General features: G+C 34.5%; 4 protein-coding genes, 1 non-coding gene and 1 pseudogene across 5 annotated transcripts; 5 read left to right on the forward strand and 1 right to left on the reverse strand.

Moving 5' to 3' along the window:
- The first annotated feature begins 26,418 nt into the window (after nt 1–26,418).
- Nucleotides 26,419–28,176, forward strand: LOC11444802 (zinc finger CCCH domain-containing protein 39). The gene is made up of 2 exons (XM_003599955.2): nt 26,419–26,950; nt 27,980–28,176. Exons 1-2 carry the CDS (start codon nt 26,419–26,421, stop codon nt 28,174–28,176), a joined length of 729 nt encoding a protein of 242 aa, XP_003600003.2.
- Nucleotides 28,177–29,290: 1,114 nt separating this feature from the next.
- On the forward strand, nt 29,291–31,399 carry LOC112420147 (uncharacterized). Its single transcript, XM_024778806.1, has one exon. It carries the CDS (start codon nt 29,291–29,293, stop codon nt 31,397–31,399), a length of 2,109 nt encoding a protein of 702 aa, XP_024634574.1.
- Nucleotides 31,400–33,718: 2,319 nt separating this feature from the next.
- LOC112420148 (uncharacterized) lies at nt 33,719–37,438 on the forward strand. The gene is made up of 2 exons (XM_024778807.2): nt 33,719–36,172; nt 37,186–37,438. The coding sequence occupies exons 1-2, from the start codon at nt 33,783–33,785 to the stop codon at nt 37,202–37,204; spliced, it is 2,409 nt and encodes an 802-aa protein (XP_024634575.2). The 5' UTR covers nt 33,719–33,782; the 3' UTR covers nt 37,205–37,438.
- Nucleotides 37,439–38,858: 1,420 nt separating this feature from the next.
- On the forward strand, nt 38,859–48,551 carry LOC11440489 (sister-chromatid cohesion protein 3-like; annotated as a pseudogene).
- Nucleotides 48,552–54,845: 6,294 nt separating this feature from the next.
- LOC112420549 (small nucleolar RNA Z266) lies at nt 54,846–54,925 on the forward strand. The gene has a single exon (XR_003010729.1). It is a non-coding gene; the product is annotated as a small nucleolar RNA Z266 (small nucleolar RNA).
- Nucleotides 54,926–56,182: 1,257 nt separating this feature from the next.
- Nucleotides 56,183–57,571, reverse strand: LOC112420149 (uncharacterized). Its single transcript, XM_039831990.1, has 2 exons — nt 56,920–57,571; nt 56,183–56,730 (listed from the first exon to the last, which is right to left on the reverse strand). The coding sequence occupies exons 1-2, from the start codon at nt 57,569–57,571 to the stop codon at nt 56,183–56,185; spliced, it is 1,200 nt and encodes a 399-aa protein (XP_039687924.1).
- Between the last annotated feature and the right edge of the window lie 14,518 nt (nt 57,572–72,089).

A 72,089-nucleotide genomic window follows, 5' to 3' on the forward strand; every position in this document is an offset into this window, starting at 1 on the left:
TTGTTGGTTTTGAGTCCATAGAGCAATATCTTCCACATAGAGTTGCTATGCAGTTTGGAATTGATCAAGATGTTCCTGGTTATGTGGCTAGGTTCAATGAGACTAAATACATTGCTTGGAAAAACTACTGCAGGCCAATATCTGATAAAAACTTGTATTTTCCACCAAGATTATTTGAGGCAGATGTTACCACACGTTATGCAAGGTGGTGGAAACAACTGGTATTGCCTCATGGCGATTTCGCAAAGAAAATTGTAGGCCGAAAGAGAAGTTCAAGGAAACATAGACCCTGTGTAGAAAATTTTAACATAAGTGGTATTGAAGTTTGTGATGATGGCTCAAATTCTAAAACTAGGAAGGTTAACGAATTTTGTGTTGATGTTCCTTATGAAAATTCTGTTCATGATTGTTTGAGAGCTGATCAAAATATTGATGCTGATGCTTCTTCAAGTCTTCCTCCAAAACATAACACTCTTGTTCCTTCCATATCTGTCGAGGATTTTCAGCATGTGTTGGAAGAGAACTATTGTGGTGGCATAATCCATAAGGGTAAGCATTTAGAGAAAGATTTGAAAGATGCAGATGGGAGAAACAAAGTCTGTTTATCTGACACTCGGGTTGAAAGTTGTCGCTATGCTATCAGAAATCAAGTCTCTTTGTCTAGTTCTGAATTTGGTGATTTTATATCATCAAAAGTGGATGGTGAAATAGTTGGATGTGGTGATGAAGATGAAATCAAGAGTCTATTTTATGATAGAAATGATGTCAATGACATCAATGGCGAAAATGTTGAGCGTTTTACACTAGAGATGGTACTTGATCTTGAAAACAGGATCGAGAAGCTTGAAAGAGTGGTTTCTAAGCTCAAAGAAGCAAGATTTGGCCAAAAGTTTGAAAATGTTTGATCTAACAATGTTTTTTTGCTGGTGTAGAACCAACTTCATATTCCTAATTATGTGTAATAGTTTACAATTACTTGATTGCTATTAGTTCCCTTTTTCTTGTGCAGCCTATGCTAGTTGCTTTCAATTGTAGTAATTAGTAGTAGTTAATCAATATGAAGGTACTAAACTTAGGGTTATATTATAGATCATGCAAATATAAAAGTGAATGAAGCAAATTATGGATTTGTAGTGATGAAGAACATGTGCATCATAAAGTATTTCACTTTCCTGCTAGTGGACTAGCATAATTTAAGCACTGTTTAATGAAATCAAAGACCAGTTCTTCTTTGAAGGTGATGAAAATTTATGGTGAGTCAAGCTGCAGTATATTTTAATGAAATCTTTTGAACATGTGTAGATTCAAAAAGTTTTTCATTATTAAGGTGAGGATTGTCTCCTCTTTATAAACTCTTAAGAGTCTTATTATCTGATACCATGTTGAAATTTGAGGCCTAACTCATCCTTACAAAACCGGTTTGTAAGGTGAGGATTGTCTCCTCTTTATAAACTCTTCTCAAGAGTTTTATTATCCGATGTGGAACATGGGTTTTTTCCCAATACTATTTGGATGGTGTGAAAGGAACATAATGTAAGCATTTTCTTTTGTAATAAAGAGTTACCTTTGGACCAGGTGCTGAAACGCATTAAACTTCATTTTTGATGGTGGTTGAAATTACATAACCTTCATTATTTTTGCGTCTTTCATGTGTGATGGTCCAACCCATTGGTTTGTCTTGGTATTCTACTTTAGTGTTCTGCTTCATCTTTTTTGGCTACATATCTAGCACTACTTGCTTTGTACACTCTTTTAGTTCCCTTTAAGGCCAATGAAATGAGATACCAGGTTTTAGTGTTTTTATTCTTCTTATTCAATAGTTTATTTATTAATCTACAAAATTTCTAATTTTTTCATTCAGTATCCATTCAGGTTTTTAGTTCCCTTGCAAGATCATGAGCCGCCTAGTGAACTCACCCCTAGAGTTTGTAAAAGAGGTGGTAAAGATATCCCGACATGCATATATGGTGTTACCAAATTTTGTTACGTTGGTTCTGCGAGAGTGGAAGGCATCAGTTGTGATCTTCGAATCTAACTCGAAATCAATATTGTCAAACTTCATATCATGCATCCATTGGAGAGCATGAAATAGACCCAAAGATTCGCCTACCGCTACAGGATAGATAGAATTGAAATACAACAGCCTTGCCAAGACGAAAGTACCTGAATCATCCCGCAAGCAAATACCTATACCTGTTCGTTGGAATTGTTCGGAGAAAGCTGCGTCGATTTTGCACTTAAAACATCCTTGAGCAGGTAGCTGCCACTAATGCACAGTAGAGGCCGAAGGCAGAAACTGCTGTTGCTGGAGTTGATGCTGTACCGAGACTAGATTGCAGCTGTGCTGCACCCGCCTGTATAGGTGTTTCCGTTGACAGAAAATTTGCTGCATGCCAATCATTAATAAGAACTCGGGCCCTGTCAACAACGTGAGCACTCAGCTCATCAACATCTTCCCAAACTTTAAGGTTACGGTGTTTCCATAAGCTCCAACACAAGGCGGTAAATCTTTGTTTAAAGTTAATAGGACAGTGTTCAAGAAGATAGAAAATAGCAGCAGTAGCTGTATCATTGTGAATAGCAGCATGTTGAACATCAAACCATAAACCAGCCGCATTCCAAACTTGAATGCCAAACGGACACTTGAAAAAAATATGATTAAGGTCCTCATGCTCGGAAGTACATCTGACGCACCGTGTAGGACACGAGACACCCTTATCTTGCAGACGAATCCTTGTTAGCAAACAGCCACGACACATACGCCAAATCAGATGTTTAACTTTCGGTGGAACCTTCAACCGCCAAATGTCCCGCCAATTACCCGGTTGACGAAGATGACAGACATCAACTAATTCTTCCACACAAAGTCTATACGCACTACGTACCGAATAATGGCCATTCTTTTCCGCTTTCCATATCAGCCTATCGTTCTGCACTTGTTCAATTGACGGCGTGTTCAGGATACGGGAAGTAACATCATCGCTGAAAACTTGCCGAAGAAGCGGCACATTCCAACTTTTACAGTGATCAAGCAGTAATGTTTTCACAGAATAATTATGAAACAACTGAGCACCTTCAAAGTTACCATCAATGCACTCTCCATTAGAAAGCCAAGGAGCATCAATAATAGGAATAGAATCAACAGACCCTATTTTCCACCGCGCTCCCTTTCACACTATGAGATGGGCGCGAAGAATACTACGCCATACAAAACTCGGATTATGGCCAATAGTAGCGGTAAGATAGGATTTAGATGGAAAGTACCTTGCCTTAAAGATACGAGAAACCAGAGAGTTTGGCTCTGTCAAAAACTTCCATCCCTGCTTGCCCAACATAGCTAAATTGAAAGCCGATAAGTCTTTAAAGCCCATACCACCATGAACTTTATACATAGAAAGCTTTTCCCAACTCAGCCAGTTAATTCCACGATGAGAGGTGCGACCATGACCCCACCGAAACGAGTTAATCATTCGTTCAATAGTCGTAATTAAAGTGCTAGGTAGTTGGAAAATGCTCATGACATAGGAAAGAATAGCTTGAAGAACCGACTTGATCATGACCTCATGCCCCGCCTTAGATAGACACTTGCTGCTCCAAGAATTAATTTTTTGCCACACACGATCTTTGATGTAGGCAAAAGTGGAGGTCCTATCTCTTCCTATCATAGACGGTAATCCCAGGTATTTACCCGTTCCCATGACCGCTCGTACCTGGAGAATGGAAGTAGCATGATGTTTCACCTCATCCAACACATTTCTACTACTCCCTCCGTCTTACAATAATTGTCTCTTTACAATTTTTTCTTTTTCTCAAAATAATTGTCACTTTTAGAATACCAATGCAGCATTTATTATTTTTTTCATTAATATACCCTTATTTATTGAATTTCATCCAACTTAACTATTCCACTAACTACAATTAATAAGGGTGTTTTAGTAAATGATACTAATTCTACCATCAAAATCAACACAATTAATCATTTCCTTAATAATCGTGCACAAACCTTAAACAACTATAATTTAGAGACAGAGGGAGTATATAATATCTCTGACTTCGGTAAGCTAATCGCATGACCGGAGGCCGCCTCATAAATGTTAAGGATATTCTTCATAACTTGAGTCTGACTTTTCATCTGCTTTGAAGAAAAGGAAGCAATCATCAGCAAATAAAAGGTGGGAGATTGAGGGTGCTCCATGACAAATACTAGTACTAGATATGACCTGACGCTCTTGTGCATCTCTAATAAGAGAAGAGAGACATTCTGCACAAATGATAAAAAGATAAGGAGAGAGGACCTCCTTGTCGTAACCCACGACCCAGTATGACCGGTCCAACATGCTCTGCATTAACAAGAACATTGTAGTCAACAGATTCTGTGCTCACGACCATCCATTGAATCCACTTCTGACTGAAGCCCATTTTAATCATTATCTCCTTAAGATAGTCCCAATCCATTCTATCATAAGCTTTGCTGATGTCAAGCTTCAAAGCAACATACTTATCTTGACCTCGGGTTTTTGTCTTCATAAAATGAATTACTTCAATTGCTACCATTGCATTATTGAGGATTGATCTATCAGGGGGCAAAAGCTGACTGATTATCAAAAATACATTTATGAAGAACTACTTTGAGTCAATTTGCAAGAACTTTAACAATTAGTTTGTACAATACGTTACAAAGGGCTATATGCGTAGTAAAATATAATGACTAGAAATTAGCGGATAATAATGAAAAAAGAAACAACGATTATATTTTAAAATATTACTCCCTCCGTTTCAAAATACATGTCCAATTTTTGCAATGTGCACTATTCACTTGACTTACTTTGACCATACTTTTTAACTAATGTATAAATATTAGCATGTAAGATGTTGTTTGAATTTGTCTCGACAAATATTTTCAAAATATTAAATTTTTATAATTTTTTACTGTAGATAATTAAAGATATTAGCGGTATTTGGTGCAGTTTACTTATTTGACAGGTGTTGGTAAAGCTAAACGTTCCTTTTTACAACTAATCTGAATTCTATGTACTTGGATTGTGTGGAACGAACGTAATAACCGCCTGTTTAATAATGTTGTAACGGATGTCCCGAGGTTGTTGGATAAGATTAAATTGATATCATTAGGGTGGCTGAAAGCTAAAAAAGCCATGTTTGTTTATGATACTCAGATGTGGTGGTCAAGTCCTATAATATGTTTAGGAATTGGCTAACCACTGCTAGATTCTCTTATTTTGGACTTTGTAACACTTTGTATCTTGTAGTAGTTTCTTAGGCACACTTTGTGCTTGGAAATTGCTTTTGTTGTGGAAATATAATCCCATTTTGATTGGTTCAAAAAAAAAATATTAACGGTTAAAATTGTGCGTTGACATATTTGAAGTGGTTGACTTGGACATGTATTTTGTAACGGAGAGAGTATATAATAAAATGACAAATTTTTTTTTATGAAAAGTTTAATTTGGTCTTCACAATTTTCTTACGGTTGAATTTAGTCCCTTAAAAAAAATAATACCTAAATTATTTCATAATATTTTTCCATGATAAATTAGTCATTGTTTCCTTATAATATATGAACTAATTTGTTTCCAATTTAAAAATGCAAGAGACTAGTTTAATATAAGGAGGGCGAGTGAGAAGAAAGAGGATGTGAAAATAAGTTTTCTTATTTTTTATCACTAAATAGGTTCATGAGAAAATTGTTACACACAAATTGGATCTTCACATTGCTTATAATAAAAAATGACAATTGTTTTAGAAGAGGGAGTAGATAAAAAAATAGCTAGAAAAAAATGAGAAATAGAAAATTAAAATATATCAGATATTTGACCAAGATAAGAACTAATATTAAAACATATATTATATCTGCATTGATTAGTGAATATTTGAACTAGTTGAATATGTGCAACCCAGGAGAAAAAGAAAGGTACTGTGCCTCATACATTGAAATAGAAATATGAGGTGTCAGAAAGTAAGTGAGAGAGATCATTGGGTCCCAGCTGAACAAATGCTGAGATATTGGGTCAGATTGCAAAATCTTCATAGATATAACTCCTGAGGTGATGGTGTGCACCCTAAATTGTATGCGAGTCTCCCTATCTTTGAGCCACTCCTTGTGTTACAAAGAGAGATTTAATCAAGGGTTAATTATGTCTAAGGTCCCTATAAATAGACGTGTCTCCAACATTAGTCTCTACTTAAATTTAATTAAATTTTTGGTCCCCAACGTTTTTGTCCGTTAGTGTATTTGGTCCTTACTGTTAATTTTTGCTGATTGGGCTAACGGTGATGAACACGTGGACGCCACATGTACTATTTTTTTAAGTACACTTATTGTAAGACTGGGCCATTGTAATGGGCCTAGACCCAACCCGAGCATTATGACCCGAACAGACCCATAAAAAACCCAATACCATCTTCCTCTTCCTCTTTGTTGATATCAAAAACCCTAAATTCCCAACATAATTTTTTTCCCATACTTCACATCTGAGCTTGAAATTGGAGAACCATGAAAAAAAAGGAAGCATCAATCGCCGAAACAATCGTTCATACTTAATCAGTGTCGCATCTTCTTCTACAACTCTCTCGCACAATTTTCTTCCCCACCAAACCCTCTCCCGATTCCGATAAAACCTCACAGATATAACAAACGTCGCAGAGGGAGAGAGAGAGAGAGAGAGAGAGAGAGAGAGAGAGGAGTATGAAGGAAGTGAAGTGAGGTTTCTAGATCGAAACGCAGCAGCAACCATGGAATGAAGTTTCAGGATCAGAATATCTGCTGGTGACATGGCCACAGTCGACGCGAAAATCTCCGCCGGTGATGGAGACGGGAGAAAAAGACCAAGTACGAGAGAGCAGGGGAACATGTCGATGTGCAAGGTCGGATCGGAAAACGAAGAGAGTGGGAGCTAATAAGATCTGGAAGAACATAAAGAAACAAAGGAGAGTGAGTGACAGGTTTTGACAAAATTTCTGGGAAAATTTGTAGATTAGGTTTTTTTGAAGTAATTGATGTTATTGGGTCTCTTTGTTTTTGGTGTGGTGGTAGAAACTTTGGTGTTGTTGGTAGAGAGATCAAAGAAGGAGTTGGAGACGGTGGTGTGATGTCTGATGAAGAAAAGCATGAACAGTGAACAATATTGTTGAAGGGAAAGAGATGAAATTGAAACGGATTTAATAATTAAAACTTTGTAAATTATTTTTTTGGTGGTGATGAAGATTATTTTTGGTGGTGATGAAGATTTTTTTTTTTTTTGATAAGCAAGGAGGGAAGACAAGCATTAAGAGGCAACATCGACATCCCAACTAGGTTGGCACCCCAAGAAACCTCCGTCCTATGCCGCCAAACTCTAGAAAATTTATTAAAAAAAATGGGGAAAAATAATTACAAAGAAGGGGGGACTAGGCCAAAACCCTCAAAAGAAAACAGAAAGGAAAAATAAGCAGAAATAAAACACAACAAAAAAATAGATTATGGAAATCTGTAGTTAGGTAAACCACATCTATCCTAAAGAAATCAACCTTCAAATCATCCGGAAGAGATGGAAGCCAAACCGTAATCAACATGTCCACAATAAAAATGTGCATAGGTTTATGAGACAAATATAAATTCTTTAAAGCAATCCGAGTATCAGAATTAATGATACCTCTAACAATCCAATAGAGAAAATTCATTGATCAGTCGAACGAGGATCACCCCGAGCACGGGTTTTAGTAGGCTGCTTTGGCAAGACTTGTTGTAATTTAAGTTTCTGTTTCTGCTTCCTAGTTAGGACCGGCGTGAAATCTTCCTCAACTGATCTTTTGTCATATTCACGAACTCTTTCCCACAAGTCTAAACCGTGCTGAATATTCTTGCTGGGATGAACTTCTTGTTGTTGTAAACTGACAACCACTTGCTCCTCTTGAATTGTTGTGGGCATATAACATTTTCAGCAAGGAGCTACTCAATAACCACAGGTAAAACGAAAGAACTGCAGACACCTCATGCACCTCAAAATGATCAATAGGGGATGAATGTGATACACACTCATGGGTGAAGTAGATAAAATAGTCACAAGGAAGGGGGGGGGGGGGGGTTTGAATTGTGACCCTTTAAAAATTAAACCTGTAACTTAAAATTGATTCTCAAGTTGAAACTTGGAATGGTTAAGTTAACAGCAGACTTCAGAACGTTCTGATGTCTGAGTGCAAAAACAGTTTAATATGGTAAATGTGTTTGTGTGTGTTGTGTATGCAATAATTAAAGAGTATAGGGAAGAGAGAATAAACACACAGAGAATTTATAGTGGTTCGCCCAATGTGGGTTAGTCCACTCCTCACAATCTTGTGAGAGTTTCCACTATGATGCTTGAGAGAACCTCTCAAATCCTGCACCTTACAATCTTTGTTCACCTGAACAATTACAATTCTGTATTCTCTAAGCCTCAGCAGGCTTGCACCTTGTTGCTAAGTTAACCACTTAGACTTTTACAACCTTTGCTCAAACTAACACTTTAGTACCCCTAAAGTTAGATGAGACTTTGTTTACAATTTGTATGGAGGTTGAATGTTTGTGAATCAAACAAAGGAGAAGGAAGAAGTTATCATTCAGATAACAGAGAGTATTGATTTGCACTAAGTAAACGAAAGCTTTAGAGATTGATCAATTTCAGTTTTGCAAAAGCTTCAAACAATCTTTGTTGTTTTCTTGTATGCTTTGCAATGGTGTGAGTAATGCTGAGCCTTTGATCTCTATTTATAGAGTCTTTGGGCTCATATAGCCGTTGTAAGGTGACCAGTGGTGTTATGCCACGTGTCCTGGGCCCCACAAGCTTTTACTTGAAAATCTGGGTAAACATTCTGAACATCAGAATGTTGTTGAGTTCCCAGGATGAACATCAGAATGTTGATGTGTTCTTCATCAGAATGTTTGATATTCATGATGTTCTTCATCTGGGTTCATCAAGGATGAATGTCAGATGGGTTTCTGGGTCCATTCCATACGTGACATGAGATATGTTCAAGTTTTATCCTTCAAAAGTTACTTCTCCATATGCATCAAAAGTTGCTTGAAAAAGTAGGATAAAGTTGAAACAAATCTGTCTTGGATTTGGTGCAGGAGAGAGGATAGTGGATCTGCAATCTTCAGGCCCATGCTTCAAGGAGATTTGCTTGATTCATCTCAGAGTACACGTTATCTCTGATGCAAGATCTCCTTTTGCTAGCTTTTTGATCTTTCCACCAACTACACTGTTCATGGCTGGAAGCATGTGCAGAAGTGAACATTCTGATCTCAGAATGTTCCATTTGTTCTTACTTTAGGTTGATTTGAAAGACTTAACTTTTAATGTAATCAAACCTAATAGTAAGATACAACTGAAGTGCAGTGAATGCATCATCTAGGACAATATTCTCTTTGGAATATTCCTAGTACTTTAATGTTCATAGTCTTGGATGAACATTAAAGATCCTTTTGACATAGATCCTTGTCCATGCCTTTATTTGTTGATAGATCCATGCAGATGTACTTTTCTGGACCTTTTATTCATGTCAAGTGTACTTGCATGCTCTTCACGTTTTTGATGAATCTGGGTAGCTTCTGAACAACCTTCTGAACTAGGTTGCTTCTGAACTGAGTTGCTTCTGAACTCTCATCAGAACGTTTTGATCAACTTTCTGATCAACATTCTGAACTAACTTTCTGAACTTTAGAATTAGTTCATGGATTCAATGTCCTTTGATTTTATGCATCTTGGTATGATTCAAACCTTGTTCCTGTCTTAGTGAAAACACTTAAGAGCACAAGTTAAATACCAAGGAATTAATCAAAGTCCATTTAATCCTTAATCATTAAAGTTTATTATCTTTAAAATTAATTAGGGATTTTGCCTCAACAATGGGAACCCTTGGGACTCTCCACCAGCTCCCGCGGGTTCGAATGATTGTGTTCCACATCATCAGAAAGTGTAACAGTAACATCGTTCACTGTGGGGTTCTCCAACTCCCCCTGTGATGTCTGGTGCAACCGCTCCTCTCTCTCAGAATGCACGTCATCGTGCACAACAGGGGAAACAACCTTTAACACTGGCGTAACACGTGGTAGCTCATCAGGAGAAATTATATCAAACACATTGTGTAATGGAAATCTGAAAGAGTTTGACGACAAAGTGGACACGTCCGTCTGAGAAGTAGCCACTGTTGATGTAACAACTTGCCCCAATTGTGAATTAGCATTCAAGGTTGGGGAAGGAGCCGAAATGTCCACTGTAGTCAAAGCCAATGATGTTAATAATGTAGGAGTAATAGAAACTGGTACCCTCTGGGTGTTAGCAACTAATGAAGCAACCATAACCGGAACCCATGTCAAAGCGCTTGCATTGGCTGAAGTGGAAGCTCCCACATCATTGTTCTGTCGAGGTAGTTTAGGGGGAGCTGTCTCGGCAATAATGATTTGTTTCCCTCAATCATTCTTGTCCTTTGATGTAACAATGATGGAAAAATAATGGTCTCCGCTCATATTAGACCTCCACATTTAAAGCAAAGCCTTCTCTCTCAACAAGAATTTCATCATATGCTCTCTTTGAAAGATCAATGTCAACTAAAATTCTTGCATAGTGCCCAAAAGTGTGGTTTCGTGTCGGTCCATCAATGTCAATCGGGGTGCCAACCGTGCTTGCGATCTCCTTCAAAGTTCTCTCCCGCCAATACTCCTGCGGTAACTCAACCAAGCGAATCCAAAGTGATACATGTGCCTGTTTCTGAGAAAGGTATTTGAAATCTTTGGTCCACTACGAGAATCTCATCAAACTCGGCTTGAGGTTGAATGTACATGTTGCCCATATTTTTCGTAGATCATCTGCCAAGTCAAAGTGAAAGTTATAGTAACCTTTGCCAAGTGGCACCATTTTCCAGGTCGCCGATGTTTTCCAATGCTTTCCTATTTTGGTACTTAAATCACGTGCAAAATACGACTTATCCCCTTTGTTAAGGGTCAAACGAGCCCTTATCGCATTCTTGCATTCTTCTACTCCCCTATGGTACTCGTCGTGACAAATTCTGATGCTCAAAGGCTCAAAGCATCCCCTTTAATGCATGGAGTAGGGAGAGGTCTGTCATCAATCACATTCTGACCCGCTAAGGCTTTTGAAAATGACTTAGCTGTTCCTGAAATTGTCTGCATAGTTGCTGAAGGCACTGATTGCGCAACTGCTGAAGGTACGGTATCAAACACACACGGCCAGGGGCACGTGTATGCCATCACATGTGGGTGAAGATCCTCTCCATTTGGCAAAATAAATGGAGTTTTGCAAGTTGGGGAGAAATAGACACAAAAAATAGATGGTGGGTCCTACCATTAAGTGGGTCCCACCATCATTAATTATATTTTACCTTTTTTAAAGATTTTATGTGTCTTTATCTCTCCAAATTGAAGAAATGGAAAAACACATAAAATGGAGAGGATCTTAACCCATCACATGTATCCACCGATTGAATCAGCAATTGGACAAATTCAATTACAAAAGAATTGGGCTAATTCAAAAAGTCAAACGGTGGGTGATTAACAAAATTGAATTAGCAAGCAAGGAAATTGTACCTATGGGGACCAATCACGTAAAGCTTCAAATTGGACAATTGAACTAGCACAGCGTGTCTATAAAATCTGAAATTGGTAGCACAATAACGAGTGGCTAATTTCTATGTATGTCGTGTAGAATTAGCAAGGATTTGTTGAAACGGCGCTCAAGTTAGGGAAACCCTAGCAGAGCGTCCATTTTTCGCTCTTTAAAGTGATTTATTTAAAAGTTATAACAATTAAATGAATAATATCTAAACAATAATATAATAATAAAAAACTGATGTAACAAAAAAACCTAAAAAATTGATGTCATTTGCCACAGCCATGTCATTTAAAATGCCCATGTGGCATGTCCGCATCATCATTCCGTTAACCTAGTAAACACAGTTTTGACGGCAAGGACCAAATACATTAACGGACAAAAACATTGGAAACCAAAAATTTAATAAAATTTAAGTAGGGACTAATGTTGGAAACACACTTATTTATAGGGACCTTAAACATAATTAACTCTTTTAATCAATAATAATATATTTTGCCTTCTTCAAAAAATAGAAAGTAATATCTATATATTTTTGGTTTACGGATGAGGATGTTCTAATAATCAAAAGTTCCGTGGAAAAATTAAGTAAAATTTGATCAAACTTTAATCAATAATAATTATTAACTTTCAAATCAAACTTTGTAATATACATCACAATGTAAAGTCCTAATCATAAGATTTGATATCTATTAGGTACCATCATATTAGAAAATAAATTTGAATACTTAATGAGTTTGGAGATCTGAAATATTAAAAAAAACGAAATGTAATAACATAGAGTTAATGATAAATAATTAGTTGATTCCATTTAAAAAATTTATATGAGATGTTGATTGAGTTGGAAAAATTAAGGGGTTATTAGATATTATTCAAAAATTACGTTTCTCTATTGTTGATGCTTTTATTGGAAATATGATGGAAATTTTACAAAAAGATACTTAATTAGTTACTTATTATAAAAAGTTACAGAGGGACCTAAGCTTTTACACTGTTCCCCATTTTTACCTTTGCAAGGGAGGTCTTGTCAAGTTTCCTAAAACATGCTACTGTTTTAATGCCAACTTTTCCTTCCTTTTCAGACTAACCATTTGTTCAAAACAAATTAATGATTCATTATTGTAAGTTCAGTTTCAACTTTTAATTCCATCATAGTTTTCACATTAGTACATTACAGATTTGAACTTATTAAGAAATAGTCTCAAACATTACATACCCATGATGAAACAACAATCAGTGGAAAAACTCTTCTTATTTTTAATATAATTTGCATTATTGCACATGATAGAAAAACTCTTCTTATTTTTAATATAATTTGCATTATTGTTTCTTCAAAATTTTAGCCTCACTTATCCTTAATGTCTGGATCCGCCCCAGGACGTACTTCCTTTAGAAGTTACTCTTCAATCACCCTTTTACTTGGTTCAAATTTGGGTGTGGGAGAGGTTCAAAAATTTACATCCACAACCCATGTTGTTGAACAAAGGGGAACCATTTTTGTTTAGGTGGCATAAGGTTAAGGCCTTGGTAATTGACAATGTTAGGATGGCATTAGACTTGGCTAAGGATGACTTTCTTTGGCGTCCATATGTTCGATATTCTGATAAGTGTGAGCTGTTTTATCCGAATGATGGAATTTTGGTACCATTTAAGATGGATTTGGATACAAAAAATTCTCTCATTTGTTATATGTTTGAGAGTTTCTGAGCTTGTTGGTTTTGAGTCCATAGAGCAATATCTTCCACATAGAGTTGCTATGCAGATTGGAATTGATCAAGATGTTCCTGGTTATGTGGCTAGGTTCAATGAGACTAAATACATTGCTTGGAAAAACTACTGCAGGCCAATATCTGATAAAAACTTGTATTTTCCACCAAGATTATTTGAGGCAGATGTTACCACACGTTATGCAAGGTGGTGGAAGCAACTGGTATTGCCTCACAGCGATATAGACCTTGTGTAGGAAATTTTAATGCAAGTGGTATTGAAGCTGATGCTCTACCTGGATTTTCTCCCAATCTTGTTGATACTCCTATTTTTGAAAAAGTTTGTGATGATGGCTCAAAGGCAATAACTAGGAAGGTTGATGAATTTTATGTTGATGTTCCTTATGAAAATTCTGTTCATGATTGTTTCAGAGCTGATCAAAATATTGATGCCGATGGTTCTTCAAGTCTTCCTCCAAAACATAACACTCTTGTTACATCCATATCTGTTGAGGATTGTCAGCCTGTGTTGGAAGAGTACAATTATGATGGCATAATCCATGTATGTAAGAATTTAGAGAAATAATTGAAAGATGCAGATGGGAGAAAATAATCTAGGATGTCTATTAGAAACGAAGTATCTTTGTCTAATTCTGAATTTGGTGATTTTATATCATCAAATGTGGATGGTGAAATAGCCGAATGTGGGGATGAAGATGAAAGCAAGAGTCCACTTTATAATAGAATTGATGTCAATTACATCAATGGGGAAAGTGTTGAGCCTTTTACACTAGACATGATATTTGATCTTGAAAACAGAATTGAGAAGCTTGAAAGAGTGTTTTCTAAGCTTAAAGAAGAAAGATTTGGCCAAAAGGTTGAAAATGTTTGATCCAACAATGCTTTTTTTGCTGGCATAGAGCAAACTTCATTTTCCTAATTATGTGTAATAACAATTATTTGATTGCTAATAGTAGTAGCTTTCAATTGTAGTAGTTAGTTGTCATACCCCAATTTTTGACCTAAGGTCCACATTCATACGCCTTTTGACCCTGATCAGTCCCTGACATTTCAACAAAAAAATCGACAGGGAGGTATTTTAAAATACCTCATTTTTTGAATCCGAGTCGGGCCCTCTTCTCTCTTTATTTTTATTTCCATCTTTTATTAACTTTAATTAACTTTAATTTTGCTTTTAAAAATCTTTTTTATTGTTAGTCTTTTATTTTGTTTTTATTTCATTTTATTATTTTTGTCCAATATTAAGTCCGGTACTGATCCAAGTAACAGCCTGTCACACGCCAATTCAACGAATAGCTCGCACGCCAATCTGCAAGCAATCCTTCAGGAGCAGAACCGCGCTCCTCTCATCCCAATCCAAGCAAACTTTTCTGCATCTTTAACAAACCCTAAAGTCTCAACCCAGCGCTATAAATACAGACCATCACCTGCACAGAAAAGGGGGGAGCGGAACAGCAAACACGAAAAAAAGCATAGAGAAAGCCAGAGACAACAGAGACACACATAAGCAGCCGAGAATCAAATCAACCACGAGGTTAGACTCGACTCACAACAACCAAACCCTCAAGCCAGAATTACACCGAGAGCCAACAACATCACAGATTACCAGCATCAAGGGAACAACGCCGTATATCAACTGAAACAGCCATCACAGAACCGGCCAGAAAGAAACCAAATCGAAATCAAAGGTAGTATTTCTTTAACTTTTAGATCTAGGCTCGTATAGTTATTTTCTGAGATTTGTGAGTTTAGAATCGAGTAGAGGAGAAAAGAACAAGTAGAAGGAACCAAAAAAACCAAAAAAAATAAGTTGTTAGGGTTCCGGCACGGTGGCGCCGCCTCACCGGCCGGCCAGCCGCCGCCGGAACCCCCTCACCTTGCCGTCGGAGAAGAAGAGGATATAGAGGAGAGAAGAGAGAGCTTTTAGTGAGAGAAAAAGAAGTAGAGAGAGAATAGAAATGAAAAATGAAGGGAATTGGGTCTTACACCCTTTATATATCACCCATTCACAAACCGGTTCACCCATGACCCGTTCCAGTGTGAAACCGACCCGGTTCGGCCTGCAAAGCCCAATCCTTTTTAATTTCTGCACCTACTGAATGCTGCTGCACCCCCACCTTGTGATTGAACCCATTTTATTTTAAGTTTTGCATGCATTTTAGAATTAAATTCATTATTTTGTTCTTCCTTTTTATGTCATTTGAGCAGCAAGGATATTAGAATGTAAATATAGGCTTAATGTAATTTATTTATTTTATTGCAGACCTTAGAATGTAAATAGGCTTTTATGTAATAGTCGTAGGTACATGTGTGCGTGCGTGTGTGTGCCTCTTATCTGCTTTGTAGTTTAGGTCAATGGTCCTTGTGGTGGTCCAACGTCACCGTAAGGTACCTACGTTTTATTTTTATGCTCCGTTAGTTTAATTTTAGTCCAATATTCAAAAACAAAAAACATGCAAGTAACAAAAACCACAAAAATATTTTCATAAACAAACCTTGATCCTAAATCAAGTGATCGTCTTTATTTTATTCTTCCATAAATCAAATTGCAATCAACATTAATCATATTTCAAGTCATTTTCTTTTAACATAAAAAATACAAACAAATTCCTATTTGCCACTTGGCTTTTCATTTTAAAATCTTTTTCAAAACCAATAAAAAACACTCAACAAATCAAACGTCAATTTTTACCCCGAACTACGAGGTTTTGATCCTTCACGGGTACGTAGGCAGAGGACACTCGTCCTTCCAAACAATAAAAAATGTAGATATTTAGGTCTTTATTTTTTCCACTTTAATTCATTCTTTTCAAAAGCAAGCAAGTTATAGCACGAAAATTAAATAAAAACCAAGAGGTACCCGTAGAGTACTACGGACATAAAGGGTGCTAACACCTTCCCTTTATGTAACTAACCCCCGAACCCAAAATCTTTTCAAAATGGGGTAGTTTGAACTTTTTTCCCCTTTTTCTTAAAAAATTAAATGTTCAGTCGTGAAATAATTAGTGAGTCAAAAGCTAATTAAATAGCCTTGATCTCCGAAAAATGACGCGACATTAGTAGTAGTTGATTTACATGAAGGTACTAAACTTAGGGTTATAGCTCATGGAAACATCAAAGTGAATGAAGCAAATCATGGATTTGTACAGCTAAAGAACATGTGCATCATAAAGTATTTCACTTTCCTGTTAGTGGAATAGCAAAATTTATGGACTGTTTTATGAACTCAGAGACCAGTTCTTCTTCGAAGTTGATGCAAAATGATACTGAATGAAGATGCAGTAGTTTTTATTGAATTTTTTGACCATGTGGAGATTCTGTTGCAGCAATCCTTGATATTTGATGCTTGATACTTAGTAGTAGTCTACCAGTCCTTCAATATATTCTAGCTATCAAGTATCAAGTCCTGTTAGTTATGTTTTAGACTATAACTTGGTGATTTATGAGTCATGCTCATGCCCGACTCAAATTAGGAACCTTTTGTTAGCTGATAGTATGGGGGTTACTACCCCGTTCGATTCATGTGTAATCCTTGTAATTTTTCTAATAATATAAGTATCTTTTGCCTTTGCAACAAAAAAAGAAAGTAGTTAGGTAAGTAAATGTGAAGGGACTGAAGTTGAGCCTATTATGAAGATCATGACAATATTGAAGTCAGTGAAGTTGTTGATTTTGTTGTGTGAAGAAGAGTATAATCTAAAGTATCACTTGTTCTCACAATACTAGTGATCCTTAAAATATGAAAGTTTTAAGAAAGATAGCACATAAACTTTTATGAAATGAGACATTAGAATTGATAAGTCAGAGATAGCCACAAACATGAAATCAACAAAGAGAGCAACTATTTGTATAAAAATCAGCAAGACAGAAGAACTTGAAAGGTTATGTAGTAAGATCCTCACCAACATTCAACCTCCATGACAACACACTTGTCACTTTCACAAATTCTACATTTACAAATCAGAGCTTTTAATAATACCTTGACATATTATTAGATGAAGAACCGAGAAAGAGAAGGAAAACGAGAGAAAACTAGATGATTCTCTTATTCAATTTAACTCATAATGATACAATGGGCCGTTTGGATAAACAACTTATTTAGTGCTTATAGCACAAGCGCTTATCACAATAAGCGCTAATGGTGGTTTCTCGGTGAAATCTATCTACAAGAAGTTGGAAGTTTTGATGCTTGAGAGTACTATTTCGGTAGAGCAAAGGAGAGTGTTTACTCACATTTGGAAAAGTTCGGCTCTGTCCAAATTGGTGACTTTCTCTTGGAAGCTTCTTCATGATAGGATCCCGACAAAAGTTAATTTATGGCATAAGCAAGTTCTTCCTCCGGAGTCCTCTGTCAATTGTGTTCTTCGTGAGGGGATTTTGGAGTCAGCGGATCACTTGTTTATTCATTGTGTGTTCGCCACGGAGGTGTGGAAGGGTTGGTGAGGTTTGATCACCAAATTGACCTCTTAATGATTGAACTTCTAGTCAAGCCTTCCTCCTTTCTTTTCTTTTTGCTCTTGATGATTGCTGAGGTTTGATCTGTCATATTAAAATGTGACGTTTATTATTTTGAATCTATATATTTCAAATTGATTTTGATTTCAAGACTAAAAACAGAACCAAAAGGAACAACCATACAAGTAAATGCCAAAATATTTAATCAGATACATCAAAAGCACATTAGTCAACAGAGATGCAAAACTTGACATCTCATTTGAAAATATAAAATTAACTGCTAAAGTAATTAATGTGAATAAATTTAAGGAAAATGCTTGGTATACACCTTGATTTGAGTGTAGACACCTTACAAAAAAAGAAAAGAGAGTAATATGATAAATACAATGTGTGGATAAAAAAATAAAAAAAGATGTAAAATAAGATATTAAATAAGTGTATAAAACTTAGAGTTGTTCATGTAACATTGTTATTGTTGTATATTTAAATCCTAAATTTTATTATTGACCTTAACAAAAAAAATGTTATTGAAGATTTTGTAAGAATGCCATCATTTCACACCTTGTACCGGAAAAGGGAATGGCATCACAAAAGGAAAGAGAAATGCCAAAGCAACTAAAACACAAAATTACCCCTTAACCATAATTCATACGACCCACTCCTCTGGTTTTAAAATTTCAAGCTACAAAGGGTAATATAGGGGTTTCACATTTTCACCATAACATGCTCCACTGTTGTTGTTGTTGTCCTGCATTTTTTTTTTGTTCCAACAACGTTGTTTGTAGCCTCCACCACAAACCAACTATTTTTTTTTTTTTATAACAAAATTGCTCATACTTGTTGGTTTTAACTTCAAACCCATCTCAGTTTCTCTGTAAAGATTCAACCTTTTTGAAGATGAATGATACAATGATGGAGGTGAGGGAAGATTTCATGCTTTCACTTGCTGGTGATAGTGAAGCAACACTCAGAACTGCCCATTTTCTTAAACCTATTGCAAACTCCATTGAAGAACCACCTTTTAATTTTAAGCCATTTTCATCTTCTTCTTCTGTTTTTGAGCCAAATGATTGTCCTTTGTTAACTCATTTCTATGGCTGGCACTATCACCAACACAAATGGGTTTGTTGGGTTGATAAGCTTAAACCAAAGTATGAATCTGTTTGGAGGAAAGTTGGAATCTTTGATGCTATAATGAGTACTAAATGCTACATTCATAAAAATAAAAACTTGTTATTTGAAGTTGTTGAGAAATGGTGCTGTGAGACCAATACATTTGTGTTTCCATTTGGTGAGGCAACAATCACTTTGGAAGATGTCATGGTTTTGGGGGGTTACCCTGTCATTGGTGATTCTGTTTTCACCGAAGTCAAAGACCAAGAAATGAGAGAGGTGGAAAACAAATTGATCCTTACATTAAAGCAACTTACTACTGATGTGAAACAAGGAGGTAATTCGTCTAGAACATCACTATGGATGGATATTTTCATCGATAAAGGTAGCGAAATTGAACATGAAGCTTTTCTAGCTACTTGGTTGTCAATTTTTGTTTTTCCTAATCAACACTCTTGCGTGAAAAGCTTTTTGTTTCCAATTGTTGTTCATCTTGCTAGAGGAAATTCTATTGCTTTGGCACCAGCTGTTTTAGCTAGCATATATAATGATTTAACTTTGTTAAAGAAAAAAACAGTTGATTTGTCAAAACATCCTGTTGGTTGTGATACATATCCTTTAGAAGTTACTCTTCAATCACCCTTTTACTTGGTTCAAATTTGGGTGTGGGAGAGGTTCAAAAATTTACAACCACAACCAATGTTGTTGAACCAGGGGGACCCTTTTTTGTTTAGGTGGCATAAAGTTAAGGCCTTGATAATTGACAATATTAGGATGGCTTTAGACTCGGCTATGGATGACTTTCTTTGGCGTCCATATGTTCGATATTCTGATAAGTGTGAACTGTTTTATCCAAATGATGAAATTTTGGTACCATTTAAGAGGGATTTAGATACAAAAATTATCTCATTTGTTATATGCCTTAGAGTTTCCGAGCTTGTTGGATTTGAGTCTATAGAGCAATATCTTCCACATAGAGTTGCTATGCAATTCGGAATGGATCAAGATGTTCCAGGTTATGTGGCTAGGTTCAATGTGACTAAATACATTGCTTGGAAAAACTATTGCAGACCCATATATGATAAAAACTTGTATTTTCCACCAAGATTATTTGAGGCAGATGTTACCATACGTTATGCAAGGTGGTGGATACAATCAGTATTTCCTCACGACGATTTTGAGAAGAATATTGTGCGTTGGAAGAGAAGTTCAAGTTCAAGGAAGCGTAGACCTCATGTAGGAAAGTTTAACATAAGTGGTATTGAGGTTTGTGTTCAACCTGGATTTTCTCCCAATCTGGTTGATACTCTTACTTTTGGAAAAGTTTGTGATGATGGCTCAAAAGCTAAAACTAGGAAGGTTAATGAATTTTGTGTTGATGTTCCTTATGAAAATTCTGTTCATGATTGTTTGAGAGCTGATCAAAATATTGATGCTGATGGTTCTTCAAGTCTTCCTCCAAAACATAACATTCTTGTTCTTTCCATATGTGTTGAGAATTGTCAGGATGTGTTGGAAGAGTACAGTTGTATTAGAATAATTGATAAATCTAAGCATTTAGAGAAAGATTTGAAAGACACAGATGGGAGAAAAGAATCAAGGATTGCTAGTGACAAAGTCTGTTTACTTGAGACTCAAGGTGATAGTTGTAGCTATGCTATCAGAAACGAAGTCTCATTGTCTAATTCTGAATTTGGTGATTTTATATCATCAAATGTGGATGGTGAAATGGCTGGATGCTGTGATGAAGATGAAATCAAGAGTCTATTTTATGATAGAAATGATGTCAATGACATCAATGGGGAAATTGTTGAGCCTTTTACACTAAACATGGAAATTGATCTTGAAAACAGGATCGAGAAGCTTGAAAGAGTGGTTTCTAAACTTAAAGAAGCAAGATTTGGCCAAAAGGTTTAACATGATTGATCCAACAATGCTTTTTTGCTGGTATAGAACCAACTTCATATTCCTAATTATATGCAATAGTTTACAATTATTTGATTGCTAATGGTTCCCTTTTTCTTGTGCAACCTATGGTAGTAGCTTTCAATTGTAGTGATTAGTACTAGTTGATTTATATGAAGGTGCTAAACTTAGGGTTATATTGTAGATTATGAAAATATCAAAGTGAACGAAGCAAATTTTGGATTTGTACTGATAAAGAACATGTGCATCATAAAGTATTTCACTTTCCTGCTAGTGGACTAGCATAATTTAAGTACTGTTTAATGAAATCAAAGACTAGTTTTTCTTTGAAGGTGATAAAAAATGATGCTGAATGAAACTGCAGTGGTTTTTATTGAATTTCTTGACCATGTGGAGATTCTGTGTCTGCAATCCTTGATACTTGATTGTAGTTTATCAGTCCTTCAATATTGTACAAATCAAGTATGTATTTACTTATTTTCATATATTTGGTGAAGCAGAGACATATAATGAAAAACCTTTTGAATCTCCACTTTGATTGTTTGGTTGTCCCTTTAGATTATGTTTGAAAATGAATACTGGTTTCTTCTGCTCCTATACTTATTTTCATAAATTCTGCATAATATGAACCATTCTCCTGATACAGTTCGGTATCTTCAATAATACCTTAACATAATCAGTTAGCAAAGGAATTGAATTTAGATGAAGAACAGAAAAAGAGAAGGAAAATGAGAGAAAACTAGATGATTCCCTTATTCAATTCAACTCATAATGAGACACAATACATTTGTATACAGTACAAGTTGTGCATTATCTTCTAATTAACTCCAGCCAACTTCTAATTGATTTGATACTAACAAATTACAATTTCAGCTAACCAACTTCAAGAGCTAGCTAGTTGTTATCTGCCTCGATAACTTGCAACAGAAGCAACAACTACTAACTAAAGTAAATCCAAACATTTCAAAAGGCCATCAGCATAAATTGGTATTAGACATTACAGATCAAAAGAATGGAGATTCATCTCATAAGAAAAATAAGCTTCAGAGCTCAATCAACAGAAAAATTCATTAGGGTTCATGTTCGATTAACAGATAAAAGATAGGCAACTGTGTACATAATTGTCATAATTATAGACAATAGCACCGACTAATTGTGTAGCCAACTCCAAACTAATTTCTTACTAACCAAGTGATACTAGTAGTATTAAGTACTAACACCAGAACAGTCCCAAACACTTAAACAGAAGTGTACCATCAGATTTTGTTGTTATTAGTTTCAATTCCAAGGCTTCATGCTCAATTCTCTATTGAGCCATTACATACCAGAATCAGTTTTTCTACTTCAGCACTACAAGAAAACAATGTGAATCCACAAGAGCTTTATGGAATTTCAACATTGCAGTGTCATTTTTGTGAAGAAACAATCCAATGTGGTTAGCCACAAGTCATGTTTGTTATCGATTTTTTTTTTTTTTATCAGTATCCCTACTTTTTTTTTGTGTGAGGTTATTAGTGTCCTTATTATTGGGAAAACCCAATTTCTACGTCGGATAAATAAGACTCTTGATAAAAGTTTATAAAGATGAGACATTGCTCACGTTTTTTTTTTTTTTTTGAAGGAACATTGCTCACGTTGTACAAGGCCTTTTAAATACTTTAATTTTTCTTTTAATTTTGTCACTCAATAGAAGTGTTAGATAAACAACAAAATAAAAAAGTAATATATTAACTAGAATTATTTTATAAAATGATAATTCATATATATATATATATATATAGTAATTTTCCCTAAAAAAAACTAGTAATTTAGAAATGTGATTAAACACATTTTCAAAAAGAAGTCTATAATTAAAACAAGGGTTAAATATATTTTTGGTCCCTATAAATATACCAACTTTTCGTTTTAGTCCCTCTAAAATTTTCCTTCAACTTTTAGTCCCTATAAAATTTTCAATCACTACTTTTGGTCCCTCTTTTAAAGTTAATTTTAGTATTTTTGAATGAAATTGTGCAGAAATGTGTAGAATATTGTAAAAATATTTCCCAAAAAAAATTAGAATTTTTTAACTAAACATAAATTTAATATGAATTTTTAACCATCAAAAATATAAAAACTCATATTAAATTCATGTTCTTTTAAAAAATTCTAAATTTTTTTGGGAGAGATTCTTATAATATTATGAATTTTTCAGCAAAATTTTATTCAAAAATACGAATTCTACATATGATTTTATTTTAAAGGAGGGACCAAAAGTGAAGATTGAAAATTTTTAAGGGACTAAAAGTGGAAGGAAAATTTTAGAAGGACTAAAACGAAAAGTTAATATATTTATAGAAACCAAAATCATATTTAACCCTTAAAACAAAACTATTGGCCCACTAGAAGAATATTCAGGGGTGCTTGCTTTGTCTGTATAGGAAAATTACTACATTCAAGGGTAAATGCCTACCGGTCTCAGGCCTACATGGCAACTTCAAGAGAATTGCTGTTCACACATTTGGTTTGTCTGAGAAACACAAGTAAATTATTCAAATGCCCTTCGGCAGTTAACTGCCGAAATTTTAAAGAATCGGCTGCAGTTAACTGCTGAGGAAAACTTCGACAGTTAACTGCCGGGAATTTCAAACATGAAATTAAATAAGGAAATGCACATAAATTTTCCTTAATTAAATTTAATTCTTTAATCCTTGTAAGGAATTAAACATAATTATTTTTATGATTTCATTCATATGATTTTGTTGCAATAAATGAAGAAATATGAGAGATGAATAAAATCTGCAATCGGTAGTTAATGGACCTAAAATGATGATTCAATAAAAAAATGCAACAACAAAAACGTTACAAATGATAAAATAATTATATTTGTAATTATTATTAATTAATTTCATTGATGTCTGTCATTATTCATAGGTTTGACTGACCTATTATTACTTTAAATTAATATTTCAATATTATTATTTTAATTAACATGAAAAATGCAACAACAAAAAATAAAAATGTTTGTCATCGGTAATAAATGGACCTAAAATGGTGATTCAATAAAAAAAAAAATACAACAACAAAAAATATTATAAATAATAGAATAATTATATTTTTAATTAATTTCATTGATGTTTGTCATTATTAATAGGTTTGACTAACCTATTATTACTTTATAATATTTTAGATATTATTCATCTCTCTTTCAAATAATTATATTTGTAATTATTCTATTAATAAAACCTCTTTTTTTTTTTTTTTTTCATAGAAATAAAACCTCTTTTCTATTACTAATAAGAAACGTGATCGAATACTGCAATTGTTTGAAACATACAAAATAATGATTGAAACATTCAAAATCAATAAATATTATTAATGACAATTTATGGTTTTTGTAAAAAAAAAAAAAAAAACAGGTTTGAAGTTTTCTCGGCAGTTAATTGCCGAAGTTTTCAGTTTTCCTCGATAGTTTACTGCCGAAGTTTTCCTCGGTAGTTAACTTCCATAATTCGGCAGTTAACTGCCGATGAGCATTTCGGTAAATTACTAATATGACACAGCCAAAGCATATGTGTCAACAACAATTCTCCAACTTCAAACCATCTATATAAGGAGTTGTCTACGGTAAACAATGGTACACTCTCTTAAAAAAACCTCAAAGCTCCTTAAGCTCTCACAGACTTGAGCAATGAAGTGACTTTTCAGGTACACCGTCCCTGATCCCATGAAGGACCATTGCATTTCGTCGCGGAACACCTACTTTGTCCATCATCTACGATCGTATATAGGTCATTGGCATCACATGTGGGAAACACTTTCTCAATCTTTTCTTTTCATGTCGCAGAGACATGCAATTGACTCGAAGAATTTTGCATAACATTAATCGTTTATCTTAACTAATAGATAATGTGAATGTCTATTTGTAGAGTTTCAAATATGGGAGGAATTCCCCCATTGTAAATGTTCTTCACTACTCCATCCGTTCTCAATTATAAGTAAATTTTAATTTTTTAAATTCATTCAATTAATGATGTATCTGACCTATATTATGGACCACATACACGATTAATTGAATGAATCTGAAAAATCAAAATTTGTTTATAATTGACCATCGAAGGGAGTATCTCATGAGAACACCAATTTCATAGAAGTTGTGCATGTGAGAGTTTCAAATGATATGTGAATGTGCTTATTTAAATATCATTTTCATTATTGAGGTTTTAGTTTATTTATACGCATTTTGATGTTTCAAATTATTCTCTACATTTTTTTTTAGAGGGAATTATCCTCTAAATTTATTTATACATTTTGATATTTCAAGTTGGCTAAAATATGGTTTTGGTCCCTACAAATATGCCTCGTTTTAATTTTAGTCCCTGTAAAAAAAAAATTGTTGTTTTTGGTCCCTGTAAATATGCCTCATTTTGGTTTTGGTCCCTGGCTGCACTTTTGTGATGATTTGCACACGTGACACATGATGAGTGAACCCATTTATTAGAGAAATAGTCCCTGCAAAATCTTTTGATTTTGAAAAAGGTCCCTGCAAAATATTTTGCAGGGACCAAAAACAACAATTTTTTTTTACAGGGACTAAAACCAAAATGAGGCATATTTGCAGGGACCAAAACCATATTTTAGCCTTTCAAGTTCAACATTAGAAAGAACAATAATGATATATTTAGGATTTAGATTTTAGATGAGAGAGTTTTGGATGTTAATAGAAATAATAGGATCGAATAGATTGAGATTAGTTTCATAGCAGAAGTATGAGTGATAGGAAGAAACATACTGAAAACCCTTAGAATGAATATTGAATTGTATTGAAAAAGATTGATAGTAATGAGTACATAGATGGTCTTTTATAGACCTCAATTACACTTAACCACATTTGTAACTAACTATTTTTCTAACTAACATTTAACTAACTCTAACTACCTTTACTAACTATAGTTATCCCATCACTAACTATAGTTATCTTAACGGATGTCTACATCTATATTTTAATATCTTCATTTTTTTTTTTTTTGATATGTATCCGATAGTATATGTAAAGTATCATTTTCTTTTTTACTAAATCAATGAAGTATCTTATAAGTATTTGATGATTTTTTTTAAATTAAAAAAAGATAAATATAGGCTAGTATGGAGTAGGATACATTTTCATTTTGATAGTAACATGGCTTCACAGTGATTAGTGAATGTGATAGAGGCTGGGTTTTGACTTTGTGGTTCAAACTTTGATCATTTTCTCATTAAGGTCTTCCAAATTTCTGTCTCTATAGTTCCAAATATCACTGTTTCTTTCTCTCTTTCTTTTCAGTGTTAATCAACATTGCCTCCAATCGCATGTCTTTGTAGCTATGATTCTTGATCTGCTTGATCATTGATCAACAATTGCATTTAGGTCTTCCACATATCATGTCTTCATAGTTTCTTTCATTGCTAGTCATTGATTCTTTGATCAACATTCATTGCATCTAATTGCATGTCACTAATGGATTCAGTTACAAATTTTCTCTGATTCTTGATCTCATTGATCAATAATAATCAAATCAAAAAACACTCAACATTTCACTGAGTTTTATCCAAATCTTTTTCATCCTTTATCAATAGTCATGACTTTTCCAATGAACAAGAGGCGAAGAATTTCTGAAAAAAATTATTCCAATGCATTCATATGCCCTCCTCCATCAAACAAAGAAACAGGAAGCATTTTCTTCAAGACTCGTATTTGTCATAAGTTCAAGTTTGGTAATTGTCCGAAAGGTGAACATTGTACCTATGCTCACGGGGTTGGTGAGATTAGGCAGCCACCGGCGAATTGGAAGGATCTAGCTGGTCCTCGCAATGAGGAATGGATGCAGTTTCTGGATGATGATGAGAAAATCATTCACAAGATGGGGCTATGCAAGAAATACTACAATGGTGAGGAATGTCCTTATGGTGATACATGTATTTTTCTTCATAGGCTTAGGGAAGATTCTTGGAAATCAAGAGAGGCCTGTGCATTAAGCATTGGAAGTATCGGAGATGGTTCTAATAATTTGGAAGGAAATAGGTCTGTGAACAAGCCAGCAAGGGGCACTTACTGGAAGATTAAGCTGTGTCCCATTGGGGATGACTGTCACTACGCTTATGGAGAAGCAGGTACCGGTCTTGGTTTTTTATCATATAATTCTACTGTTCTGTTTTGGTTTGATCAATTATATAAAATCTGTTTTTCAATTTTCTTGATGATTCGTAGAAGTTCATTTTCTGTGATATGATGTACAAATTACAGTGTTTGATTGTGTGTGGTTTTTGCTGTTGCATGTGATATTTTCATGTTTGGTTTGTGACGTAAACTTGCTTGCCCTCCTAAGGTAGTTGATCATATTCTGAATGAGCATTTGGTATTTAGTTCATTCATCAGATGTTGTTTCAGTTTAAAAGCAATGAACAACTTGTCTGTATGATTACTCATTACTTTATCTGAATGTTGTTAAATTGTCGCCATAACGGCACCAAGGCATGGAGGATTTTGTGCCAGCCGCCATAGACTACGCTATTGTATCCGGCATGTTTCTGCCATATGCCAGGATTCATCTTGTATGCCATATTTTTGGCTAGGTGCCGTAAACTGCCTTTCACTTATGATAATGCTGCTCTATCTGAGGTTTACATAGTGTTTCGGAAAATTTCAGTTTGTTCAAATTCGGCTGTGTAACAATTGTATAGCCGCTGTTTCACAGCATTTTGTACTAGATAGTAGATAGGGTATTATGGAACAAGGGCGATTTGTTCAGTTTTTGCTATTTAACAAGAACGGTTTGAATAATCAACTGTTCTATTATTATATTCATTTTATTCACCCTGTTTCTCCTCTTGGTTTTTGCTGAAGAGTTGTAACTTTGATGTCTGACTCATCAATAATTTGGAGGTGCATTTCTCATCGTAAGGTTTTAAATTGTGGTCATGTCTCAATCCGTAATGTTTCAGTTACACATAGTTAATGCAACTGCAGTTGTGATGGCAGAGACATCAAAATTCTTAATCATAACTTGCTCGTTTTGTAAATATCTAGCTCATTTTCATGTGATAACTTGTATATGCATATTTTAAAAAAATAAATTACAAGATGATCAAAACTGTTTGGTTTCCTTGTATCTTCTTCTGACCCTTTTGTATTTTTACCAGATGTCTTACCAGTTTCGGCCAATGATGCAACTACCAGCATCCCAGCAAGTCTAGGTATTGCAAAGGAAGTGGAGCAAGCTAAGAAGAAGCCTTTACTTTGGTGGAAATTAAACACGAAGATCAATACTATATATGCTGATTGGATTGATGATTCATCTCTTGTTTTTCCCAACTTGCCAAGTGCAGAGGAGATCTAAGTTGAATTTTGTGCTCTTGGAAACTCACTTCATCTGGATAAGGATTTTTTACTGTTAATTGTTACAGGTCAGAGACGTGCACATTTGTCATTTTGTAAGCGGTGTTTTGATGGATTTCAGAAACTTTTTGTGGGATTCTGGACTGGGTAGGGTTAGCAGCATTGTGCCAAAGTTCAAGTTTTAACAGTCAGTCATATATGAAATTTTTTGCTTGTTTTATACATTTGGTTGTTTCCCCTCTCATGCATTCATTGTGAATTACATTTTGCATTCGAACTCATGACAGTGATAGTCATAGCTATAATATTGTTTTATTAAGTGATATGCATATGCTTGTGTTATTTATCTTTAGAGCACCGTTATCGGTGGTGTCTTTTGGCACATACAGTTCACGTGTTTTTAACTTGCATCAGTACTTCTCGATCGGTCTGTTATGGTGATCAGCTGTTTGTCGAGTTTATCTGCATTTGAAAACTTTACTATATTGTGATCATTGTACTGTCTTTTGCCTTATCTAAATTACGAACTATTTCAATTTATGATACGTCAAAATCTGTTTGTTGTTTTGTACAACTTCTTGTCTGCTATAATCTTATTGTTTCTGTGGTTGTCATCAAGAGTTTTGGAATTGATTGAATAAAAAATTGATACACTGATCATAAGGTAACTAATGCATAAACAACTCCTAACTACACTAAACTGATCATAGAAAATTGTGTACTCTAAGATGCTGGATAGGATTAGCAGCATCTTAGAGTACACGTTTGTATGACACTTAAACTAATTGTTGTATATATGATTCTTATTGAAATTGAAATGATATTTCTATACTCGGAATTGAATATTGGACTACTTGCCAAAATATTATTTTATTCAATAACCATATTTTTAAAGTGGAAACATGGACAGCCAAGTGGGTCCTGTTTATGTGTTTATGAGATGAGACAGCAGAAAAAGGGTAATTTGGGGGTTTCACCATTCTCCCTTGGTGCCATTACTTGTAAAGTTTCAACTTTCAAACCCATCTTAGTTTCTCATTAAAAATTTGATCTTTATGAAGGATAGTTTCAAACCCATCACAGTTTGAAGAATACACATGATGAAGCAAAAATCAATGGAAGATACTATGATGGAGGTGAGGGAAGATTTCATGCTTTCACCAGCTGGTGATAGTCACCCACAACTCAGAACAGCTCATTTTCTCAAACCCATTTCAAACTCCATTGAAGAACAACCACCTTTTAAGTTTAACCCTTCTTCTTTTCTCAACCCAAATGATAATCCTTTGAAAATCAACTTCAGAGGATGGCACATCACACAAACGAAATGGGTTTCTTGGGTTCATAAACTTAAACAAAACTATGAATCTGTGTGGAAGAAAGTTGGAATCTTTGATGCTATTATGGCCACTAAGTGCTACTTAAATAAAAATCAAAACTTGCTAGTTGGGGTAGTTGAGAAATGGTGTCCTAATACAAATACCTTTGTGTTTTCCTTTGGTGAAGCAACAATCACTTTGGAGGATATCATGGTTCTAGGGGGTTATCCTGTTCTTGGTGATCCTGTTTTCACTTCACTTCATGACCAAGAAATGAAAGAGATTGAAGAAAAGCTCATCATTGCAAGACAACAACTTACTAATGCGAAACATGGAGGTGTGGCTAGCACATCATACTGGATGGATATTTTCATTGATAAAGGTAGTGAAATTGAACATGAAGCATTTCTTGCTACTTGGTTGTCACTTTTTGTTTTTCCTCATAAAAACTATTTGGTGAAAAGTTCTTTGTTTCCTATTGCTGTATATCTTGCTAGAGGAAATCGTATTGCTTTAGCACCTGCTGTTTTAGCTAGTCTATATAAGGATTTAACTTTGTTTAAGAAAACAATCACTGATTTGTCAAAATGTCATGTTGGTGGTGATAGATTTCCCTTGGAGATTACTCTTAAATCACCCTTTTATTTGGTTCAAATTTGGGTGTGGGAGAGGTTCAAAAATTTGCAACCACAGCCACAAACCATGTTGACCAACCATGGGGATCCTTTATTGTTTAGATGGCATAAGGTTCAGGCCTTGAAAATTGACAATGTTAGGTTGGCATTAGACTCGGCTATGGATGATTTTCTTTGGCGTCCATATGCTAGATATGCTCATAATTATGGAATGTTTTATCCAAATGATGGAATTTGGGTGTTGTTTGAGAAAGATTCAGATAAAGAAATACTTTCATTTGTTACATGTTTGAGAGTTTCTGAGCTCATTGGATTTGAGTCTATAGAGCAATATCTCCCACATAGAGTCTCTTTGCAATTCGGAATGGATCAAGATGTTCCAAGTTATGTGCCGAGGTTAAATGATACTAAAGACATTGCTTGGCAAAACTATTGCAGACCCGTCCATGATAAACGTTTGTATTTTCCACCGAGGCTTTTCGAGGCTGATGTTACCGTACGTTATGCAAAGTGGTGGAAGCACTCGGTATTGGGTTGCAATGATTTTGTTAAGAAAGTTGTGCGTCGAAAGAGAAGTGCAAGTTCAAGAAAACAAAGACATTGTGTAGGAAAAGCTAACAGAAGTGGTAATGATGTTGGTTTTCCACTTGGATTTCCTTTCAATGCTGTTGAAAAAACTAGGAAGGTTGATGATTTTTATGCTGATGTTCCTTGTGTAGATTTTGTTGCTGATGTTGAAGTTTGTAAACCTGTGTTGAAAGAGTGTAAACGTGGTCGTAAAGTCAATGAATCTAATCATTTATTGAACGAATGTTGTTCAACCCCTTCGGCAGATTATGAAAAGATAATACCAGTGAAAGGGCCAGTTTCAAAAGAAAACATTGAAGTTTCAATAGGGGTTTTGGAAGATGGGTTTAAAGATGCAAATGAGAGCAAAAAAGAAAGGATTTGTAGTGACCGAGTGTGCTTATCTGAGACTCAAGGTGAAAGCAGAAGCAATGGTATCAGAAACAAAGTCTCTTTGCCTAATTCTGAACTTGGTGATTTTATATCATCAAATGTGGATCGTCAAATAGCTGGATGTGGGGATGAAGATGAAATCAAGAATCCATTTTGTGATGGAAATGATGTCCATGACATCAGTGGGGAAGGTGTTGATCCTTTTAGAGTATACATAGAATTTGATCTTGAAAACAGGATTGAGAAGTTTGATAAAGTGTTGTCTAAGCTTAAAGAAGCAAGATTTGGCCAAAAGGTTGAAATTGTTTGATCCAACAATGCTTTTTTGCTGGTACAGAACCAACTTCATATTTCTAATTTTGATTGCTAGTAGTCCCTTTTCCCTTATCCTTCATGCGATGGTTGCTTTCATTTGAAGTAATTGATAGTAGGTGATTTGTATAAAGGTACTGAACTTGTGGCTATTTTGTAGATCATGGAATATCAGAATGAATGAAGCTACTTATTTTGTTATGTTTATCACTTTATTTGTCATTGATAAAATATTTCATAATTAGCAAATTATGGATTGATATTAGGGAAGATCTTTGCATCAGAAAGTGTTCCAATGTAGTATTAATGGACTAGGAGAATTTAAGCACTTCTTATTGATTGTTGAATAACTTCTACTTCATTTACCTGATGTAAATGAAACATAATATCTTTAGAGAGAGGTAGTATAATATGAATGAAAATGATATAATTCACTAAATTATCACTCTTATAAATTAGGGAAGAACTTCTGTTGATTGTTGGTCACCCTTTAATTTTTATTTATTTTCTAAACATGCCAAAATGAGAGTAAATTATTAAAAACACCGATTTATACCCAGCACAAGATATTGCCATGACTAACACATATTTTTTTATATAATGAAGTGCGAAAATCTGGCGCGAAAACTTTGTTAGTGTGCTAAAGCATATATAATGAAGTGCAGGAAAAAATAATCATGAATCGAATATAATCTTAACAATTTTGGAATTAAAGCCAATATTTGTATACAAATCTTGAGTCTTCAAATTGTGGGAGGAAACAATTTCAGATAACCAACTTCAAGTAGTTGGTATCTGCCTCGATAACTTGCACCGGAAGCAACAACTACTAAGTAACTTCTGCAATGCAACCCTGCTAATTTTCCACGGATATTTCAGCAATAGTCAACACAAGTAAACCCAAATAATCCCTTAGACCAGCAGCACAAATTGGTATTACAAATCACATGATCAAAGGGATGAAGATTCATCTCAGAAGAAAAGTAAGCTTTAGAGCTCAATCAAGAGAAAAAATTATTAAGTTTCATATTGATTAATGGATAAAATATAGCAAGTGCCTAAGTGGTTTGCATAATTGTCCTATTTATAAAGACAATTGCACCAACTAATTGAGTAACTTATTCCTAACTAATTGCTAAGTTACTAATTGATACCACATCTGTTAGAAGTTAATTAAAGTATCTAATAATTGGGAAGCAGGGAAAATAAATCAGCACGAGTAGATGTTGGAAAGTGCCTAAGATTCATTTTTGACAATTTTTTTTATTCATTTAACTAATTCATTAGTGTTTTAGATAAACAGTATAATTAAAAAAGTAATACATGAATGCAAATTATTTTTATAAGATAATTAATATATAATTAGTAATTTTTTGTCAAAAAAAAAATAAAATTAGTAATTTAGAAATGAGATTAATCAAATTGTTTCAAATAAAGTGTATATTTAGGAAAAACTTAGTGGTCGGTCCATTAACATTCAAGGTCAAGGGTGCTTTTGTCTTGTTGAGAAAATTACTACATTTAGCAAAAATGAAAAATTTGAGTATTGTACACAGTTTCCTTACCTGCAACGTTACAATACATACAAACTCATCCATCCATCAGTTAATTAAAAATCAATGGTCACATCCAAAAACACCCAAACCGAGATAGGTGCAACCTAGATTTTAATACACTTTTTTTTTGAGCAAAGATTTTAATACACTTTTTTTTTTGAGCAAAGAAAATTATGTAGTATATTATATTTATAAACAATGTGTGTTAACTTCTTATTATTGTCACTCAAATAGAGTTTTTAGATAAACAATAAAATAATATGTCAACAAGAATTATTTTTATAAAAAGATAATCAATATATATAAATCTAGTAATTTAGAAATGAGACTAAACATTTAATTTTCAGATAAAGTCTATATTTAGTATAAAAATTGTGTGGTGCCTTAACATACAAGGGTGTTTTGTCTTGTATGAGAAAATTACTACATTCAGCAAAATTCAACATTTACTTTTTTGTCTGTGCAATGCAACAACGTAAGACTACTCTTGTGAAAGTTGAAAAAGCAAAGATATTATGCCAATTCCAATGCCACATACAAATACAACGGTCATTAAGAAAAGTGAAATTGCAGTTAATATATGTCTGAAAGTATAAAATATTCATTTAAATATGGTTGTGTAACATTAATGATATATGTGTCTGAAAGGGTAATTTGGGTTTTAAACAGAAACATACCCTTAATGTGAAAGAATGGTTTTTGTAAAATAAAGTTTACCGACAACATGCTACGATCAAAATTTTACTAACTAGCTACTACAGTGTCATTTTGTTTTCAACTTTCAAACCCATTTTGCTTTCTCATTCTCATTTTCCATAGAATCTGATGAAGAAGATAATGAAGAAACCAATATTGGAAGAAGAAGATACCATTATAGAGGTGAAACAAGATTTCATGGTTTCACCTTCTTCTCAAACTCAATCAACTCTCAGAACTGCTTATTTTCTCAAACCCATTGCAAACTTCATTCTTAACCCACCACCACCACTATCTTCTTCTACTACTTCTGTTTTTGATTCAAAGAAACGTTCTTTTCAAATCCGTTTTAATGGCTGGCGCTACCCACGCAACTGGGTTAAGTGGGTTGATCAACTTCAACTCAAATATGAATCACTATGGAAGAAAGTTGGAATCTTTGATGCTATTATGAGTACTAAGAGCTGCATAAAGAAAGATCAAAACTTGTTATGTGGGGTTGTTGACAAATGGTGTTCTGAGACCAATACATTTGTGTTCCCATTTGGTGAAGCAACAATAACTTTGGAGGATGTTATGGTTTTGGGGGGTTACCCTATCATTGGTGATCCTATTTTCAAATCACTTGAAGATCAGAGAATGAAAGAGTTGGAGCAGAAGCTCATCAACATTGAAGAAAAGGAGAGGGTTATCAAAACTATGCCACCTTCCACATCTGTGTGGATGACTTTTTTCTTTGGTAAAGGTAGTGAAATTGAACATGAAGCATTTCTTGCTACTTGGTTGTCTATTTTTGTTTTTCCTCATAGATACTTTATTGTGAAAAGATCTTTGTTTCCTATTGCTATTCGTCTTGCTAGAGGTAATACTATTGCTTTGGCACCTGCTGTTTTGGCTAGCTTATATAACGATTTGAGTTTGTTTAAGAAAAAAATTGTTGATTTCAAAAAATTTCCTCTTGATGTTAATCTGCAATCACCCTTTTACTTGGTACAAGCTTGGGTGTGGGAGAGATTCATAAATTTGCAGCCACAACCGAAGTTGATCAACAATGGAGACCATGTATTGTTGAGGTGGCATAAGGTTGAAGCGCCCTTGAAAATTAACCATGTGAGGTTGGCATTAGATTCATCAACAATGGATGATTTTATTTGGCGTCCTTATGTTAGCTATGCTCATAAGTGTGGAATGTTTTACCCGAATGATGAAATTCGGGTACCATTTAAGAACGATTTGGTGGATAAACAAATGCTCTTATTTGTCACATGCTTGAGAGTTTCTGAGCTAGTTGGGTTTGAGTTTATAGAGCAATATCTACCACATAGAGTTGCTAGGCAATTTGGATTTGATCAAGATGTTCCTGGTTATGTGTCCAGACTCAATGAGACTCAAGTCATTGCATGGAAAAATTACACCAGACCCTTATCTGATACAAGTTTATATTTTCCATCTAGGTCTTTTAAAGCTGGTGTTACCACTTGTTATGAAAAGTGGTGGGAGAAATCAGTATTGGGTCCTCAAGGTTTCGTTAAGAATGATGTGCCCCGGAAGAGAATTGCAAGTTCAAAATATAGACCACATGCCAAGGTTCCTAAACTTGTTGGCTGTGGCACTGCTGCTTCTGGAAAATCTAGTGACGACGGTTCAAAAACTAGCAAGGGTGATAATATTGTTGATGATGATGTTCCTAAACTTGTTGGCTGCACTGTTGCTATTGAAAAATCTAGTGATGATGGTTCAAAAACTAACAAGGATGATAATAATACTATTGGAAAATCTAGTGATGATGGTTTTAAAACTAACAAGGGTGATAATATTGTTGATGATGATGTTCCTTCTGATTTTGTTCCTAAACTAGTTGGCTGCCATGTTACTCTTGGAAAATCTAGTAATGATGGTTCAAAAACTAGTAATGATGGTTCAAAAACTAGCAAGGGTGGTATTATTGTTGATAATGATGTTCCTTCTGTTCAAGATGGTGATGGTATGAAAGCTGGGGAAAATATTGCTGCTGATGGGGGAAATAATGTTGTTGATGACGTTCCTTCTGTTCAAGATGGTATGAAAGCTGGGGGAAATATTGATGCTGATGGGGGAAATTTTGATGATGACGTTGCTTCTGTTCAAGATGGTATGAAAATTGGGGGAAATATTGATGTTGATGGCGGAAATGTTGTTGCTGATGATGTTCCTTCTGGTTCAATTCCTGAACATTTGAAACCTATGTCCTCCGAAAATTCTGTTGAAGATGGTTTGATAGGTGAGAAAGATGTTGATTCTGATGCTCCAAGTTTACCTCCAAAAGATAATACTCTGACTCCTTTGTTATCGGTCGAGGATAGTGAGCATGTATTGGAAGATGGGAATGAGAGCAATGATTCAAGGCTGTCAAGAAACATAATCGACCAGTATGAGACTCAAACAGAAAGCTTCAGCTATTTATCTGAAGTAAGCATAGCTGATCTTGAACAGAGAATTAGCCGGCTAGAGAGAGTGCAAAGAAAACTAAAGAGAAAAAGGTTAGACCTCAATTGAAACATTATTTTCTCATTAAACTAAAACCTTACTGCTTATTTACATAGGCTACATATCTCTTGACTATCCTCGAACCCATAATGAAGAGAGTCAGAAAGTCACACTCCATTGACTAACAAGTTACATATATAAAGATGGGTTTTGCGAGAAGAAACCTTTTATGAAGGTGTCTATTAGCAAGTTATTCTACGAGCATTTGCTAAAAGACACCAACTAATTTTTATGAAGGTGTCTTTTAGCAAAATTATAACTAAAAAGTGGAAATCACACGAGGTGTGGATTGCTAAAAGACACCTTCAGAGGTGGCTTCTAGCAAAACCCTATAAAGATTTGCAACAAAGATAATCTGCATTAATCTATTGTGTATTTCTCTTTTCATGCCCTCTGATTTATAAGAATCATATGAGTAATTATTTGAAAATTGGATAATATATTTATGCAGCACCTAAATTAAGTATTTACATATTTTTCCATTTTCTATTCATTGTATATTTGTCTTTATTATTTTTACCTTTCCATCCATTATACTTAAGGTATGCTTACATGGTTGCAGACAAGATAAATATGTGTATCTTTTTACTTTTATATGATTTCTCTCTGTACATTGTTTGTGCATGATGTAAAGGTTACTTTGTTGCTTGCCTTTCTTGCTATGTCCTCCTCTCTTAGATCTCATATTTTTCTTCAACTGTGACTCTTCTCTGCTATTGATTTTGAAAATGCATTTCTCATTGTAATCTCAAATTTCATTATTTATCCTTCTATGCATGATCATTCCTCTTCTTTTCACTTGGCATCCTTTATTGAAAGTTTAATCTTAGTCCTCTCAGTTGGAGTGGATTTCAAGCTATGATTATGAATTATCAAGTTTGGCAAAATTCTATATGGGAACAATTTACTTTTGACATTTCTACTTTTGATTTTATCTATTCTCAAGTGTTGACAACATTTTTAAGGTGATTTTAGTGGTTACTAATTTTAAAATGTATTTGAGCAGAGGAAAGAATCAAGTGTAAACATGACTGTTCTTTTTTGGTGCATGGCTTGGATCAAATGGAAGAATATTGTATATGCAACTTATGAGTGTGAAGGGTCATGTAACTTCTAGGGGCATACCAACTTAAGCTGCATTGTGCTATGGTAAATGTATTTTGATATCTCAATGGTGGACCGTGTATTTCTATTAACTGTTCTAATTTGTTTTCAGTTAGGACCCTTGACTTATTTGATTATATTGCTTCTCACTGTTATTTCAGCTGGCATTTATCTATTGGGGGTAGAGTAAATTGGATTAATTCAGTACTTTCTAGTTTACCATTGTATTTATATTCTATTTACAAAGCCCCAATTAAAATTGTAAATTAGCAGATTAAAATCCAATGTAATTTTCTGTGGGGTGGAGGCTTGGTGGAGAAATATGTGTTTGGTAGGGTGGGAGTTGAATCATGTGTGTTGGTTATAAGATAATTAATATATAATCAGTAATTTAGAGATGAGATTAATGAAATTGTTTCAAATAAAGTCTATATTTCGGAAAAACCTAGTGGTCCATTAACATTCAAGGGTTCTTTGTTTGAATCGATCCAACGACTACAAATGTTTTGACCGTATGAGTGAGTCAAATTTTGATTTCAAATAAATAATCACGGTCCGATTTGGGGTTACTAATTTTTCAAATATATAGTTTACTCTAGATCAAAAAATAACATTTGTTTTACACAACCCATTTGGGTTGGCCTGGTGGTTGGCTTGGATCTTGGAGTTTGCTCCTCCAGATGTCTCAGGTTCGATTCCCTTTGGTGTCAATTTCGGTGGGCTAAGTTCAGTTAGAGCTTGCTCTAACTTTAAATGGGGTCTCCGCAAGTGGGCGGTGGAATTGGTCCCCTCGCAATAGTCGATTCTTGAATTGGATATCAAATTTCCGAAGAAAAAAAAAAACATTTGTTTTACACATTAGATACTACCATTTTTGTTTACGGAAATAATATACCTTCGTATATATAGATATCTAGTAATTTAAGTTATTTAAGTACCGAGCATTAATCCTTCAAAAAAATACCTAGCATTAAATATAAATTGTTTGATTTTAATCTAACGGCTATATTTGATTCAAGATACGTGTCACAGTTAATCATAAAAATAATGCACATTATACTAACATTTTAAGTCACTTAAATAATGCACATTCTAAAAATAGGACATGTATATGTACACCCTCCGATCACTAATATAAGTAAAAAATTACATTTTAAGTTCATTCATTTAATGATCAATTGCTTATTACATTATACTTCCTTTACATTATAAATAATCCATATCAAATTAGCAATTAATATATGTCTGAAAGCATCCAAATATGGTTTGTTTGTTTTAAGAATTTGGTAACCCACGCACACAATGGGTTAAGTGGGTTGACCAACTTCAACCAAAATATGAATCTGTGTGGAAGAAAGCTGAAATTTTTGATGCTATTAGGAGTACTAAATGCCGCATAATGAAAGATCCAAACTTGGTTTATGGGGTTGTTGACAAATGGTGTTCTGAGACCCAATACATTCGTGTTTCCCTTTGGTGAAGCAACAATTACTATAGAGGATGTTGTGGTTTTTGGGGGTTACTCTCTCTTTGGTGATCCTGTTTTCAAACCACTCGAAGATCAGGAAATGCAAGATGTGGAACAGAAGCTCATCAACATTGAAACAAAGGAGAGGATTATCAAAAGTATTTTCACCTTCCACAACAGTGTGGATGGATATTTTCATCGATAAAGGTAGTGAAATTGAGCATGAAGCATTTCTTGCTACTTGGTTGTCAATTTTTGTTTTTCCTAATAGATACTTTAATGTGAAAAGATCTTTGTTTCCTATTGCTATTGGTCTTGCTAGAGGAAATACTATCGCTTTGGCACCTGCTGTTTTGGCTAGCTTATATAACGATTTGAGTTTGTTTAAGAAACAAATTGTTGAATTGAAAAAATGTCGTTATAAATTTCCATTGGTGTTGGACGTTAATGTATAATCACCCTTTTACTTGCTTCAAGTTTGGGTTTGGGAAAGGTTCAAAAATTTAGAGCCACAACCCATGTTGATCAAGCATGGAGAACCTTTATTGTTTAGGTGGCATAAGGTTAAGGCCTTGAAAGTTGACAATGTTAAGTTGGCATTAGACTCGGCTATTGATGATTTTATTTGGCGTCCTTACGTTAGATATGCAGATAAGTGTGGACTGTTTTATCCAAATGACGAAATTTGGGTATCATATTAGAAAGATTTGGTCGATAAACAAATGCTCTCATTTATTATATGTTTGAGAGTTTCTGAGCTAGTTGGGTTTGAGTTTATAGAGCAATATCTACCACATAGAGTTGCTATGCAATTTGAATTTGATCAAGATGTTCCTGGTTATGTGTCTAGATTCAATGAATCTCAAGTCATTGCTTGGAAAAATTACTCCAGACCCTTTTATGATACAAGTTTATACTTTCAATCTAGATTTTTTGAGGCCGATATTATCACATGTTATGCAAAGTGGTGGGAGAAATCGGTATTGGGTCCCCAGGTTTCCGTTAAGAATGCTGTGCCACAGAAAAGAAGTGTAAGTTCATTAAAATGTAGACCACATGCTGAGATTCCGGATCATGCTGCTTGTGACACTGTTACTTTTGGAAAATCTTGTGATGATGGTTGGAAAAACTACAACGGTGGTAATATTGTTGATGAGGATGTTCCTTCTGGTTCAATTCCTAAACTTTTGAAAACTATGTTCTCGTTGAAGATGCTTTCATAGCTGAGAAAAATGTAGATGCTCTTTTGATATCTGGTGAGGATTGTAAGCATGTCTTGGAAGATGTTGAGTTCAAAGGTGATGGAAATGAGAGCAAAGAAGCAAGGCTGTTAGGTGATACAATCTGCCAGTCTAAGACTCAAACTGAAAGTTATATCAATTTATTTGAAGTAATCATAGCGGAACTTGAACAGAGAATTAGCCGACTCGAGAAAGTGCATAAGAAATTGAAGATGACAAGGTTAGGCCTTTGTTAAAAACATTATTAACTCATAAAACTGAAAGCTTATTGATTGTTTACATGTTATTTATAAAGAAGACCAAATGAAACATGCATTTTAGGACATTGATGTTGTTACTTTGTTTTTCTTTTACTTGATTATTGCATAGAAATATAGTTATCAGTTGGTACCTGCTTGTAGAAAATGATCGTGTTTGGCGAGATATCAATTTTTATTTTTTATTTTTTAAGTTGTATATCTGAATTTATATCAATTAAATTGATATCATGTGCTGACTTACATTGTTCCATTTGGGAAAGCTAGAACATAACCATTTTCATTTTCTATGTAAACTCCATTAGTGGCATTGAAAGTGATTTAAAATTCATATCAATTACTTTGAAATCTGTGAAATTACCATTAGCACATGATACACAACAGAATCTATGGAATATTATTGGTTCGTTTAAAGTTCAGGTAGGTGGAAATTGCAATTTTCTTTGTACCAAGATATTTGTGTGTAACAGTTATAATTATACCAAATTATATAAGGATCAAAAGCTCAAATCAAATATTACCTCAAACAAATTTAATTTTCAATACCATGTTGATGGAAAATGCTGTTCATTAAGGTTGTGAGTAACATCCTGACTAAGTTTTGTGTTGCATTGCAGGTTGTTGCTGAGAAGCAACATGACATAAATCATAAATGGATTTCAAGGGAATAGGAGATTTCTTGTACAACTTAACATCCTGACTAATCTTTTCAACTTAGTAGAATTATAGATTGAAAGGTTAGGTGGTAGTTGAAAACATAATTATACTTGTTAAGCTATATCACAGGAATGTTAAAAAAAGACCAAATGAAACGAAATTTTTAGGAAATTAATGTTGGTACTTTGTTATTTTGCTTGAATCCCAGCAGCCACATTTTTTATTTTGCAATAAAAAAATAAAAATGAAGTGAATCCAATCTTACCAATTTTGAAATTGAATTATTGAAGCCAATCTGGTGTATATCAACACTAGAGCCTTCTAGCTGAAGTGAAGCATAACTCTTTCATAATTTTAGCATGAGTAATAAATTGAGCTTTTATTTCTCAAATTTTTAAATTTCGGGAAAAAAAATCAAATGCAACTCCAATATATAGTTTATTTTAGGCTTAATTAATGATGTGGTCTATTAAGTTATTTATTGGTTACATTTTAGTCCCATAAGTTATTAACGTTACAATTTGGTCCTTTAAGTGATCTTCCGTCAACCAAATAATTCTCCACCGTCAAAACCGTTAAGCCAATGTCTAAATTGGATACACATCGCAAGTTGTCACGTCACCGTTCACATGTGCCTATTTAACGTTTTGGCAAAAGACTGACGGTGAGGATTTATTTGGCTAATAGATTTTAACTTAAAGGACCAAATTGTAATGTTAATAACTTTGAGACCAAAATGTAACCAATAAATAACTTAAAGATGAAATCATTAATTAAACCTTTATTTTACTTCTAGCTGAAGGGAGAAAGCTTCAAGAATTGCAACATCAATTGGCGAGTTTATTGGATGGGTGTACTTTCTCGATGGAGGAGGACCATTTTTTTTTTTTTTTTACAAAAATAAATGTTAATCATTCATTCAAGTTGATAAAGTACATCGATACAATGCAAATCTAAATTCACTAAAAAAAAGGATGAATCAGTTAACAAACTTACAACATCCATGTTAATAGCATAAAACGGTAAAATATCTATACCTACAAATATGACTAATAATATGACTATATTCAAGTCTCTAGAATACTCATGTCTCCGGATCTGCAACGTTGACGATGTCAAAGTCATTGTCATTGATCGAATATGCACTTGCTCAAAGTTAATATTTCAACCTGAATCAAGTAAACATTGCACTAAGACTGGAAATAAAAAACACACCACACAAAGACGAGGAATCAAAACAAACAGAGTCGTTAAGAGACGACGAAATCACAAAAACAAACGAAAAAAAAACAGGAAATATGTGAAATCACTTATTCAATTATGAGGAAGGACAAACAACTCATGGGTGATTTTTGAGTCAAAATTGACCCTAAATCACCTCTCTGACAAATGGGACAAGTGGAGTAAGGAGGAGAATGGGAGGTTTACAGTCCAGTCCGCTTACAAGATATTGGAGGTGTTGCTGTTACCAGAGGAAATTGGTGGTGGGTCGGAGAGTAACGTTTTTGCTTCAGTTTGGAAAAGTCTGGCACCTCCTAAGGTAATGGCTTTTTCTTAGCAATTGTTGCTTGACCGAAACCGGAAAACTCACTGGTATCTTGAGTGTTTTGCACCAATACTTCACTGGAAACGGCCGATCATATTTTTATTCATTGCGAGGTGCGGCTTGCAAAATATGGTCCTACATTATGGGGTGGCTGGGCTTCTCTTTCTTATCGCCTCCAAATTTATTTATTCACTTTGAATGTTGAACCGAGGAAGGGAGAAATAAAAAGGGAAGACTCGGCATGTGGTTAATTTTGTATGCAACTCTTTGGGTGATTTGGAATGCTAGGAATAAAAGAATTTTCAACGATGAGGTGAAAGGGGTTGAAGAGTTAGTAAAGGAGGTGAAGGTGTTGTCATGGCAATGGAGCTTGAATAGATTGAAGATTCCGTCTTGTATATACTTTGAATGGTGTTGGGATCCTAGAGATTGCATTTTGTGGTAAGAGGTGTGGTGGGGTGTACATCCTTGCATTTGGTGTTATGAGCGTGGACTTGGCGGACCTGTATACATCTCTGTTATGGTTTTCTCCTTGAAATTATTTTCTTTACAAAACAAAATGATATTCATTCGTTAGATTACATCATTCAACAATGATAAAAAAGACAATCTACGAACAAATTTACAAAATTCAAATTAATAGCATATAACGACAAAATGTCTCTAAATAATATGATAAAATTAGAGTGACCGGGATACCTATCTGAAAATTAGGGTCGGCTAGTTGGAAAGGGAGTAGAGCTGAAATTTGAAAAATTATTCTTAAACATTTGATCGGATAATGAAATTTAAAAAATTTGATACATCAATTCAGAATATGTAAGAAAGGGACCAATTGGCAACGGTTTAAAAGTTTGAAAGAATTATAAAACCCTAACCCTTCAAAATCGCATGATTCAAGTAATTTCTTTTATTTCAGAATCCATTTCAAGTAACAAGCTACTGCTTCAATTTTGAAACCGCTTTTCTTGTGTTGCAAGATCATGGAAAATCCAGCTCCACCCTCCGAGGAGCATGTGAAGCGAGAGAGATCGGCCAAATATTCCAATCCGAAACCAAAACCTCCGCGAATCTCTGGTACACTTTACTACTTCTGTTATTGTTTAAATAAGTCTGTACCCTAAGATATTTGTTATTCCATTTTTTAACTGGTCTGCTTCTGATTTCTTGTATGTTTTCTTTTTCATGTAGAGGTGATCAAAGATAATGGCAAACTTATTCCTCATGCTGTCAAACTTTGGGTTGAAAGCTACGAAAAGGATCAAAGATCTGCGATGGATGAACTCTTGACAACGCTGGTTGAGGTACAAGTGTTTAGAGTTTGACATGTTATGTGAAAAGATAGAAGATCTGCAATGGCTTGTAACTCTTGCTGATCGCATCAAAATTGAATAGATATCTGGAACATTGGATTTTTTTCACAGCATTCTGGTGTCTGCACAATGTATTTTCTTGCGAAAATTGGACCTGTTTGCTTTGTCATTGCTACACTCTGATATTGTACCAAAGAATAACACCTAAAACTTTTTAAATCTGATTTACCGACGTGCTTGATGGTACTCAATATTTTGTTTGCAGGATTGGAAATGCATCTTATACATGCTCCTTGACGAAAATTTCTCAATCTCCGACAAAAGTGTAACAAACTTGGTTCGACTCCTGTGTGCATCAGTGAAGAAGGCTTTTGGAGAGAGGATTGTTCCTACTATTGATAACAGAAAGTAATGCTTAATGTTTATTTTGGGATGTAAATGTTTTCGCAATCCATGGTTTTATATATAGTACAGATAATTTTGTTCGTGCTGTATTTCTCTACGAGTACTCTTTTTTGTGGTGTTTGCGTTGTTCCTGCACGGGTGATTGATTAATGTTCTTTCCGCAACAAGGTTTGTTTATTGTTCTTGTTGGCAGATTCTAATCTCTTCTCCTCTAATAAATGACAGGAAGTATTTGAAAATAATAAACAGGATATAACTGTTGCCATGATGAAGTGTTACCCATTACTCCTGCGGAAATTTATTTCAGATAAAACTAAAGTGTCATTGCTGGTAGAAATTATTTTGTATTTGAACCTTGAACTTTATTCCTTGAAGAGGCAGGAACAGGTTGGAGAATCTTTCTTGCAGATGCTTTTCAGGATTTGAGAAATGTCCTCCAGCTTATGAAAGAGGCATTTTTTAAGCATGGTGACAAAGACCCTCTGAGAGCTTGTGTTAAGGCAATTAATTTCTGTTGCAAAGAAAGTCGAGGGGAATTGCAAGATTTTGCTCGAAATAAGTTGAAGGAACTCGAGGATGAAATTATCGATAAGTTGAAATCTGCAATTAAAGAAGTAGAGGTATGCTCATCATTACTCAGATGTCATTTTTTCTGTTACTTTTGGATCCTGTAGGAGAAACTTAACAGTTAACATATAGAGTTGACGCTGCAGGATGGTGGTGATGAATATTCTCTTGTAAATTTGAGAAGGTTGCATGAACTTCAATTGTCTAGATATGTGTCTATTGATAACTTACATGAGGAAATTGTAATGGTGTTACGTAATTATAGGAATGTGGAGGATGAGGTGAGTAAATGGTTGCTCATAGAAGGTGCTATGTTTCCTCCGATATTCTTATTTCTGTCTGATTAATTTTCTGCTTATTCCGCATTCAGGTTGTTGGTTTGCTGCTTCAGCTATTGCATTTTCATCTGGCATGGAGTTTGATGTCCATAATATATGGAGGAAGTGTTTCTGCTGCATCCATAAATTCTTTCCTGTCTAAGCGTGATACTTTGTTATCAGAACTTGATAAAATTAGAAGTGAATTTGTTGGCAAAGCAAGGGAACTCTTATTCGTTTTCCTTTTTCTTTCTCCAACGTAAATATATTATGTCTTGAGGTCTGAAAAAATGTGTCATCTGCCAACGGTATGCACTGTGGTTGCCGAAACATGGCACTTACTTAGTATGACAAATTCAAGGACCGAGCACGAATGATTAGGATATCAGCCTAATTCATATGAGCTTCAGAAGTTCTGGGAACTTTGTCAACAACAGCTTAATGTTTCAGGTAACCCCAACAAATATGCTAAAGAAGTTGGACTATTCATCCTATGTTTCTTAATTTTTACTTTAAACTAATTATTACACTTGAGACCGAAAATATAGTCTATTCACTATGAATATTTTACCTGAAACTAATTATTACACTTGAGACTGAAAATGTTGTATAGAATGAGGGTGAAGTACAATATATATACATTAATCTGACCTAACCACTCCCTCAAGATAAGGGAAAAGAATCAATAAGAAAGGAAAGATTCCTGTAAAATACAATTGCCATAATATCTCGTCTCACAGATAGTAATAAAATTCGCAGTTTTCAATATCTTACAATATCTCAACCATTACAAAATGACTAAATACACATTGATGCATCTTTGATCCTTCGTATTTCTATTGTGTGCTCATCTTGTTTATAATGCTGGAAGTCTGTTCATTTACCTATAGATTTTTAGATGAGGTAGAAGATGACGATGTAACTAAAGAATAATCAGAGGGGTCAAATAGATGTGCTGTTTTAATTGCTGCATGCAAGCTGATTACTAATGATGTTGTCCCAAAGGTAAATTATTATTATTGAGTTATGAAAATTGCCAATTTCTTGGCGAAATTGTACTTCTTACCAGTAAAATTTATTTTAATGCCAAAATTTTGGGGTTATTACTAAAGCAGGATTATCTTGCTCCTGAGATTATTTCTCATTTTGTAATGCATGGAACAGATGTGGCTGAGATTGTAAAACTTCTGATCACATTTTTAAAAACTAATGAGTGGATACATTGATAATAACCAATATTTGAGGTTTTAACATTGTTATACACGTGCATATATTTCTGTCAAAAAATACATGTGCATATATTTTATTTTAATCTTAATCATTAAATTTTTAGCCGCTTCTTGCAATAATTTTTAGTTTTCACAATATTAGTAATTTTCTTATTCTTAGTAATTTGATGTGCTTTTAGATATTGGTAATTGGTATATTTAGTGTAAAGAGTAGACTAACAAGGCTAATCATTTTTCTGATGATAAAGAAAGGGTTTCTGCTAAGCGCCAGGGTTGTCCATGGAAAATGCAAAACATGCAAGGTAAGAAGGTTTTTAAAGACCGTAGCTCAAGTGAAGATGAGGATTACATTAGTGTATCCGAACAAAACGCACAAGGTCAGGCAAGAGGAGGTGGATGAAGATGCTCCTTTTCCATTTCAATCATCGGTCATCAAAGTTAAGGTCGCTGAGATTTTCTAGGCAGGAAATCAAAGGTCCGACAAAGGCAGGGAATTCTGTGGGAGCTGTAGATAAATCTGCTTATAGAACAACAGATATCTCATATTACCAAATCAAGATCTAGATGTGCTTATTGAATTGAGATATTCATGCCTTAGAAAATTCAACTTTTTCAACTTGTGAAAGTATCCTATTCAACTTGACAGTGGAATATATTCCTTAGAAATTAAATCAAGATCTAGATATCGCTTAGAAAATTCAACTTGTTCCATTCATGATAGTGGAATATATCCTATCCTATTTAATTAAAGATTGATAGCCTTACCGGTGAAAGTATGTTAGTGAGATGTGTATGCCTCTTGACAGTCAGTCTCAACTGAAAAATTACCATTATCTTCTCCATAATGTCACTATGAAGGTTGACATTATCTAACTTTATGCAGAAAACTTGCAAATCTACTCCCATCATTTTGCACCAAATTGAGTTCAAAGATGAGTCAAGTGATAGCCCTTCATTAATTACATAAACTTAGTTATACATCAAGACTAATTATATATATATATATACACACACACACACACACACACACTCATATTAAAGATGTGCCAAACCCCGTGAGCTTAGCTCAGTGATAGGGATATTGCATTTTATATGTAGGGGTTGGGGTTCAAACCCCAGACACAACTTCTCCACAATTAAATTGTGTGAGCTCTAGCCACTTGGCTACTTGACAAAAAAAAAAGGATGTGTCAAATGATTAGGGATGACAATGAGTATTTATGAACATGGATAATACGATACATGCAGGGACGGACCCAGGTAGAGCCCACAGTGGGCTTGGGCCCTCACTACATTTGGAAAATAAGATAAGAATTCTGCTCATTACCCAAACAGTATCGCTCATTCCCAAAGTAAAAGTCAAAAATGCCCCTACGCATGTTAACTTGCGTAGCGTGAGTTAACATGCGCTAGTTATAAGGAGAACGTAACTTAAGTCACGCAACGTGAGTTAAGTCACGTAGCGCATGTTAACTTGCGTTAAGTACTATTTTCATTCAAAACCCAGCAGGCAACCACAAGCTCCATTTTTTCTTTCCCTCCACCTCCAAAAACCTCCAAAAGTGCGAAATTTTGGGTGAAAATCTTCATTCCAAATCATTGTAAATTGTCAGGAAACAAGTTTCTACGCTCATCAAGCATCAAAGAACAGGTAATGTATCGTCAAAACTTTTTCATTTTTGCTGGTTTTGTTGGTAGTTTCGCTTTTCGTTTCAATAGGCGTAGGGCTCAACGTGAGTTAACTCACGCTAATTGTAAGGGAAACGTGACTTAAGTTGCGTAGGTAGATAGCACTAGCGTGAGTTAACCCACGCTACTCACAGTAGCCCAAAATTTGAAATTTTGCGCCACATTTTTTATTTGCTTTGCTTGCCGCACAAGTCACTTATTTATTTTTTCTTTGTTTTTTTTATTGAGTAGACATTGAGTGGCATGGTTGAAAATGTGGCGGAGGATGGCGTTGAACCGAAACCGGGCAAAAACAAAGCTTCCGGCGTAGGTTCCGGTGAAGGCAAACTAACCAATGATGTGAAGTTTAAAGTGAAAATTTCTTTTCAAGTTGAAGCTCACATAGTTCACAACCAAGCAAAACCGGTACCTACCGGTAACTTTGAAGAGAAGCCTAAACCGGTACCTACCGGTGTTTGTGTTATTCAAGTAAACACCGGGTCATTTTTTACAACAAATGAAAGATGGAAAGATCGAGAAGAATTACTTGGTTGGGTTCGTCGACAAGCGGGTAGGGCGATTTACAATTTCTATAGATAAATCTAGTGGTATAGTGCCATACATGATGATGCAATGTGAGAGGAGTGGTGAATACAGGCCACCTAAGACGAGGAAGAAACCGAAGCTTAAAGGCACGGGCTCAAGGAAGTGTAATTGTCCGTTTAGGTTGAAATGTTTCTTTAAAAAAAAACACAAGAATGGTGGATTGCAATGCTTTGTGGAGTTCACAACCATGACTTGGCACCAAATTTATCCAGCCACCTTCTTGCGGGTCGCCTAAGAGAGGAGGAGAAGCAAAGAGTTATCGACATGACAAAGAGCTTGGCAAAGCCTAGGAATATTCTCACGGATTTGAAGGGAAAAAAAAAACAAAGAAAGTGTGACACTCATCAAAGAGAGGACAAGACTTAGTTGCAATACTTGATTACTGATGACAGTTCGTCATACCACATTTTTAGAGTCTTTTTAATTAAGTTTTTAGTTTATTTTAATTAATTTAGTATTTAATTTAGAGTTATTATAAATAAATTGTCATTTTTTAATTTATTGAGTCAAGTACTATGTTATGTTGTTATTATTATATTTAGTGTTCATAGAATCAAGGAAAGAAAATCTTGGCTGATTAAATTATGTCAATGGTCATGTGAGCAAGTTTTTATTGTTGGTGGTGTGAATAAAACAAAAGGATGGTAAGAGCTAGAACTAAAAGAGATGGGCCACCAAGTTGTTACGGCAAATGGAAAAGGAATAGCTTTTGGAGCAAAGAAAAGAGCAAAATAGGTTACAGAGGCTATATAAGAAGCAGCCGCACAAGACCAAAAGGGGGATTCACGTTTTGGGAAAATAAAACAGGCACAAAGCATCACGCACAACGGTAGCAGCTACGGCATGCACACAACAACATCAATCGGAAAGAGAAATTCAAGAGCAACGTCGGCAACTATGAAACTCTCGGTTTTGTTTTCTTTTTATGTTGTTTATTTCTATGAACATGAGTAGCTAAGCTCCTAGATTAATCGAGTCATGAGATGAATCTATTGTGATCTATGAACCATGTAATTTGTTTAAACTCTCCTTAATTCAATGGAATCCTAGTCTTTATTCAGAATTATTTGTGTTTGTTGCTTTTCATATGATTGCTTTGCATGACTATTAACCCTAGCTTCTTCCAATTACATAAATTGATCTTAGGAATTGAATGACTATTAACCCTAGCTTTTAATCCTGAAATAGTAATTATGTTTAATTCAACATAGGAACCTAGAGATAGGAAATTGAGGATTATGACATATGAATTAACGTTCTGTTATTGCTTCCGCGGTTATTCAATTGGTTTAAGAGATTAAAAAGTTATAACTTAGGAAAGAGTTTTGAGTCAAGAGATTGATCAAAACTATTTAGTTAATCCGTCATAGAGTTAGGTGAACATTGAGAGAGAAGATGAGAAAATTATTCACCGTGAACAATAGAGGATTCAAAGGCTTGATTATATGTTTTATTATAAATTCCAAACCAATTTAATTGCATCTCATTTACATTTTATGCACCAAATTCAGCTGCCTAAGGCAACCCATAAATTTACTACATCCTTTATTTTAACGAACTTGCTAAGTAGAAATTAACAACGGTCCTCGTGGATACGAACTTTATTACTACTTTGATAGATTTTAGTACACTTGCCAAATATCTATCAATTAAAGAGTCGGAGAAGCATCAATATGTCTACTTCACAAGAGCTAATAGCGAGGAAACCACACTTGAAGATTTATTCTTTGCTCACCCAAAATCAATTGATATGCTCAACACTCTTCCCACCGTTTTGGTCATGGACTCCACCTACAAAACCAATACCTACCGAATGCCTTTATTTGAGATTGTTGGTGTCACCTCTACCAAATTGACCTATTCGGTTGCGTTTGCATTTCTTTCCTTTGAAAGAGAGAATAAATTCATATGGACACTTAAGATGTTGGTTGGTCTTTTGACCTCAAAAAACAACATGCCTAAGGTGATTGTCACCAATAGGGTCCCCGCTTTGATGAAAGCCGTTGCCGAAGTTCTCCCTAAAACGGACCATGTACTTTGCTACTTTCATATTGGAAAGAATGTCAAAGGTAGGTGCATCACAAATTGTAGAGTCAATGCCAAGCCAAAGAAAGGAAAAGGAAAAGTTGTTAACAAAGATGCGAAGGAAGCAGATGATGACAAGCAATGTGAGCTTGTTAAGAAAATAGTGAGGGCTTGAAGAGATGTGGTTAACTCTCCTACGGAGGATTCATTTGCAATATAATTGCATGGTTGACATTCAAAGATGAGGTATGCGGACCGTTTCCATTGTTTGTTAAATATGTTGAGCAAACTGTTTTGCCCCTTAAGAAGCATTTTGTGAGGGCATGGACGAATAAATACTTGCATCTAGGGTGTAGAAGCACCAACATTGTTGAATCGGCTCATGCACAATTGAAAAGGTACTTGAGAAGTAGCATGGGAGACTTAGCATCATGTTGGGATGAAATTGACAAAATGTTGAAAAACCAATTGGGTGAGATACAAGGGAGTTTTGGGAGGAGCATAACCGTCATGGTACACAAATACAAAAAAACAAATTATTCTTGGAGTTGGAGGGGTATGTCTCTAAGGCTGCTTTGGGTTTCATTGATGATGAATTTGAACGCCCTAGGAGATTTGGGTTTGCTAAAGAAGATTGTGGTTGTGTGCAAATGGCAACGCTCGGGTTGCCTTGTGCTTGTATTCTTGTCGAGAAGAGAAAGAAAAAATTGTCTATTCTTTTGGATGAAATACACCCTCATTGGCGAAGTCTAAGTATAATTGGAGAAGAGGTTGATGCCAATTTTTCCGTTATGGAGGAATGGGACGCCGTTCAAAAACATATCAAGAGGGCCCCTTACAAGATGAATCTCTTGATCAAATACAAATTGCGTAAACTTGGATTTCCAGAGGAAACAATGTTGAAGCCACCTATGAGAAAATTGGCCACCAAGGGGGCACCTAAAAGGGTGAAGTCTACATCGAAAATGAGGTCCACGGGTCGAATTCCCTCTAGGTGGGAGACTATTGATGCTCAAAATCCCGATAGTCAATGCTCACATGGCAAGAGTAATGTTCCAAAGACTAAAGGTTCACGTCTTGGCACTTGGTCCCGCTCACAAAATTCAATTCCTACTTCAAAACAGGAACCTTATTTGCAAATACCATACATTTCACGAATTCCAAATCTCATGACACCTTTCGTTGAAGATATTGTGAATGTTAAAGGGGATGGTAATTGTGGTTTTCGGGTCGTAGATAGGCACATGGGATTGAATGAGGATAGTCATGTTTTGGTTCGTCATGCACTTATTAATGAGTTGAAAAATCACAAGAGTGACTACTTGCCGTTTTATGCTACCGAGAGGCGTTACAAAGAGATCTTCGATGGTTTACACTCTCCAACAAGTAAAAATGGTGATGCGCCATCGGATAAGTGGTTGAGCACTCCGGATATGGGTCACATAATTACTAGTTGCTACAATAGACCCGTTGTTCAATTGAGTTTGCCCAAAATGGGTGGTGCATGTGAGACATATTTCCCAATCCGGAGTGCTCCACCACTTAATCCACATTCCAACATAATGTGCCTTTGCTTAATTCCGGAACACTTTCTTCATGTGAAGTTGAAAGAAAATTGTCCGCTACCACCTCCTTCTAAGGAGTGGATGACTCACAAGATTTGTGTGGCGGAGCAATGGCTTTTTTAGTTTTTGGATAGGCAAGCCGCCTTGGATGAGCTCATGTCTAAGGAGCCGATGCCGCCAAAGTAACCAACAAATGAGCACAACCCTATTAATTTGGACACTCCGGAAAAGCCAAAGCAAGAGATCGAAGTCATGGATGAAGAAGAAGAATATGCACTATCACTAGTCTAGTTAGATAGGTTATGACACTTTTGGGTCGGTCGGTGTTCATCCTATTTTTTTGTGGCCGGTTGTGTAATTTTGATATTTATGGTCAATATGTAACTAATATTATATAAATATATGAAATGAATTATTTTGGATCGTTTACGTGTCATAAAGTGTGTTTAAATTATTACGGGTAATTACCGGCGAATTTGGATCGTTTATGTGTGATTACGTGATTGTGAGAAAAACGATGTTTTTGAGTAATTTAGATCGATTATGTCATATTATCCGATAATCTTGTTAAACTGACGTAATTCGGTTAAGTTATGAATGTGGCGTGATTACGGGTCATTCTACACTTTTCAAGTTTCAGTTCTCTTACTGCACTGCATTTATTGCAGTTTATGTTGTCTGCTATGAACGTGAGTTAACTCACGCTAGTGCAAATGGCAACGTAAGTTAACTCACGTTGCACAATACACTAGCGCATGTTAACTTGCGCTAAGCATTCGATAAGTAACTCACAAATAACACTAACACATTTTAAGTCACGCTACTTATCTTAAGTTACGTTATAGTTTGCACTAACGCATGTTAACATGCGTAGAGGCATTTTAGTCATTTATTTTAGGAATGAGCGAATTCATTTAGGTAATGGGCAGAATTCATAAAATAAAAAACTAGTAGTAATTGTGTTGATTATAGTATGAGATGTTTTGTTATTACCTTTTGCATGTACGTGTAGTTGAATATCGTAACTTTTTTTTTGTTTAATAGAAGGATATAGATTAATATATATACACAAACGGCACAGCAAAGAGAGAGGGGCAAGGGACTGAGGGGTAGAGATACTATTTATTTTAACAATTTAATAACACAAAATATATATAATTATTTTGGTAGTGCTTATTTTTATTTTTTTTGTTATAAAAATTTTAGGATGAGGGGATGGTGCCCCAGTCCAAGACAGGGAAGACCTTCGGATTCAAAGAGTACTTACAAAGGTAATTAATTTTACCTTCCTCCAAAGGCACAAGCGGGAATGAGTTGTGATTATTTGAATGAATTTATATTATTAGTTTTGGTAGTGCTTATCTTTTTGTTGGTATATTTATTTTTAGAGTTATAAATGTGACAACTGCAGCAACTGAAAATTGTTTAATTACTTATAGTGAGTGATGTTTTTATTGAGATTACAAATGCGAAAATCATTTAATAATTCAAGAATATGAAAAAATTGTAGAGAACGATTATAATGCATATTTATGCTTTAAGAAAATAAATGTTATATATATGGTCTACACTAATTAAACTTTCTGGTCCGTCCCTGTATACATGAGCCCCATTGGATTTGTGTTATATATGTGTTTGCTCCATATCCGTTCGGGTAATTCATAAATTTTGAGGTATCCATGGATATTTGCAGATATCTCTCCATGTAGGGATGGCAATGGGTAGGGTACTATAATGCCCATCTTCATACCCGCATTTGTAAAAATTACATATACCTGTGCCCGTACCCTCGTGGGCAACAACTTTAGTGCCCCTCCCCATACTTTATGGGTACCTAAGTGCCCATACCCGCACCCATTACCTGCACTTTAACTATGAAAAGACAATAAAAACATCACAATTGAAATAAAACTATGGTCTAAATCTTTTAAAATTAACTCATAAAATAATATGAATCGTAGTATATAGTCAAATTAAAAACATCCAAAATTCTAAAAAATTGTACACCGGCGGGATGGAGTTGTAATTGAAACCAAGTTGTTTGGGCTCCAGTGGTAGCTCCTTCCAATGACGTACGGGGAATACCAGGTTTGATTCCCAGAGGAACAATGCTTGGCCAGTGCGCATGCCTCTACCTCTACGCACGAGCCGGATTAGTCGTCCATCTTTTGTGGGTCGGAAACTGGTGCAAAAGCCAAAAAAAATATTCATACGTTACACACTCAATTTAACATGAGTGTTATGTTACCTTGAAGATTGGATTTCACATTAAGGATTTTGCTTCTACTGGTTTTTATCATTGATTTGATGTTTAAGCACAGCCCTTAAGATCGCCTTTCAAATAAAATGAAAGCGTTTTGAGTCATTGCTGTGCTAAATTAAATTACTCTTTAGGGTTTCATATTAGGGTTTTCCTTCTGGGAATTCTCTTTTTCACCACTTATTTTTTATTTATATTTGAGGCATAGACCCTTTATCATTGGATCTGTCATTTCTATCAATGTTTAATATCTTTGGTTATTGGCTTCTTGTAAGTTTTGACCTAAGATTTATCTGTTTCAATTTCAGTTTCTTTGGTGCTTTATTTTTTTTTTGAACAAACTCATTGGTGCTTTATTAATGTCTCAGCTAGCAAGTGGTAATATTTATTTAACTTTTTTCAGATGTAATGTTAATTTTCTTTGGTAGAAAATCGGACAATATGCAAGTATGATGATTCAATTAGATGTATGAAAGGAGAAATCTATTTTTTGAGGCAAACTGTCTGACTTGCTAATTTTTGTTTCAAAAGATTATTGGATTTTCTTGTGTAGAAGTGTGTTAATTAGTAGTTTTTGAATTAAATATAAGAATGGTGATTCAAATAGATGTCTGAAAGGAGAAATCTTTTATGAACTCAACATATTTGACATTTTAACTTTTTGCTCAAATTATTTTGATCTGTTGTCTTTTTAAAATATTTTCATTTTGATTGTTTATTGTATAAATAAATTCATGCTTTTACCTAATTTTTGTCTAATTTGAGCTGTGTCTATAGTTAATTATCTTAAGTTATGTTTGCGACATTTCAAAAATTACTCATTACTCATATTACCAGTACCTGCTCATGTCTAGCATCTTTTCTAAAATTCAAAATTTTAATTATTTTTCCACAACACAATAATTTATATCTGGAAAATGAAAATTTCATTGAGTCAACAATAAAAATAGGTAGGAAAGAAGCTAAAACATTATTAATTAATCAAATTGCTGTTATGTTGAGGCTTATTTCACTGGTTTGGTTCTTGTAGATTCATTGAACAACCACTTGTATGTTGTACCCTAGGACTCTGAGTTGCGATCACGTTTATTTCTTAAGAAATTGAGTGTTTCTTTAAGCAAAGTTTTTCCAAACTATGCAAACAACGTCAACTCATAAGAATAACTTTTAGTTTTTTTTTGAAGAAATCAAAATGAAATAGAATAACTTCGGCCGTGTAACACTCCTAGGTACAAGGTGTACTAAAGAAGCCACTCCGATAAGAAACAGTCATACAAAAATACCAAAAATCAGTCGATTCCCAAACACTGTAAAGGGTCCGAACACCAATTATGAGAACCATACACAAACATAGTATTATGAGCCTTTAGCCACCATAAAGAATGATATTTTACCTTTTCTAATAGGTTCTCAATAGGTGTCTCTATATTATTAAATAACCTGTTATTTCATTCCGTCCACAAGAGGCAAACGCAGAGCAGCCAAATCAATCGAAGAAACGACCTTCGAGCCTTTGAATAACCTGAATAATGAATAAACTGATAGAAGTGATCGCCTAAGTTTTGAGGATCTGCTCCATATATACCTAACCAAGACCGAATATGCTGCCAAAGAGAACTGAAAACCTCGCAATGCAAGAACAAATGTGATGCCGATTCTGCTATTCCACAACCTGACACACAAGTATTAACCGTAGCTTGAAGACAATCGCGCCTCTGCAAGTTTGTTTTGGTCGGTAACCTGTCCTTCAACAACCGCCAGGCTACAATGGAAACCTAATTCAAAGGTACTTGCTTATGCCATACCAATTCGTCTGTCTTTACAATCGTGTTGGAAACCGAGGTTGTCAGAATCTGATAAACCCCTCTCACTGTATAAACATCAATGGTATCTGGATCCCACTGCCACCTGTCTAAAACATTCAAACGCAAACGAACATTATCAAGTAAAGACCTACACTCCTCTTCCCAAGCCCACAATCTTCTACGCCACACCCACGCATCCCCACCCTCCTCCCAACCTAATCGATACATATCAGCCACCGTACACATTTTATTCGTCGTTAAATCAAATAAACGAGCAAAACGTCTATTAAACGGAACATCTCCTAACCACCTATCAAACCAAAACAAAGTGTTCGAACCATCCCCTACTAACTTCGACACCTTCCCTACAAACCATCCCTCATCATCCTCTCCTACACCATCCTTAATCTTCGCTACCTCCTTCCACCAAGATGATACACTCCGGCCCCCAACCTCCAACCTCCTTGCCTCCTCACCATATCTCGCCACCAACACCCTATACCAAAACCCACCTCTATCTATCAACAACCGCCAACACCATTTACTCATCAAAGCTAAATTAAATTCCCGCAACAGCCTCACCCCCAGACCTCCAAACTCCTTTTTTAAACAAACAGAGCTCCAAGCGATCCAGGAAATTTTCCTGTTATCCTCACTACCTCGCCAAAAAAATTTATTAAACAAAGATTCAATGAGAGAAATTATACCTGACGGAGATTTGAAGAAGGAAAGTGCATAGACAGGAAGCGAAGTCAGGACAGACTTAAGAAGAACCAAGCGACCCCCGAAAGATAGAAAACAACTTTGCCACCCCGACAATCTAGTTTTAATAGTAGACACCACAGGTTCCCAAAAAGCTAATTTTCTAGGATCACCGCCAATAGATAGACCAAGATATAAGAACAGAATTTTGCCCACTTTACAATTTAAAACTGATGCAGCCTCTAACAACCACGACTCTCCAATATTAACACCAACCAACAGACTCTTGTTGAAATTCACTTTTAAACCAGACATCTCAGCAAACAAAGTCAACACCGCCCTTAAAGCTCTCACATTAGCCCAACTCTTTTCACCTAATAACAACGTATCATCCGCAAATTGCAAATGAGAAACCACCACCGAGTTTGAAGCACCAACCACATATCCCTTAAACAAATTATTCTCCACCACCGATTTCATCAACACATTTAAACCTTCAGCTGCTATCATAAATAGGAAAGGTGATAAAGGATCCCCTTGACGCAATCCCCGATGCAAAGAGAACTCATCAGTAGGACTTCCATTTACAAGAATTGATGCAGTTGTTGTGCTTATACATTCTTTAATCCACTTCCTCCACAACAATGGAAACGCCATTTTTTGCATTACCGCATCCAAGTACCCTCAGTCAACGGAATCATACGCTTTCTCAAAATCAACTTTAAAAAGTAACAACTCCTTTTTAGTCTTTTTTGCCTCGTCGACCACCTCATTTGCTATTAAAATACCATCCAGAATCTGCATGTCTTTGACTTGGATATTACCCGACCAATTATCATTCTCAATCTATTAGCCAATACTTTCGATAAAATTTTATACAGACTCCCAACCAAGGAAATTGGTCGAAAATCATTTAGACTCTGAGGGCTGCCCACTTTAGGAATAAGAGCTATAAAAGTAGAATTGATACCTCTTGATGATTTTCCATTTCGATGAAAATCTGAAATAAACCACATAACATCACCCTTTAACAAATCCCAAAAATCCTTGATGAATCTAAGATTTACTCCATCTGGGCCAGGGCTTTTGAAACTATCACAATCCCAAATAGCTGCTTTTACTTCACTTTCTGAGAATGGTTTTGTCAAACCATTACCTTCAGCGTAAGATAAATTTTTGAACACAAGGTTTTCTACTCCCGGTCTTCTGGTATAAGGAGCCGCAAAATGTTGTTTGAAGTGTGTAAAAATTGCACTTCTAATAGGCTGAACACCTTCCACCATATTTCCATTAACCAAAAAAGAAACAATAGCATTCCTCCTTCGCCGACTTGCAAGGACCGAATGAAAAAACTTGGAGTTAGCATCCCCGTCCTTCAACTAGTGAATTCTAGTAAAGTATATCTAAACATAAATCAATTTACATCCAACTCACTTTTAACCAAAATCAATTCTTTCAAACTCAATTCTATCAAAATAAATTTTCGTCGCCGTCAAATCAAACACAGTTAGAAGATTATACCTTCATATCTCAAAATCTCAAAATCAATATACTCATTCATTGACTTGAATATTGCCATGATATACATAATAGCGTTAAACTCGGTCCCTTCACATTTACTCACCTCCTACTAATTAATTACTACCAATTAAAGCCATTGTAATTTATTCCATGTGAGCTGAGCTGGTCCGGATACGAGATACGATACGGATACAATACTGTATCGATAGACTGATACGGAAAAATTTCAAAAATTAAGATACGATATGATTGTGATACGTTAATAAAAAAAAATATAATTAAATGTACAATATAATTATAAGGGTTAATTAAATTTTTGGTCCCTAGAAATATCTGCAGTTTTGTTTTTAGTCCCTACAAAATTTTCCGTTAGTGTTTTTAGTCCCTGTTAAATTAAAATTTGTTTAATTATGCTTAAACTTCTAAATTTTTGAAAGATTTTTTACTGACATGTTCATAACATCGTAAGACACTCTTTTAAAAAATCTTTTAATTTTTTAACATGTAATGAATTAAATATAAATTTTTCTAAAAGCCAAATTTTCAAGATTATATTAATGAAAATTTGGACCTAATAATAAAATTTTGAGCTATCTTTTTGCGAAGGAACTTTATATAATGTTCTAAATAAGTACGTAAAAAATATGTTGAAAATTTAAAATTTAAAACACAATTAAGCAAATTTTAATTTTACAAGGACTAAAAGTATGTGTTGGTCCCTCTTAAATTAAAATTTGTTGAATTATACTTAAAATTTTATATTTTAAAATTATTTTTAACAGACATGTTAAGAACATTATAATAATCTCTTTCATAAAAAATTAGAATTTTTTAACATGTAATGAATTAAATATAATTTTTTTTAAACGCCAAAAATTCAAGATAAACCTAACGAAAATTTGGACTTAAAATAAAATTTTGAGCTAACTTATTGCGGAGGAACGTTTTATAATGTTTTAAAAAAATATGTAAAAAATCATTAAAAAATTTAAAATTTTAAGCATAATTAAACAACATTTAATTTAACAGGGACTAAAAACATTAACGGAAAATTTTGTAGGGATTAAAAAGCGTGATTTGTTTTTATAGGAACTAAAAACAAAACTGCAGATATTTATAGAGACGAAAAACTTAATTAACCCTAATTAGGGTAATTATAATTATAACCATTTTTTAATATGCAAATATATTAATAAACAAAAGAAACCAGTCATAAGTTCGTAGCACATCAACATAAATATAAATAATATTGACGATTAAGAGAGTGATGATTAGTCAATTACATACACAATATATCCAAAAAGAGCACCACCAGTGCTATAATATATCCAAAAGGAATATTGTTAGTGATATATTATATCGATCCAAAAAAGAAACATTATATCAAAAAAAGAACACATCAGTACTCAAGAGTTAAGTTATTTTAGTTAACATTAATTGGGAACTATCGGGGGCAGGCAGCGGTGCAGGATAATTATCGAATACTCTCATGATACGTATCGGGAAGTATCGGATAATTATTTTTTTAAAAAATAAAATTGAATCTTCGGATACTCTCCTTATACATATCGGGCAGGTATCGGTGCAGGATACGCAGGGGATACGGTACGTCATCCATTTTGAAGTATTGCGGCTTCACAATCAGCTGGTAGGGATACTACATTTTATATGCAGGGGCCGGGGTTCGAACCCCGAACACCCCACTTCTTCACAATTAAATTGTGTGAGCTCTAGCCACTATGCTACTTGACAAAAAAAAAGACTAAATAAAAAATCGACAAACTAATTACGGGTTTCATGAAAGAGTATGAGATTTTTGAGTAATTATTTCATCAAAAAATTAGACAATAAAAAATCAACAAAATACGAAAAATATGAAGATAATTGCCTGATTCGACGGAAATCAACAAGATGTTTGAAATTAAAGCAATAAAAGACTTCGAAAATAAAGGCAAAAAAACTTAAAAGAAAGTAAATTGCATTACTTTCATAATTAAATGGTTCAGCAAATCATAACATGCATTCTACACTCGTTTCTCTCTATAGTTTGTACTTTGAGTTTGAAGAACTTTTGATAAATAATTTGTGACTTATTTTTCCTATGAAAAACTAGTATATATACATAAGAAAAATAACTAACAGACCAACGGTCCTAAACTATATCTATTTGACATAATTGGCTTCTGCTTCCATGTGTCTTGGACCTTTTATATCGCCTCTTTAGGGAGGATTTGAATTCTTTTCAGCATTTGAATATTGTCAAATCCTTTATTGAACTCTTGTAAAAACACATTGTTGTTTAACTTGTATCTGAAGAACTTCTTCTTCGACCACCATCTTTCCTGTTGAAATAGGACTCTTGAAAATATAGGCTAACAACACATGTCCATTGGAAATTTTACGTGTTTATATCGGCGGAAACAAATTTTATTATGTAAAATATATGATAAAATTTGAAAACTTATGACTATTTTCAAAATATCAATATTAATGTAATATTTTAATTAATTTTTTTTTATTTGTTGAAATTTGTTAAATATTTGAACCATGCAAATTTTACGTGTTTATATATGTGAAAATAACTTTTTATGTCCCAATATAAAATTTTAAAAATTCATCAATACTTTCATAGGCTTTTCCATCGTTCTCATGAGCTTATCTTAATTTGGGAAAAACAATGCATAATAAATGCAAGGTTCGGAGTTCAAACCCCGAACATAAAAAAAAAAAAAAAAAAAAAAACTTTTCCTTCACTTGGGAGATTTTATTTTTCGCACATTTTTATCATTTAAATTTTGTGATTGACATTGGAAATAATTGTCTATCTAAAAAGTGTTAAGATTTTGTAGAAAGATTACAATTTATTCTTCTTCAGGAAAAAAAAAAAAATTACAATTTATTTGTCTAACTTTTTATTTTCTCAAAAACAAAATTATAGAAATTCAAATTAACATACAGTAAAAGAAGAAAAGCATTTTTTATTTTCTTACTAACCCTAACTTGCTAGATGAAAGGAAAGAAACAAAGTTGCCTCGCCTATTTCATTCATGTGCGTTTGTTCTCTAGACTCTAGCCTATTTCATTGGAGTTCCTTTATTATTTTATTCTTTTCCTTTTCGATTTAAAGATTCCTTAGTTTATGAATGTGTTAGACTCTTCTTCTTTTCTAGTTCAAGTAGCTTTTCCTTTTCATACCTTGCATAATATATACGGTTCTTCAATCTTTTCTTCTTTTTTGAAGTTATAGTTCTATTACTCCTTCTTTGTTGTTCTTTATTACTTATTCCGATCATTCTTACAAGAAACAATTGACGTTTTAGATACATTAAATAATTTATGTATTTAATAAAAAAATTAAGTCATGATAAATTAAATTATACCTTTCAAATTTTGCCCTTGTCTTAAAATTATACTTTTAAGTCATGAATGTGACTTTTGAACTCAACATGAGAATGTGAAATAAATTGGATATAAATTTTAACGAGGGTAAAATTGAAATAGTCACATTTAATAGGATGATTTACTTATACTTTTGCTTTTATTTAAGACCTTTTTTTTTTTTTTTTTCTTACATTCGAGATCGGAAGGAGTAAGTGATTTAGTGAGTTAGAATAAGGTTAACTAGGACTATTACCCGTGCTAACGTCCGGGACATTAAAAATGGAGAAGTTAAAAAAGTTCCGATATTATTTATTACATAAAAAATAAAATAAATACACATAAAAAGTATTTAAAGGCATACAAAATATTGGGTCACACATTTTCGAATATCTCTTTATAAACTACATTTGAAGTTCCCAAAATGACAGCAGAACCCGCGCAAGATAAAGGAATTGAACGTAAGAAATGTTGAATAACTAAATATACTTCGCAATCATATTTTCAATTTATAAACACAGAGCGAAGAGGAAAGCACAATCATTAAAGGTCAGCATCAATGGACATATTGGTGTGTTTGAAAAAAAAAAAAACACATGATTTTAAAGTATCAATCAATTTATTAACAGCATAATACATGATGGTAAAATCTATTTAAATATCATCAATTCACTTACAAACAAACCAAAAATGTAATGGAATAACAAAGTTAGGGAAAAGTTACAGGAACAACGATTTAGGATATATATAGTAGCATCTTCAACACACCTGGCTGATACGATGCCGCAGACGACAACGGCGAAGGTGATGTCGGAATCGAGAGCATTGGTGAAGGGTGAGGACAGGAGAGAGCTGCGGTGACGGAGAGAGCGGCAACGACAGAGAATTTTGTTTGAATGTCTGAGAGTGAGGTGGAAGATGAACAACTCAAAGGGCGAAGAGATTTTTTTGAGTAAAAGCAATCTGAATTCCAACACATAAAGAAGGAATAATGGGAGAGGAGAGAAGATAACTTAAAAATGAAGGAGAAAGAGGTGGACATCGATAAATGTGGAGTCAATTTGGGAATTGGAGGATAATTAATGAGTCAAAATTTGGATAAGTGCATAGGAAATATACATCAAATTTGAAAATTTGACTCAGATTAGATCAAAGGATGAGATGCATGCTTAGCCAAATGATGAGATCCAACGGTCTCCCTTGTTTTGGAGCCAAAACCATTTAGGTTTAGGGTTTACAATTTCATTAGCAATGTTAACAAAGATTAGATATAATATGATATGATAAGTATGATTAGGGAAAATTGATGTTATTGTCGATTTATTGTTACCCGTGTTGTTGGGGTTATTGCCCTCGTTTAATTTTAGTGTAAGGCATATGTTAATATCTACAATTAATATGTTTTTCTATGGGTCGTCCTATTTTGTGTCCTTAAGGCATATGTTAAGAAGCTAAAAAAGAAATTAATCAATAATAAATACATAAGTTAAAAAGATAAAATTGAAAAGTATTCAAAATTAAAAATACACACATTCAAATGTTTTATCTCTACGTTTAGTTTCTTATCTTGTGGCCTAAAGAGACAAGTTAACATTTTTTTTATATAAACAAACTTTTATTGATAAATAACAAGCTAGCATAAAATGGGCAAAGCAATACATCAAACAAATAATTTTTGATATGATTTTATTTACTTTTTAACCAAACTCTAGATTAATATAGTATTTTTTTATCATATGAGTTTAGCTCGGTTGGTAGGGATATTGCATGTTATATGCATTGGCCGAGGTCAAACTCCGAACATCCCACTTCTCCACATTAAAAATGTGTGAGCTATAACCACTATGCTACTTAAAAAACAGTATTTTTTCTTTCAAAATTAGATGGTTAAAAAATAATGAGTCAACACATTGAATACCTCATCACTAACAAAGAGAGATACAAGGTAAATAATACCTACTTCAATGAAGATGTTTCAAAACACATATCAGCCCCCTCTCCAACATAAATAGCGAGAACCACCAACTTAATGATGCAATACACTATCTTCTCCATTATATCACTACAAAATCAATATTTAGATTTTATGTATAACTGTATTACAAATTGCCATGTATATAGATGCGTCTGTCATCGTGAGTTTAACTTAGTTGGTATGGATAATGCATAAAATATGCAAGATCTGGGGATCAAACTCCGGCCACCACAAAAAAATAGATGTGTCTAAATATTCTTATCATATCTTAGAACAAGTAAGTATTAGTTATATTTAGAAAAATAAAATAATTATATCTTTTAACTTGTATTGAGGCTTATATTTAAGAATAAACTTTTTTTTTACTAAAAGAACGAATATTTAGAGATACAGCTAGTAATTTTCAATCGTAATATTGATTCGTAATATTGATTAGTTTTATTTAAATAAACGTTAGGGTTTGTGTTATGTGAGTACCTTAACTTTATTTATTAGTATCATTTTGGTTCTAAGTCTTGTTAAGGTATTATGATTAAATAGTGACTGATATTAATTGGTAAATGTTATGGTTCATATGTATGTGTGAAACAGGAGGTCAGGTACCCACATAACACAAACCCTAACGTTTATTTGAATAAAATTAATAAAAACGATTAAATGTAGTAACTGTGAGAAACTTAGAGGACCGAAATAAATCATTTTTTAGTTAGAGAACCAATCCGATACCAATTAAATAGTTAGAGGATAAAAAGGTAATTAACCCTAAAATCATTTTTGCTGATCAAAAAGTGAAACCATACATAGACAATATGTGAAAAAATTTCCAACCATAAATAATAATATTGCTCCCAATAGACCAATACATTGTGCTAGGCCATGAGAAACACGACTAAAGACAAAAAGTGAGAAAGGATGTAACTTTTGCTTAAGCTTAAGTTTCACTCAACACTGAACATATTGCACTTTGCTTTTGTCACGTATATATGTGTTGTTTCACTCAGTTTAAAGCTGCAACGATAAAAACACGAAAGTGAAGAAAGGAATAAAAATAAAGCAAGACACGATCGTGATCCTTTGCTTTTGATGATGAATTTAATTAACTTGGATAGAATTGGGGGGAGTTTACAAAACTCGCCTTAAAGTACTATTGGATTTAGAGGGAGCTTACAAACCTTATACCCTTATAATCAAATTGTTAATTAGATTAACAACAATTGCACATTTTAAATACTAATGTTTGTCATCATCAAAAAGAGGGAGATTGTTAGAAATAAATGTGTTTAACATTACCCTCTGAGATTGTTGAATAATTTGAGTTACATATATTTATGTGGAAAATGTATGATATAGAAAATAATGTTTTTATACCATTCAAGTTGTTATTATTAATGATGTTATGTTATGGAGTTGTTGTATGTTGATGTCTCTGTTGTATTGATTATTAAATCATTAAGTTGCATATGTTGGTCAAGTTGTTAAAGTTGTAAGTTGTTGTCAATGTCGTCAAAGTTTTAAGTTGTTGTCGATGTCGTTGAAGTTGTTGGTTGTCGTTGCATTAGTTGTTGAGTCCATGCATACTCATTTACGTTGAGGGCTTAATGCCCTGTCGGTGTATTTATGCTCAATACGTTGAGGGCTTGATGCCCTAGGAGTGTGATTATGCTCAATATGTTGGGGGCTTGATGCCTTTGATTGGTACCACATGCATGATTAAAAAGTCGAAGTTGCATTGTTGAGTCAAATAGCATGTTTGCTATACCGGTGAAAATGAAAAAAAACCACGTTTTTTGAAAAGCTACAAAAGTTAGCTTCTTTATTTTCACTTTTTTCTTGCCTTGGGAAGCGCTATTTCATGCCACCGTGATTTGAAACTCAAATCCAAACAGGCACAAAGTCGTTGTTGATGAGTTGTCATCCATGAGTTGTTAAGTTGTTGTTGAGTTGTCTTCTATCCACGTGTTGTTAATGAAGTGCTTATGAAGATTATATGATGTTGTTTATGATATTGATTATGATGTTGATTATGATGTTGTTTATGATGTTGTTTATGATATTGATTATGATGTTCTGATGTTGTTTATGATGTGTTGTTTATGTTGTTATAAGATGATGTATATGATGTGTTGTTTATGTTGTTATAAGATGATGTTTATCATGTGTTGTCTATGTTGTTATAAGATGATGTTTATGATGTATCGTTTATGTTGTTATAAGATGATATTTATGATGTGAAGATTATGACGTTATATGATGATGTTTATGATCTGATTATTATGTGCTATATGATGTTGTATATAATGTGATGAATATGAAGTTAATGATGATTAGAAGTTGGTTGAGTTATTAATGAAGTATTATAAGAAGAGTTAATGTTATTAATTGATAAAGTTTAAGTTGTTAAATGTTTTTGATGAATTATATGCTTATTATTATTGAATGTGAAATCTCACCCCTTCTGCTTGAAAATGTTGCCCTCACAATTGGGTAATGTTGCCCTCACAATTGGGTAACTTGCAGGTAATAAAGATTAGCTATGAAGTGAGTCTACTCTCTCACGTGTCGTCGTCTTAGGGTTGCTCGATACGCAACGGGATGTGAATTTTGGTTGTTGCTTTATGTTCCTTACGTATTATTTTATGAAGTTTTATGAACATGTTATTGGAATAATTTTATGAGATTTTACATTGAGGCCTTTGTGCCAATGTTGTTTTAAACGTTGAAATAATTTCCGTTGCAATAAGATTTAACTTGATGATTGAGATAATTAGTAATTTTACTATATTCAGATTTGAAAGAAGTGCAGCATCCTGTTTAGTTGTTTTACTCTGATTTATGCAAAAAAAAAAAAAAAAAAAAAATCAAGTTGGGAAAACAGGGTGTTACAACTACTTCCGGTTTGTGGAAAGAACCTGTATAATTGTTTTGTGTCTTTCTTCTCTCTCTCTCTCTCTCTCTCTCTCTCTCTCTCTCTGTTTTATCCGCTGCATTTAGTCCTGAACATCACTTCAGAAGTAGAACTCTATTTGCTTCTGATAAGTGTTTTCAGCTTAGGAGAAAACGAAGAAAAAGATAACACATTTCAACCCCCCTTTTTGTGTTTTTCTCACCTTCAATTAGTATTAGAGCATTGGTCTGTTGTCAAAAGACTTAACAGTGTAACAGAAAAAGATTTGAGAAAAACATGCCTGGTGATGAACCTGGATCCAATCAGACTGACAAAGACAACCACACTGTTCCATATGATTATGGTAACAATAAGAAATCTGACTCTGGAAAAGTTCCAAAGTTTAATGGAGATCCTGGAGAATTTTCCTGGTGGAATACCAACTTCTATAGTCATGTCATGAGTTTAGATGAAGAACTATGGGACATACTAGAAGATGGTATTGGTGACTTGGTCATTGATGAAGAAGGAGCTGTTGTTGATAGAAGAAAAGATATTCCTGATCAGAAGAAACTCTACAAGAAGCATCACACAAATGAAGATGCTTGTCAAAGTTATAGCTAAAGCACAGTATATGAAGATGAGTGACAAATCTATTGCTAAGGAAATGTTTGCTTCTCTCTATGCAAACTATGAAGGTAGTAAGAAAGTTAGAGAACCAAAAGCTCTTATGCTTGTTCATCAGTATGAGTTGTTCAAAATGAAAGATGAAGAAAGTATTGAGCAAATGTACTTAAGATTTCAGACTCTAGTTTTTGGACTTCAAATACTGAAGAAAAGCTATGTAGCCTCTGATCATGTGAGCAAGATACTAAGAAACTTACCTGCAAGACGGCGACCGAAGGTTACTGCTATTGAGGAACCTAGAGATTTAAACACTTCAAGTGTTGAAGATATTGTCAGCTCTCTCAAAGTTCATGAGATAAGTCTTAATGAACATGAGTATGCTAAGAAGAGTAAATATTGCTCTACCATCTAAAGGGAAGTCATCAAAAGCTCTTAAAGTTGTTGAATCTTAAGAAGAATCTGTTGGAACAAAATGTGTTTCACAATGAACCTTAATGAGTTTTGATGATAACAAGGTATTAAAAATTGTCAATTGGTTATTGCTAATAATTGTTCAAGTGTACAGGACCAAAGGCTAGTCAAGTAATTTCAATAGGTCTTGGAAGAACAATGGAGAGCAAAAGAATTCTAAGCATCTGAAGAAAACTGCGTCTGAAGCTTAAAGTGATTCTGAAGCTGAAGTGCATCTGAAGTGATGACGTCATCAGAAGCAGAAGCTCATCAGAAGCAAGGTTTTCATCAGAAGCGATATCATCACCAGAAGCTACATTTAATCCGTAAATTCAAACTGAAGATCCAAAGTAGCTGTTTCTCATTTCAACCTTATCTAAGAAGAACGAAGAATTGAAAGGGAGGTATCAACGGTCATTTGGATAGCACTGAGTATTTGTACTTCGTTAACAGAGTTGACAAAGCACAAGTGTACAACCACTAACTCCACTACTCTGTTTTGTCCACGCTACAAGACAAGACAACAGCTATGCCTGCAGAATTTGTGCCTTCAAGATGGGAATGAATTTGAAGCTAATTCTTCAAAGTAGTACACCCAAATCAGGCAAACGATTACTGGTGAATGATCAAAGGATTTCAAACGACTCTTTAGACGTGCTAATTATCTCAACGTCTCTTTCACACCTCTATATAAATGAGCGAAGACTTGAAGATTCTAGATAGAGATATACAAGTTAAAAAGCGCCAAAACTCTGTCAATTTGATTCTACAAAGCACACTGAATTCCTGCACTGATTTGATACATCTTAGAAATTCAAGAGTCTAGAGTCTTTATCGTATTGTATTGAGAACACCACTGATTGTATATCAAGTGTTCAAGTCAAACTTATTTCATTGTATTTTTGTTTGATCAGAAGACTCTTGCCTGCGTGCTTGAGCATTAGAAGATTCTTGCTTAGTGCTTGAGCATTGGAAGACTCTTGCGTGTGTGCTTGAGCATTTTTGAGAAGTCTCATACTTAGAGAGTATTGAGCATTTGTAATCTTTGTGATTATAGTGAAATCTCCTTGGAAGTGCAAGGGGGACTGGACTACTTCCGATTTGTGGAAGGAACCAAGATAACTGCTTGTGTCTTGCTTTTCTTTTCTCTGCTTTGATCTTTTCCGCTGCATATCTGATTCTGATCATTTCATTAGAAGCATTCACAAACTGCTTCTGAAGTTTTATCAGAAGAAGAATTTTTAGAGAGAAAAAGAAAACACAATTCAACCCCCCTTCTTGTGTTTTTCTCACCTTCAGAATCAACTGGTGGAGATTCTAATAAAGTTCCTACTCAGAAGATGGCTATGCTTTCCAACAAGCTTGAGTATCTGGCAAGGAAAAATAGGAAGTTTCTGAGTAAGAGAAGTGGCTACAAGAACTCCAAGAAAGAAGATCAGAAGGGATGCTTCAGCTGTAAGAAGCCTGGACATTTCATTGCTGATTGCCCTGATCTTTAGAAGGAGAAATCAAAGGACAAGTCAAAGAAGTCAAACTTCAACACAAGGAAATTCAGGAAGCAGATCAAGAAGAGTTTAATGGAGAATTGGGAAGATTTAGACAGTGAATCAGACTCTGAAAAGGAAGAAGCTGAAGAAGATGCAAAAGTAGTTGTTGGTTTAGTGGCTACTGTGACTTCAGAAGCAGATCTTGATTCAGATTCTGAAGATGAAAATTTTAAAATTCCTAGAGAAGAACTTATTGAGTATCTTAAAGAACTTCTTACACACTTCAAATACAGAACCAATGAGTTGAAAGATTTAAAAGAAAGATATGTTGTTTTGATGAAACAACAAGAATCAACTCTATTGAATCTGAAAGCTTCTGAAGAAGGACTTGGAGGGTTTGACTTCATTTGTAGAACTTATGAAGAAAATCTCAAGCATCTTTGTCTGAAACTTGAAGCAACTGAAGAGAAGTGATGACATCATCAGAAGCAAGTTCATCAGAAGCAAGATCACTAGAAGCTAAAGTTCATCAAGAGATGCAAGACTTAAAGCTTAAAAAGACTGTTCAATGGATTCAATCTCGTCCAAGCATTGCAAAAGACCAGATGAGTGAAGCAACGACTATTTTGAAAGGATTTGAAAGCATTGGATGCTTGTTCTTTGAATAGGATTGACATATTACAATTGTACGAAGTGTACAACCACTATCTCCACCTCAGTTTGTGTCTCTGCTACAAGATAAGGATAACAACTCTACCTGCAACAATGTTCCAACATACTGAGAATGGATTTGAAATTGATCATTCATAGTAAAATAACCATATCAGTCAAAAGATCATTGGTGATTGATCAAAGCTTCAAACGACTCTATTTTGATGTGCTGGCAATTCATAACGTCTCTTTCACACCTCTATATAATGGATTGAAGAATTAGAGAATGGCAAGACTCTACAACAATTTGAAAGCGCCAGAACTCTGCTGAAATTGTTCTACATCAAAAGTTCACTTAGAATTTCTTATCAAAGCTCATATCTTAGAAATTCTAGAGTTTTAAGAGTCTGTATCTGATTTTTATTGTGAAAATCACTAATTGTATATCAAGTGTTCAACCTCAAACAATTTTCAGTATAATTCTGTTTGAGCATTAGAGGTCTCTTGATTGTGTTCAGGAGCATAGGAAGTCTCTTGTAGTTGTGCTTTAGCATTTGAAGTCTCTTGCTAGTTTTAGCAGTTAGCAGTTTTAATCAGATATTACATTTTAGTGAACTCTCATTCGAAGTGCAAGGGGACATGACTACTTCCGGTTTGTGGAAGGAACCTACATAATTGCTTTGTGTCTTTCTTCTCTCTCTCTCTCTCTCTCTCTCTCTCTCTCTCTCTCTCTGTTTTATTCGCTGCATTTAGTCCTGGACATCACTTCAGAAGCAGAACTCTATTTGCTTCTAATCAGTGTTTTCAGCTTAGGAGAAAACGAAGAAAAAGCTAACAAAATTCAACCCCCCTTCTTGTGTTTTTCTCACCTTCAATTGGTAAGAGAGCATTGGTCTGTTGTCAAAAGACTCAATCAATATTTGGTTTTCCTTCAACCATCGGCAGTGTGAACTCTCCAAAATAATCGACAAAAATAGGTTTTGTCTCAACCGGATCATCATCTGTGTTTTCAACCATAACTATAAATAAACAACATAATATTGCAATAACATTTAATTCAAAATTAATTCAATCTAAAAAATAAAATAAAAAAGGTAGTGAGTGAGAAATCTTTTTTTTTTTTTTTTTAAGAAACAAAAATGGAATATATTACTATGAACACCGTAATTGTTAGAGCATAAGACGTGCCATAGCAATCATGAAAAGATCAAAATCTTGTCAGAATTACATCAAAGTCAATCGATACCATACATAAAAGCGGGCTCGACCACCACATGTGTGTACCAACATTAAAGACTACATTACTAGCTTTCAACCACCACAAGGTGTGTGATTTTACTTTATCTAACAATAGTGGTATAAAACTTTGACGGTTTCGAAATAACCTGTCATTCTGTTCAGTCCATAAAACCCAAACACACTGAAGCCAAATCAAATGAAATAAAGATCGACGGGATTTCAAGCCACCTGCATATTCAATATATTGCACAAAATGATCTGAGATAGCAAGAGAATCTACCCCCTCGACACCAACCCATGTCTGCACCATAGACAACAATGCACCGAAAATTGGACAAGACAAAAACATATGAGTCGTATCTTCAACATGCCCACATCCTGTGACGCAAATTCGATCCTCCACAAATGTAATGCCACGATCTGCCAAGTTGGATTTAGTAGGTAATCGATCCCTCAACAACCGCAATGCAAGGATGGAAACTTTTAAAGGAACCTGTTTATGCCAGATTAACTCCATATTTTGATGAACATGAGGTTATTCCTGTGATGTCAACATGTCATATACACCACGAACAGTATAACCTCTAATCTGATCCGATAACCACATCCACCTGTCTGTTTCTAATTCCTGCAAAGAGACTGTTAGTAATAAATCCCCACACTCTTCTACCAGGTCCTCCTCCCACACCCATAAATGACGTCGCCACTGCCACGCCCCCCACCATCCTCCACCCCCAACCAGAACATGTTCCTCACAATGATTACTTTATTGACAGCTAGATCGTATAGCCGCCTAAATCGCGCACACAGCGGAACACTACCACACCAACAATCTCACAAAAAATCGATTTCGGCTCCATCCCCCACCCTCCTCCTAACACAACCTGCAAACCAACCTTCCTCACCCTCGCTTATCCCATCTCTAATCCTGACTATCTCCCTCCACCACGAAGAACAACTTCG

The sequence above is a fragment of the Medicago truncatula genome, chromosome 3, assembly GCF_003473485.1.
Source record: "Medicago truncatula cultivar Jemalong A17 chromosome 3, MtrunA17r5.0-ANR, whole genome shotgun sequence".
NCBI lineage: Eukaryota > Viridiplantae > Streptophyta > Magnoliopsida > Fabales > Fabaceae > Medicago > Medicago truncatula.

Bases quoted from the DNA above. Each gene is read 5' to 3' on its own strand.
- LOC11444802 (XM_003599955.2), top strand. From the start codon at position 26,419: ATGACTTTTCCAATGAACAAGAGGCGAAGAATTTCTGAAAAAAATTAT. The intron at 26,951-27,979 runs GTACCGGTCTTG...TATTTTTACCAG, and splicing joins CTACGCTTATGGAGAAGCAG to ATGTCTTACCAGTTTCGGCC.
- LOC112420147 (XM_024778806.1), top strand. From the start codon at position 29,291: ATGGAAGATACTATGATGGAGGTGAGGGAAGATTTCATGCTTTCACCA.
- LOC112420148 (XM_024778807.2), top strand. From the start codon at position 33,783: ATGAAGAAGATAATGAAGAAACCAATATTGGAAGAAGAAGATACCATT.
- LOC112420149 (XM_039831990.1), bottom strand. From the start codon at position 57,571: ATGGCGTTTCCATTGTTGTGGAGGAAGTGGATTAAAGAATGTATAAGC. The intron at 56,731-56,919 runs GTATAATTTCTC...GGTTGTTGATAG, and splicing joins CTTCTTCAAATCTCCGTCAG to ATAGAGGTGGGTTTTGGTAT.